General features: G+C 39.5%; 1 long non-coding RNA gene across 1 annotated transcript; it reads left to right on the top strand.

The window, feature by feature from the left end:
• The first annotated feature begins 52,190 nt into the window (after window positions 1-52,190).
• Window positions 52,191-63,326, top strand: LOC140477138 (uncharacterized). The gene is made up of 4 exons (XR_011960652.1): window positions 52,191-52,302; window positions 55,036-55,140; window positions 60,220-60,280; window positions 62,473-63,326. It is a non-coding gene; the product is annotated as an uncharacterized lncRNA (long non-coding RNA).
• Window positions 63,327-72,089: the final 8,763 nt, after the last annotated feature.

The raw sequence follows: 72,089 nt of genomic DNA, 5'->3' as shown, positions 1-72,089 counted from the left end.
ATCACAGGATATGATGAAATGGGAAACAGACAAGAAATCAAAAACTCACAATTTTGTTAATGGAGATAAACTGGTAGTGATAGGTGAGCCTCTAAAAGTAAGGTTTAATGAGCCTTATCAAGTTGAAAGGAGATTGAATGAGATTAACTATTTGATAAGGACTCCAGACAGAAAGAAATCTTGTAGAGTGTGTCATGTGAATATGCTCAACAGGTGCCTTGATAGGAAAGGAAAGCAGAAGAATGTATTACTGGTTACAACACAAAGTGAAGAACCAAGTTAAAAGGATTCTGAATTGGACATTCCTCAAATTAAATTGGACAATGAGGAAATTGTCAAAAATTGGGATAAATTATTGCATTGTCTTCCAGAGGAAAATTTAAATGACCTGAAAGTTATTGGTATCACATGGGGAGATATGTGGGAATAACGTGGGAATTACTAATCTAATAATCTAATGATCTATACACTGTATAGATATAGGAAATGCTGTTCCAATTAAGCAACATCTTTATAGACTTAACCATCTAAGGTTTTGGCACAGGTTCAAATAGAGATTAAATGCATGCCCCAATATGACATAATTGAAATGAATTTTAGTGACTGGAGCTCAACCATAGTAATGGTGCCAAAACCAGATAGTACCCAACAGTTGTGTGTGGACTATCACAAAGTCAATGTAGTTACAAAGTCTGATTCAAAACCAATTCCACATTTGGAAGACTGCTTTGAAAAGGTGGGAAAAGCAATAAGTTAAACTTATTCAGAGGTTACTGTCAGGTACTTTTATCCGAAACAGCAAACACAATTTTGATTTTTGTAACATCAAATGAACTGTATCAACTTAAAGTCATGCCATTTGATATGAAAATGCTCCAGGCACATTTTGAAGACTAACCAATAAAGTCATTTCTGGATTACCCAACAGTGTGGTGTATATTGATGATTAACTGATCTTTAGTCAGACATGGAAGGAACATTTGCAGCATTTATTAGAATTATTTGATCGATCTTGGGAGGCAGGCTTAGTGGTACACCTGGCTAAGAGTGAATTCACCAAAACCCAAGTCATGTTCCTGGGCCATGTTGTCAGGCATGGACAGATGGCCCCACAGAATGTGAAAACAAAGGTTATTGGGGAGTTTCTCATACTATTTACGAAGACAGCATTATTACGATTCCTGGGATTGAGTGGGTTTTATTGGAAATTCATACCAAATTTTAGCAGTGTGGCTGCTCCACTTACTGAATTACTAAAGAAATACAAGAAGTTTTGGTGTACAGCAGACCATTAAAAGGCATTTGACAGCCTGATAGCTGTGCTAACCACTGCCCCAGTATTAAACACACCTCATTATGCAAAGCCATTCAAAGTGGCTGTCAGTGTGAGTGATATGGGTGTCAGTGCAGTGCTCTAGCAAGAGGATGATGAGAAGATAGATAGATCAATCAGACAATTCTCCAGGAAATAGAATATTCATCAACAGAAATATTCGACAATTGAGAAGGAAACCTTGAGGTTGGTGTTGGTGGTACAACATACCAACGTTTATGTTGCCAGTAATGTGTCTGAGACAACATGTATACTGATCATAATCCATTAAAGATTTGGAGAAATTTAAGGACAATATTATTGCAGTCATTCAATTTGAAAATTGTAAATGTGGCTGAATGACAAAATGTAATTGCTGACGCATTGTTGAGACTTGGATGAATAAATGGAGGTTTTCAGTGACAGGAGTAGACAAACTGAAATAGAATGCAGTAGTACATGTTTGCATGGTTACAGTCAATATAATGTATGTTGTTATGACATGGAGGTGAACCCCTCTGTTAATTAACCAAACACCCAGAAAAGCTTAACTTACCTCGTAATCTGTTAAAGTATGAGTGACAGAGAACTCCCAAATACCACTAATTAAAGAAAATAATATCAATTCATTTTCTGATTCTAAAAGTGAGCATTAAACAAAAGCTTTCACAAATCTAAGCCCCTTCTTTGTCTTAACCACTTTCTGCATCCAACTCTATAGCAATGTGCTGTTCCAATAAGACACTTATTAAAATTACATCAACTTAATTTCAAAACCACAGTCTCTGTCTTCTTCTGTGTCTTCACTCTTTCAGCTGCTGATCATCCTGAGTCATCTTCTTTATTTTTATTGCAAGTATATTTCACAAGAAAAGGTAGTTTTGATACAGTGTTTTCTAATTTCTTTGAGCAAAGTTGTTAGATGGTCAATTAACTCTATATGAGTTTCTCTCTCTCCACGGAAGTTGTTCTCTGACCAATTTTCAAAATGTGTGCATTCTTATATACCCACCACATTGGATTGTCTTATTGGTTCGATGTTGGAAAACAATAAATTCAAACTTGATTGGGTTTTAGTATCCTGGGGCATAATTTAAATTGGTTGGATAAATTCAAATTGTCAAAACAGCAACCAAAACTCAGGTAACCATTTCACAGCCAAATGTTACATATTTTCAATTTTCCAGTACATGCTGGGACTGCCATGTAGTCATATACACAGGTGTTTGTAATCTCTCAGCTCAGAACAACACTCTCTTTCTCTTTAAGATACAGTACACACCTTCAACTTCACGAAGATATGTACTATAATATATTAACAATGAAAGACTAAGGAGTTTAAATGAAGCCATGTCTGCATATTAACGGTTCATTTTTTAAGGCAGGGAGGTGTGATTATTCTACCCCTTTAACAAGGTTATTTTGTCCTTCAATTTTTTTTGAGGGATATCATAAAGGGAGAGGTGCCGAAATGTCTGAGAAAGTACCTAGTTTAACAACAGCAGGCAAATGGCCAGTTCTCCAAGGTCAGTTTTTTTTTCTAGTTTGATTTAGCTATAAAAGTCAAAAGCTGCTGCAGTGGAGATAGATTCCAAGCTTCAGCAGATGGTTCCTGGCTGGCTAGCTCTCTGAAATGTCTTTGGAAGTTGTTTCCTCCTTTTCCTACTGTCTATAAGAACCTGAGTTTGAATTTGCCTTTTGCTAAGGGGTGTGTTTGTGGGATGTTACAGAAATTGTAAGAGCTCATTAGTTACGTTGCTGTATCAAGTCAGTTGGTTTTCCAATTATTAGATTATTCTAAATTCAGTTTTCTTTTGTTTGTGTTTCAACTGTAATGTTAAAATAAATTCTATTTTGCTTAAAGCTGAGTGATTTGACCAGATGCCTCACACCTGGGATAGTCACTTCACATCTACCTTTAAAATAAGAAAAAGTTAGGTTTTGGGCTCCGTACTTAATATATTTGAGGGGGGGGGGGTGGTTCTGGCCTGGTCCATAGCAATAGTTCATTGAAAGTGGACTCTCAGGTACACAAGGGAGTGGAAGAAGACGTTTGTTATGCTTGCCTTTATTGGTTAGTGCTTTGAGTATAGGAGTTGGGAGGTTATGCTGCACCTGTACAGACATTGGTTAGGCCACTTTTGGAATACTGCATTCAGTTCTGGTCTCCCTCCTATAGGAAGGATGTTGTAACACTTGAAAGAGTTCAGAAGAGGTTTACAATGATGCTGTCAGGATTCGAGGATTGAGCTATAGGGAGAGGCTGAAAAGTTTGGGGCTACTTTCCCTGAAGCATCAGAATCTGAGGGGTGACCATATAGGGATTTATAAAATCATGAGGGGCACGGATAGGGTAAATAGCCATGGTCCTTTTCCCAGGATAAGAGAGTCCAAAACGAGACAGTATAGGTTTAAGATGAGAGTGGAGAGATTTAAAAGGGACCTAAGGAGCAACATTTTCATGCAGAGGGTAGCATGTGTATGGAATCAGCTGGTACAAGTACGACATTTAAAAAGGCATCTGGGTGTTTACATGAATAGGAAGGGTTTAGATGGATATGGGTCAAATGCTGGCAAATGGGACTAACTTAATTTAGGATATCTCATTGGCATGAGTTAGACCAAAGGGTTTGTTTCTGTGTTGTACATCTTTATGATTCTATGACTCTTATGTTCATCGTAGTGAATTATGTACATATTCTAAACACTCACAATTCGATAAGCCTTAAAATCCTCACTTGCTCACTTCAGCTTCTCTCTTCTACCCCATTTGCCTTCTTAACCAATTGGAACACTACAGTTGGGCTTAATGCTCCTGTGTCAAGAAGTAGGAAAGCATCCTAATTAAAGTGGTAAAACATTTTTAGAGTTAATTTCACAGAAGGAAAAACAACAATAAAACTGGTGAACCACTCATACTGGTCCAATTCATTTTATGTTGTTCAAAATGGAGGCAAGGTATTACCAATACGTGAATTTCTAAGTACTGCTATGTATTCTACATATTTTTCCCCTGATTTTTTCCTTCTTGTGTCATAAAGAAGATACAGGGCTTTCCATTTTTCAGATTGCATATACAAAGTGTGAACCAAGACAAAATTTTGTCTCAGAGATTCCTCTAGAGCTGCTCTTTAAGTCAGAAATGTGAAGTATATCATTAAGACAACAGCCACTCAGAGGACTCTGTTGTAACAGCTGGAAAGAACACCTCATGAACCCTATCAAAGAGCTAATATGTCCTCTTGTCAACTCTCCCATTGTTCCATTTAGCTTTCTTTAACATAGTAAACGTTTAGAATATATTTATGATTTTCTTGCAATATTTATGATATTGTAAATCATCATAAATTCATTTGCAAGGTTACTACAAATAGTGAACAAAGGATTTTTTGTTGTTACATAAAACAGCATTTCAAAAATAATTGTTCATGGCATGTGTTTGTGAATGGCGAGCTCAGCGTTTATTGCCTGTATGATGAAACAGGTCACAGAAATAAATTCTCACCTTTTTTTTTAAAACTGGAGACTTTTATTCTCAGATCCCCTGAGAGCTTTGTTATTAACATCACTGCCCTCATTGTACAAATCACATCAGTTCTGGTGGTTTCTACCTTTAGTCCTAAACATGAAATATTCCCAAGGTAGACGTAACACAACCAGATGATGATAACATCTCCCTTTTTTGCATCAATATATAGCTTAATCTTAACGTAGAGGAGCATCAACCTTGGGCAACACTGTGAAAATCTCATTTTCAGCATTGTTGTTATCAACAGCGTCTGTTAGTGAATTTCCCTTCTTAATGCCATTTTTGGTTCAAACTGTAAGCAAAATTGTCCTGTGCTTTTGTATATTCAGACTCAGTTACTTAAAGCTCCCAAGCGGCAATGGCAGAAAATAATTATCCCACTGGACTGTACAATTTGGTAGACAGAATTTGCAGACCATTCAGCTCAATTATGCTGTGCCAATGTTTATGCTTTGTAAAAGCAAAACTGCAATCCTTTTTCAACTAACCCTTTCAATTCCTTTCTCCCTTGCATGTGAACACTAAATGTAGGCTGGTAATACAGTGTATTACTCTGAGAATGTTGCTTTGGGACATGCCATTTTTTGGATGTGTTACGAAACTGAATTCTCAGGTGGATGTAACTCACAGCACTAGTTTGAGGAGTAGGGAAGTTATCTCCATTGTCCTGGTCAATACTTATCCCTTAAATGAAAGGACGAAATGAGGTTATCTGGTCTTTATCATCTCTCGTGCTTGCAGAATTTCTTGTGCGCAGATTGACTGCCATGTTTCCTTATTACAACAGTGACTATATTGCCAAAAGTGCTTATTTGACTACAAAGTTATTTGGGCTACCTGTAGTCATGAAAAGTGGTAAATAAATGAAATAAATGCAAATAATTTTCGTTTTTGATTGTCGAGTTTCCCTTCAGATGCATCTTTGCTATTCATGTGAAGTATTCTTTAGGTAAAGAGCTTTTCTTTTGAGTTCCTTACTAGATTTATTGGTGTCCATCTTATATTTATGGCTCTTTGTATTGGTTTGAAGCACAAGTAGAAATATTTGGTGAAAGGTATCACCCCTTTCAAGTTCACCTCAGGAATAGCCGGCAATGTGAAATTAGACACCATGGCAGCAGATTTTATTGGTAGTGGGTCTTTATGTGGGCATTTTAGCAATACAGCAGGATTCCAGGTCAACTGGTAATTTCTGGTGGAGTGACGCCAGCTGGATATGAAGTTATATGCAGTTAAAGAACCCTGTGGCCCATAGAGGGCACTCCCTTCTCCACACTATTCCCAAACTCAATGCATCCTATGCCTGCAGAACTCAACCCTATTGGTGCTGCTGAGACTGGAGAACCATCAGACATTTAATTGAGCAGCAAGCCTCAGCGTCGGAACTTTGTCCCAGATGCAGCTGAAAGATCCACCAAAGCCAGTTAACCATAGGGCAGCAATAAAACTGTTGTAAGTTTTCTCATTATAAAACCACCATCTTCTCCACGCCTGCCATGTTAAATCCTTTAAAAATGTCAAAAACCTTTAATAACAGAGAACCCAAACTGATGGTCAATTTGTTCATCCTCCATGTTTTACCTGAAAAGTTGGATCAAACTTCACATACCAGAAGTTTTTGGATGCATGTCTGAATAAGTAAATGCAAATGCGTGTTTTTAAATATTTTCTATAAATTTGAATTACAGGGATTAACCTGTTTGTGGCTGCTCCATGATACACATCAGAAACACTTTTGTATTGTTATATGTTACTGAAAGTATAAAGTTAGTGCTCATTTTCTATGTAATCTTTTCCACGAGCAGGTTAGAATGAGAGTGCTGGATAAAATTATATTTAACATCTTTGCAGCTCTTTTCTGACCCTTCCTCAGATTTGTAATAGAAGCTACATTGATACTTTATGTCCTGTAGCTTTTCCTTTTGACCAGGTTCCGAGTATGGCATGATATGGTTGGCAATGTAAATACTTACAAATCAGTGAGTGGAGGAGTGTTTTTAATGAATTGCCAAAGTTACACATTGTGCAACTAGGAAGTACAAAATGCTACTTGAGACAACATGTGCTTTGAGGACATTTTGATTATAGCTATATTTTGCTAAAATGTTGTAAAAGCTTTACAAATTCCTAATTCGATTTTCATTCATATCCTGGTGAGTCAGCCTACTCATTGAACAATTCTGCATGGATAGGATAACATACAAATCCCAACACTTAATATTGGAATTTGATAGCTTAAAGTTAGAGAAAAGTATTGCAGATGCACAGGAGGTCTCAATAGAGCAGTTCCTGGTTACTCAAACTATAGATGTCTTTGTACATATCGGGGCAGTCAGCAATTTGCTGAGTTTCCTATACTTTTTCCATACACCAGCTATTGTCTAGGTCGTGGCTTCAGCTGTACATGGTCCATGTTTCTGATGTACACAGGAAGGTGGGGACTCCAGCTGCTGTGTAGACCAGGAGCTTGGTGCTGGTCTCGGTCTTCGATTCCTCTGGTGTCCAAAGGTTGCACTGGTGCATGAGGCTCAATGTTGGATTTCATCATCAATGTCTCCTCGTTCCAAGAGGAGGCTTCCAAATTATTAGGAAATGATCTACGTTTTTTAGAGGGGCTCACCATGGATTTGGATGGTTGTGAGGTAGCATTTTTTGGCAGAACCTTTATTCTGAGCCCTATCCTATCATATGCCTCAGTGAATGCTAAACAACAATGGCTTGTAACTCAGCTCTGTCTGTGCACACATAAGTATCACAACTTGCTATCACCATGATGCAGATAGGAGAATTTCTGCAAACGGCTAAACGTGAGGAGGATATTCCACAATCGGTCATGGTTGACAGAGTGAAAGGCTGCAGTCCCCTGACCAGAGTCTTTTCTACCTTTACTGGTTTGGGACCAAGTTGATAAAGATGTTAGAGTGGATTAGTTGGCGTTTAGTCCAGCAGAAATTGGCTTTTATCATGGCAGAGGTGATCTTTGGGGTCCCTTGAATGAAGATGAGGTCTATGAGATGCCAGTGTTTGGAGCAGGGGTGTTGCCCTGAGGTCTTCTGTCTGACCCTCTGGTGTTTGATATGATGAGGTCATGCTTTAGGCACTTCATCAGGAGTAGAGTTCATTGGAGTTTGTTTTTCATATGCCTTCCTTACCTGGTACAGCTTTCCAAAGGTTTTTGTCACTCCCGATTCAGGAATTGAAGTCGCTGAGGAGAAACAACTTGTCTCCCTTCAGGATGTGGGACAATGCTCTGATGACGTGTCAAATGTATCTTTTATCTTGGCCATTGTGTTTAGGATCATGAATTAAGTACTGTGATATACTGCTCCTGAGCCAGGATAATGAGGCACCTACATACTCAGAGAGATTTATTGAGATGTCTGATGGGATTGTTTCTAGTGAGGAAGCTGACCCTGTAGCAAAGACGAAATGAGCATCACCTTGTTCTTTGAGCTAGCCTTCTCATGTCTTGCTAAGGGCAGAGGTGTCAATGTTGTAGCACTAGGGTTCCTGGGCTATGATGGCAATGTGACATTCAGGTCTGTCATTGCTGGGGTTGTCCATAAGCCATTCCAAGTCATTTAGTAAGCAAGATAGGGGAAAGAGCATTGAGGTGGAAAATGCCTGCATGGATACTTGTCACATGGGTTCTTCTTTGCACACCTGATGGTCCCAGCAGAGTGAGGTCTTGACCAGTTGGCAGAGAAAATTTGAGATGATTGAATAGCAGACTGTCCCATAGGAATTCTGCTATAGAAATCTGTACACAACAGGATGTAGAACAGCTTACTTGCATGTGTTAACTTAGTGTTACTGCATGACCATCTAATTGCACAATAGATTCATGATTATATAGAGTAAACAATAACAGTATGAAGTAGCCAGAAAAAGTACTTTGTGCATTAGCATGCCAGTTATCCAGAATCTGGAAACATCAGTTTTGGTAAGTTGCATAAGCCAATTAGAGAAATAAATGTGAACTCTGAAATTTAGCAAATCTGATCTTCCAAGATGTCATTTCCTAAGGAGGCCTGAGATAGATTGAAAAGAAAATTCCATATGTACACTAACAACTCCAACCTCTATCTGCCCTTCACCTCCTTTCAGGGCCTGTTTATTCAACATTCATTCTTGAATTAGCTTTTTCTCCCCCATCATTTAAGAATTATGAAGAAATAAACCATTGGCTTTGTATAGTTGGAATTCTATTCAAACCTGACTTGAGTTTCTTAACCCATAAGCTCACCAGCACAAATACTGTCTATTTCCATAACGTCACCCATCTCTGTCCCTACCTCAGTCCATCTGCTACTGACACCCCTCATGTAGATCTGAATATTCAAATGCTTTGCTTGCCAATTGTTGAGGTGTCATGAGCTTTCTTTGCACTAAAAAATCAAGATCTTCCATTTGCAAAATATCAGATCTTCTTTTTCCTTCCAGGAATATTGGAGTTATGCAGCAGAATATGGATTAATGGGCATGATTGTACCTGCCTGAAGTCACATTACTGTCTGCAACTGAGGAATTAAAAGTATTTTCAATTTATTTTGACTTTTGTATTATATGTATTTATAATATAGTAGCTGAATAGCAACATGGGCATAAACAGTTCTCAGTGCACAAGAAAAGCCATGGTGATATTTTAGGTGAAACACAAAGCTGGTGTGTCAATTGTATTAAACTGATTAAATAAATGTGTATTGTCGTGAGTGGTCTATGTCACTTTTTCGCATGTAAATAGCTGTCCCATTAAAACGTCTTATGTAAGGTTCCCAGATGTCTAGTCTTGTTGCTCATTTGACTCTGATGCATACAATATAGTTACTTGGCTGTTTTTTGAAAACCTTTTACAATGTGGGAAATATCACTTCTTGTATATGAAAACTTTTATTCAACACTTCCAACTTTCAAAGAATTATACCTAAAAAAACTTGAGATATGTTCCATGAAAATCACTGGAAATTTCAGAAACAAAGATTGCTTTAATAGCTGCTTAAAACTGATGACGTTTTGCAATTTTTTTATGTGCAGGTTCATGCCAATGTGGAGCCAGAAGTAATTTTCAAAATTAGCCTCCTTTTTAAAGTGGCTGAGGTCTGGGCTTTTCAAATACTACATGCCACTCTGCAAACCAAGCATCAGAATGTGAAACTACTTTTGAAATTTGTTTCATATCATCCAGCTAGATTGACAGATTTGATTATGCATATGTACACATAGCTATTCATCTCCCTCTTCAAGTCTAAATTTCAGGATATCATTGAAAATACAATGTGACAGCTCTCAGTGTCTTGAAGTGTTTCAGGTTTTTTTGAATTTTAAGATTTTTAAGACGACCTCAACAGCTGAGGACTTGCAAAGACTTGTAAGAACAAAAATCATGTCCACACTCAAATATTTTTCTGTTCTAGGGATATTGGTTTAACTTACAACCAAAACATGTAATGCAAACATAAATCTGTTTTCTCATTGGTCTGAGTATGCATATGATTAACTGCTTTACAATTATCCAGTTATGTATATTCTTCTTGCTCTATTAGTTATCTTTAACAACTGTGACTTATTAAAGCTTGGAGCTTCATCTGGCATAAGTCTGTGAACAGAGTTGGAACTTGAGCCCTAATAGGAATCAGCTAACCTGATACTTCTCCAGTTCGGAAAAATATACAAAGAACAGATAAGTACTACAAAGTTAATTATAATGTTTAGGATAGAAACTGTGAACTATTTCTGACTTTTGTCAAATGAACTGCTAGCATAAACTATCATCCATTCAATAAATATATTCCTCATATTATTTTTACCTACTTACTTGTACGTGTACTGTTCAATAAATGTGGTTGGTGAATGTTACACAACTGCTGAAGGGATTTGGGGTCCTCACAACTGTAAGTTGCTGACAACACCTGCAAACAAATTCCCTCCAAAGACGCTGAGCCTGTTAACTCATGGGACAAAGTGTCACTCACTGCATTTGTAGGAAGTACCAGCATGTGGACATCTGCTGCAAGGAGTATAGATTTGAACCTTGAATTGGAAATACAATAGATCAGAGAATATGAGGGAGAAAGAAAAGTAGAACTGATAGCAGGGGAACAGAAAACTGAATATTAGAAAGAACTGCTCAAGGCTACCCTCAAAAATGAAATTAGGGGTTTAGTGTCAGCCTAAGCATGCAAATATGTGAATTTTTTGATTATTATCAATTCACGGAGACAATTGAGGGAATGGAAAACACTGATAAAAATAGTATGCCTGCTGTGGGGAATCTATTGCTTTACTTATGCTGCTGGACTTCATCACTTTCTTAAACTACAATACATAATGTACCATCAACACAGATATTAAGCACAGCAATGATACTCTTGAGAATGTATTGATTTATATAATAGTCCTGGGCCTTTCATATCTAATGTCTGAGCTGTTAGTATTCACATACGGAGAATTAGCTGGACAGTATTTCAGCATTGAAATACACATATCTCAAGACAGTTCTGAGGTCTGATTGCAGGACAGGTTATTTCAATACCTAGTAGTAGGGCATGAAGGGATTAAACACAAATGAGTTTCTGCTTCTGCAAAGTGTCCCCACACTCAGGCCAAGCCATCCCATTCAGCTGGCCTATGTTATGCCAATAAGTGAATAAACTGAAGTGATTTCTAGAGCTTTACACATACCACTTTCAGGACCATCTTATGAAGAGATTCAGGGCTACCACCACCAAAGAGCTATCTTTTAAGATCAAGATCTTAATTCTATTCCTCCTGGCTATCAATAGGTAGAACCAAAAGATGGATTGATTAGGAAATATTAAATTCAAATCCACATTGCCATCAATGCTGAACATTCAACAGGGTTAGGAATAGAGATCACATAAAATATATTCCAATAAATAAAATATTAGAAGTTTATTTCCACTTTGTGAAAAGTATATTGGTGAAGTGCAAGGTTTTTGTACCTGGCGAATAGACAAAGGTGCAGTGTGCTGTCACATACTCAGTACAAATGTTTGGTAAGCTATTTAATTGTGAACAAATATTCAACAAAGCTAACTATAGTAATGCTAACATTTTTAATAGATATTATTAGATTTACTTGTCTGTTAACTTCATTACAGCAATCAATCCCTCAGCCTCAAGCTCAATGCTTCAGTTTTCTTCAGGGCTTTTGTTATCCTTATCTTCCATTTGTTGCTTTTGACTCCTGTTCTGAGAGTAACATTATACATAGTTTGTGATTAGATTGTGTAGTTGCCATGGAAAACACTGACAAAAACTGCTGCAACTCAGCGAGCTACCAATCAAAGTACCATTTAAGGAATATTTGCAGAGTGTACCAGCATGACATTTGGCCTGCTTTGGCCTACTCCAGAGATCAACAATAACTCAGTGGCAGCCTCCTAGTGTAAGGTTGGACAGCCAAGGGTGCTTCCTCTGACTTTCATCCAATAAATGAGTGAAGAGGAATTTCCCCTCCGTAATTGCAGCCCAAACAATCATTCTAATTTGTTTTTTATTACTTTTTAAAGTTTAACAGGCCTCTGAGTGTGTCTCCATTTTGAAGTACACCCATGTCCATCTTTCTGAGTTTTTTAAATTCATTAATGGAATGTGAGCATCGTTGGCTGGCCAATATCTATTACCCTTCCCTAGTTGGTATTGAGCTGCCTTTTTGAATCTCTGCAGTCCACATGCTATAGGGAGAGGCACAGTACCCTCAGGGAAGGAAGTCCAAGATTTTGACCGAATAGGAAGCCTCACTTCAGCCACTAGTCTTCTATAGTGTCACAGAAATACCCACATTCTTGATAGTGACAAATTTGGAGCTGTTTTGCTGGGCCCATATGCTCACCCAGGTGGATTAAGCAGGTTGTGTAAATAAAATGTTTGATGAAGTAATTATAAAAAGCATTGATAGATATTCCTTCTGGGCAGCATCATGGTTAGCTGCCTCACAGTGCCAGGGACTCAGGTTCAATTCCAACCTCGGGCAACTGGCTGTGTGGAGTTCGCACATTCTCCCCATGTCTGCGTGGTTTTCCTTTAGGTACTCCAGTGTCTTCTCAAAGATATGCAGGTGAGGTGAATTTGCCATGCTAGATTGCCCAGAGTGTAGGTTAGGTTAGTCAGGGGAAATGTAGAGTAATAGCATCAGGGAATGGGTCTGGCTGGGTTACTCCTCAGAGGGTCGACGTGGACTGATTGGGCCAAATGGCCTGTTTCCACACTGGAGGGATTCTATGATATTATTTATTTTTTAACAGTTTAAATTTAATTTTGACATTAGAAACTTCAATTATTAAGAATTGAATTATGTTGAAAAATTGTTCATAATACGTTGGGCCATTGTAAAATTAGACTTCTTATACTATGCCAGTTAATGATTCTTCCTTTGCACTTGTCAGCAGGAATTGCTATCAGTCCTCCCTGTACATTGCTGGAAGTGAGAGCTGATAACCGAAAGGCAAATAAAAAGGAATGATAGGGCACCAAGGACCTTGATGAACAAAAGAATGAATATTTTATCTTCTTATACTAGGATTTCAGGATTGACATGTTAACAGAGGAATTGAGAAGAATAAGTGAATTCAATGCTAAATCAGAAATAAGAAAAAGGTGATCATAAGGTGAAGTAAGAAAACAATCTGTGAAATTTAAAGTTTGGCAATTCTAAAATTTTCAAAAAAATTTACTTCTTGAAGGAACGAGGCTCCATATTTATATTGTTAGCTTTCTCACCCACTCATGTTGACTGGCAGTCATTAAAACTGTCATATTGTTAAAAGAGTAGATGCACTATTAATGACTAGGCTTACCTTTCTGTGCATGATAACCTTTTGGTCAATTAATATGACAATGCAGCCATTTGATAAAACTCATGAACAGATAACAGGTGTTATGATTTTTTTGACGCTACCTGCAGAACAATGCAAAGAGACAATTAATTTGTGGTCATTTGTAATTCACGAGGTATCAGCTCCTTGTCAAATGTTACATGTCAACTTCTGCAATAATAATGATGTGCGTATTTAGTGGGAATCTAGGGAAAATATGCACACTATTAGGTAATGAATATTGTGTCAGTCGTAGGCAATTACTGGAAAGTATATAATATCTTTAACATTGAAAATTGCAATGTAAGTGCAGAAGCAACAAGTACTGCAGTTACTCGCTTTGATTTACAATAATTGAAAAAGCCAACAAACTGAATTCAATGTAAAACAGATAGACTTAATGGACTGAATCTTCTGAGGAATGACATTCATAGCTGGATTCACACTTCACGCCTTTTTAATTACTTTGTCCTGCATTTCAACCCAAATCTCTAATTTGTGCTCCTCAAGAAATATTGAGTGTATCTATTTTGGAAATATTCCAGTACAGTGCAAGACGTAGCAGGTGAACTACATCTGCTTTTCACAGCAGTTGGTGCTGTATTCCAGCATCTCAATGTCAAAAGCCTCTTTGACAATGAGAAGGTAGGTATGCAGACTGAGTGAGTAAGGGATAGTGTAGCAAGCAGATATAGGGATCAGGAGGTGATGGTAGCTGGACAAGGAAGTAGGATGCCGGATGAGTAAGGGGCTAAGGTGACAGGTGGGTGAGATGTCAGGTAAGTGGTTGAGAGGGTGGAGTACCAAGTGAGAGAAGATGTAGAGTGGCACTGAGGGGGTAAGCATGAAAGCTGGCTCGTAGGAGGCTGAAAACATAGGGTGGTAAGTGGGTGGGTGATGGGCTTCAATGGCAACAATGCTTCAGCTATGCTGTACAGCTTTTAGGAAGCTTCACACAATTGCAATGACATGTCAATGAAGGTGGAATGTGGCAGGTAAGTTGGTGAAGGGCGAATGCGGTAAGTCAGTAGATGAAGAGATTTGCTGCTGGGTGTGGTATTGATAGGTTTGGTCGGGGGCTGTTGGTTACTCGGGGTAAAATTGATTGCCTGTTGGGGATGGTACGGTCAGATGTCATGGTGTTAGTCAGATGTCAGGACGTCAATCAAGAATCTGGGAAAAGGAGGTGGGGAAGGTATTGGGTTTTGGAAATTGAGTCGAGTGCCCCAGATTTGATTGTCAGCATGACTGATTAGGATGTCACACTTACAGTTAGTTAGGAGTTAGAGCAGGTTTTAACCATTCGAAGCTTTTCTGGCCAAATTATTAACTACTCGTGATCTTTTAAAGTCTCCAATTCTAATTCAGAGGTGGGGATTATTTTGGATGGTACATGATGATGGATAATTGCCTATCTGAAGTTTAATCATACCAGGAATTGGCAGTTAGTCAGGTTATCGGTGAGGCCCTGACATGAATCCTTCAGGCAGAGTCCAGTCTCCAACTATCCAGAGACAGAAAAATCTGAGCCAGCAAAATTTCCAGGTATTAAATCATCAGTGGAATTTCAAGATCCATAGACATTATTTTAAAATAGTGTGACACTGACCACAAATATACTACAAGACATTTAATGATTCAAGAATCGAAGAATTTAGTTAACAAAAACAGAAATTGCTGGAGAAACTCAACAGGTCTGGCAGCATCTGTGGAGAGAAAGCAGAGTTAATGTTTTGGTCCATTGATGGCCTGCTTTCTCTCCACAGATGCTGCTAGGCCTGCTGAGTTTCTCCAGAAATGTCTGTTTTTGTTTCAGATTTCCACATCTGCAATTCTTTTTTTTATTTTATTGAAAAACTTAGAGTTTTGTATAATACATATTGAGTGATAAAAGGAAATACATGAAAGGCAAAATTGGTCTATGCCAGCAGTACGTACCAAATTAAAAGTCAGTTTTTCACCAGTTTTTATTTTGCATTAACTTTAAGAAGAGTGCCATTGTCTTTAATTTTGAACTAAGTAAAAAGACAGTAAAAACAGGAAAGGAGTCTCTAAAAAGAACTTGAGCTATCATTTTGTGGCCATCGTTAAAAAGATTGTATACTGTAAAATAAAAACCCCTGCATTGACTGACTCGTGAAAGGTGGAACAAGCCCAGAGAAACCTGTATGTCCAGGGATACTGTATAAGGATCAAAGAGGAAGGTTGATGTGAAATATTGAAGATGAAAGTGCAGGAGGCTGCTTAGGAAAGAAATTAGGAAAGCAAAGAGGGGACCTGAAATGACATTGGTAAGTAACATTAAGTAAAATCCAAAAGTGGTTTATAAGTATATTAGAATCAAATAACCAGGTCAAGAACAGCACCCATTAGAGACCAAACTGGCAATCTGTGCGTAGAACTGGAAGACAGAGTTGAGATGTTAATTGAATATTTTACATCTGTATTCATGATGGGGGTGATGCCATATTAAAATCTGGAATGGGATCTGTGAGATATTTGAACTAGCATTGAGAGGGTGTAAGTATTAGTGGTTTTCATGGACTTGAACCTGGATAAATCCCCAAGCTTGGCTGAGGTGCATCCCAGACGTCTATGAGGAGCAAGGGAGGAGATCGCAGGTACTATGCCTTAAATTTCCAAATCATTTCTGGACACAGCAAGAAGGTGTCAGAAGACTGGAGGACATTTAATGTGGTACCTTTATTCAAAAGGGTGTTCAGGAAAAATCAGGAAACTATGACCTGTCAGTCTAACATCTGTGGTAGAGATGCTACTGGAAAAAGTTCTGAAGGATGGAATTAATTTCTACTTAGAGGGACAAGGATGAACAAAGATAGTCAGTATTGCTTTGTAAAGTGGGGATCATGTTTAAAAAAATTTGATTGAAGTTTTTTTTAAGGAGGTGACTGGGTGTGTAGATGAGGGTGGAGCAGTTGATACGGCTTTGGCTATTTGGCAAATTGGATCCAAAGTTGGGTTAGTGGCAGGAAGCAAGGATGATAGTCCAAGGATATTTATGTGATTGGAAGCCTGTGTCCAATGCTGTCCAATGGCTATCTCTTGCTTTTTATTGTGTACATTAGTGATGTACGCATGAATGTAGAAAGTATCGTAGAATTCCCTACAGTGTGGAAACAGGCCTTTTGGCCCAACAAGTCCACACCAACTGTCTGAAGAGTCACCCACACAGACCCATTCTCCTTTTTTTATAAATTATTTATTCCCCCTTTTTTATAAAAGAATGTTTTTTATTCATATTGATATTCTATGGGGTGTTTATTCTTTTTGGCTTGTGCTTGCAATGTGGCTCTAGCTGGGAGAAGTGAAGGTGGTTGAGATGGTTAGATGCCTATTTATGGGCAGTTCGGGATGGGTAGTTGCCCCCTCCGGGCAGGGGGTGAATTCCCCTACTCAGCGCTATTGGCGCTTTATATGTTGGTTTGTTTTCTGGTTTTTGTTGTTTATTATTTTTAATAACTTTGTATGTTTGTTAAATGTAGTGGTTTTAGTTTATGTAGTTTTTATATTTGGTGGACCATGCAACACTAAGGCTCAGCAATTTGTGGTACGGGTGCCTCCTCTCTGGAATTTAAATGTAATCGCAGAAGGTTATGGCTAACGATTTGATTAAATGGTGTACCTGGAATATCAAAGGAAGCCACTCACCAATTAAGAGGAAGAAGGTACTCTTGAGTCTTAGAAAGGAGAAGGTGGATATTGCTTTGTTACAGGAGACACACTTGGATGACACGGAGCGTCTGAAATTACAGCAGAATGGCTTTGACCGAGTTTATTCTTCATCATTTAATACCAGAAGTAGGGGAGTGGCTATATTGGTTAGGAAAAATCTCTCATTTAAATTGTTGGAATGTGTTAAAGACACATATGGGAAGTTTGTAATTCTTAAAGCCTTGATAAATGGGGAAGAATATGGTATTTTAAATGTTTATTGTCCCCTAGCTCATCCTCTTAAATTCTTGGTAGATGCTTTTTCTAAACTGATAAGTCTCAAGTCTCGGCACACCGTTATAGGGGGAGGTTTTAACTATCTCATGGACCCCACAGTAGACAGGTTGCCTTAAAGGTCCCTCAATGCCCTCTGCAGAAACTAAACAGTTATTGGGTTTGTGTGGGGAATTAGAGTTGGTGGACGTCTGGAGGTGTTTCCACCGTACTGGTAGGGATTTCACGTTTTTCTCCAATCCGCATAGAGGTCACATAAGGATTGATTTTTTTCTGACCCCTGTGGTAACCCTGGATCTTGTGGCATCCTATACGATTGGTAATATTGCCATCTCTGATCATGCTCCAGTGTACCTCATGATTAAGATTAAGGATGTTACAGTGGATTCAATGTACTGGCGAATGGACCCCTTTATTCTCAGGGACAGTAAGTTTGTGGAGTATTTCTCTAGGGAATTTCGGGCATTCCTGGACATCATCCATAGCTCATCTGTTCTCTGGGAAACTGCCAAAGCTTATGCCAGGGGGTTAGTTATTTCATATTTCGCCAGTAGGAAGCAGCAGAAGGGTGAGCAGCAACGTCTCTATGAAGCACAGTTGAAGGCAGCCAAGAAGGCCTATTTTGACAGACCCTCGTTGGTCAAACTACAGAGGATTACGGCACTGCCATCTGCACTAAATTCCGTGCTCACACAGATGGCAAAGAAGGAGCTGGCTTTTGCAAAGCAAAGGTTATACGAGCATGGTGAGAAGCCAGGCAAATACTTAATATACCTTGCCAGAAAAAGAAGTGCCCCACAACCCATTACAGCGATTAGGAAAGGGTCTGGGAACCTAACATGTGATTCTAAAAAGATTAATGTGGTGTTCCAGAGATTCTACTCTAAGTTATATCAGCCTGAGAATTGTGAGGAGGGGCTGGCCAAAATGGAATCCTTTTTTAGAGATCTGAAGCTCCCAGGTGTGACTCCCGAACAACAGTCCTTTCTCAATGCCCCATTATCAGAGCAAGAAGTGTAGGAAGCTGTGAGGCAGCTTCAGAGTGGAAAGGCACCCGGTCCAGACAAACTTCCCAGTGAATTCTAAGGAATTTATAAGTATACTGTCAGGCCCGATGCTGAATATGTTTCATGATTCATACAGTCATGATTGTCTCCCACCATCTCTGAGAGAGACCAATATTTCACTTATTCTTAAAAAAGGGAAGGATCCAGAAGACTGTGCTTCATACAGGCCCATCTCACTCTTAAATGTGGACTTTAAGATCCTCTCTAAGGCTGGAGACTGTGTTACCCTCTATTATTAAAGAGGATCAGACGGGCTTCATAAAGGGTCACAGATCCTCCAATAATGTTAGGAGGCTGCTTAACGTAATTCAAGCTCGTCAACAACAGTCAATACAGGGATTGGTGATTTCTTTAGATGCAGAGAAGGGATTTGACTGAGTTGAGTGGCCGTATCTTTTCTATACTCTAGACCAGTTTGGTCTGGGCAAAGTTTTCATAAGATGGGTAAAGGTTCTCTATAGTGTACCTCTCGCAGCGGTCATTACCAACGGGGTACGAACAAGCAATTTTAATATTTCTAGGGGCAGCCGGCAGGGCTGTCCCCTTTTACCATTACTCTTTACGTTGGTGATTGAACCGTTGGCAGAGGCCATTCGAGGGGATCTCAATATATCAGCTCCAGAAGTGGAGTCAAAATTACATAAGATCTTGTTGTATGCAGACGATGTTCTAATTTTCTTGATAAATCCAGCAGTTTCAGTGCCTTGCCTGATACAATGCATTCACGCATTTGGCACTTTTTCAGGGTATACGATTAATTTTGCTAAATCAGAGACTATGCCTATGGGTGGTCTTGAGAGTGACTATAGATTCCCATTTAGGTGGTCACAGGGGGTTTTGTGTATTTGGGCATATTCATTACTCCAGTTCTGGATTGGCTGTTCAAAGCCAATTTTACTCAATTATTTGAAAAAATTAAACAAGATCTCCAAAGATGGGAGGCACTTCCAGTCTCATGGTTGGGTTGGATAGCGCTTATTAAGATGAATATTCTCCCTCATTTGTTATACCCTATATGGATGCTCCCCCTGATTTTCAATAAACAAACACTCAGGAGACTGAACAGTTGGTTCAGCTCCTTTATCTGGCCCTGTAAACGGCCCCTCATTAAATTAGCCAAACTGCAGTTGTCTCACACATTGGAGTAGACCTTCCGGACATTAAAAATTACCAATTAAGCTCGCTTTTGATCTACGTGAGTGATTGGGTTTGTAGGGACCCTCTTTCAATATGGCTAGATATCGAAGTCTCCCAGGCAAGGTGCCCCCTTACCAGTTTGCTGTTTTTGGACAAAGTGAGGACAGTTAGGGAATATTGCCATAACCCAATAGTCATCAATACTGTTAAAGCATGGAGGGCAATTCGGCAGAGGGAAGGTAATATTGTCAAAACATCTTTGTTTACACCTTTAGTGGGTATGCCGGGTTTTCAACCGGGTATGATGGATTCAGGATTTAAACGTTGGACAGCTAGAGGTATATCTTGCATGGATGATTTATTTGAGGGAGAGATAATGATGTCCTTTGACCAGTTAGTACGGAAGTACGAGTTACCTAATAGATACCTCTTTCATTTTTTTCAAGTTAGGGATTTTATTCAAAAAAAGGCCACACTTTTGACTGATCCCTACAAATCTGACATAGAAAGAGGGGTACTAAGGGCTAAGAGTACACTCTCTGTCAGTACATTATATCACCAATTGGTGGGTGCCATCTCAGATGAGTCTGATTGACTCTACAAGATGTGGGAAAGAGAGCTGGGTGTTGAAGTTTCTTCAGAGGCATGGGAGGATATTTGGGAGAATGCAAGGAAGATATCAATTTGCAATAGGACCCATGCTTTACAGTTGAAGATTCTCCACAGGGTCCAGTTAGCCCCAGACCGTTTGTCTAAATTTAAACAAGGGGTATATTCAACATATCCCAAGTGCAAGGTCTGTATGGGTATTCTTACCCATTGTCTTTGGTTTTGCGACAGGCTTCAAACATATTGAAGCGCTGTGGCGGGTGCAATGGAGAGGATTTTAGGTGTAGGGGTGGAGAAGGACCCTATTTCTCTCCTTTTGGGCCTACCCATTGTATTTCCTGCAGATGCGCATAAGAAAAAACTTTTCAATATTCTTACATTCTGTGCAAGGAAGAATATCTTGCTAGGTTGGATATCAGAAAACCTCCCCGGGCCTGTCGGGTTGGCGGAAGATTGTTATGGAGCATGTTCCCTTGGATTTTCTCACAAATATGGTACACCACAAAACTTAGAATTTTTACAGGACATGGCAACCATTTTTGAAATACCTGGAGACAGATTTATCTGCCGCACTAACAAGGGCTTTTATATAGCCGTAACAATTGTGTTTCATGAGTCCAATATCCAGGGAGGAGGAACTGTGAATGTATGAGTGTTTTGTTTGGCTGGGCAGAGTTATTACTATTTATTTGTTTGTTGTTACATATTTATTTATTTAGTTAAATAACTAGTTTAGGTTTTTTTAAATTTTATACTTCTCTATATATGTTTATACATTCGTATAGGAGGGTGGGTTGGGGAATTTCTTTTATTATTTGGGTGTGATGTTGTACTATTTTGAATTGCATTGTTTTGTATTTGTTGTAATATTTAAAAATCTATTTTTTCTTAATAAAAATATATTATAATGGTGAATGGAATGCCAATAAAGTTGGTTGTTTTATCCTGGATAGTAATGATCTTCTTGAGTTGCTCCATTTAGCTGGAAGAGTTTTCTGTGATATGGGCAATCATTATTACCTGAACATGATATGGTGACGTCACTCTCATTTTTGCAGTCAGGAAGCAACAGTAGTCAAGGTTAGACATGTCTCACAAATTCCTAGTAAGTAGTCTCTGTGTATAGTCTTATTTTAAATAAGAATCTACATTATTGTTTACAAAATATTGTTATTATTGGTATGTTTACATCATAGGAGAGCATAACACATTGCTTCACACTCCTAATTTGTGCCTTGTAGATAGTGGACAGGCTTTAGGGAATTGCTTTTGTAGTTAAGGTCTTTATGTGACTGGTTCAGTTAAGTTTCTGGTCAGAATGATTAAAGTTAAAAATCGCACAACACCAGGTTATAGTCCAACAGGTTGATTTGGAAGCATTAGCTTTCTGAGTGCTGCTCCTTCATCAGGTGAAGCAGGACCAGAAGACACAGAATTTACAGCAAAAGAATATAGTGTCATCCAACTGAAATGATATATTAAACAACCCTCAATTGTTGTTAAGTCTTTCATCTTTTAGATTGATTTGGAGGAGCCAGTGTTGGACGGGGTGACAAAGTTAAAAATCACACAACACCAGGTTATAGTCCAACAGGTTTATTTGGAAGCACTAGCTTTTGGAGTGCAACCACCTGATAAAGGAGCAGTGCTCCGCAATAAACATGTTGGACTATAACTTAGTGTTGTGTGATTTTTAATCTTTTAGAATGGATTGCCAGTTTCCGTTCATTAATATGTAAATCCCAGAACTTCTTTTAAGTCACATTCTCAAGATAACTTAAGGTTTTATAAGAAAAGGTGACATCACAGCTATATTACTGCCATTGAAGCACAAATGGAGACAACTAGATGGTCTTTTATTGGAGGTGAATATTGCCTGGTATTGTTTGGTACCAATGTTGCATCCCAATCATGAATTGGCCCAAGTCTGAAACCTGTCCATGTTTTGATGGATGTGAACACCAATTGCTTCAATATGTGAGAAATTGTGAATGATACAGAGCACCACACACACATTTGAAAACCTCCACACCTTTTAAAGTTTGGTGTGCGGGGGAGGGAGGGTGGTTATTGATGAAGCAGTTGAAGGTGATTGGACCTAGAACATGTCTTCTGTAGTGATGTCATGGATTGAGATGTGTTGCTTCCAAAAACCATAACAAGCTTCCAAAAAAGAGTCATACCAGACTTGAGATATTCTCTCTCCACAGATTCTGCTAGACCTGCTGGTTACCTCCAACAGGTCTATTTTTATATCAGCATCTGCTGTATTGTGCTTTTACAAAACAATGTTTGTACTTGGAGCCAATTAAACTAACTTTTCCAAAGTAATTTTTCCAGAATTTCTCAATCTTCTCTAAGTTATTCACTCCTGTCAATATGCTGGCCTAACAACTTACAGGTTTCTGTTCCATGTCTGCCTACAAAAGCAAAATGTCTGAACTGTTGAAGGCCATGTTTACATTGTGAGTAAGGATTAGCAGTTCAGAAAGCAATTTCACTTTGGAATTTCAGATGTGATCAGGTATCGCATCACTTACTTAATGCAGTCCAAATTTCAGATTTAATATTGGGATGTGAAAAGTGTTAACATGTCTGAATGAATGACAGTAAACTGTTCTTCACAGACAAAATGAACACATAGTCACATGACATGTGCTTTCCTTCAACAAAATAAGTGACAGCTATTGACTGGTTTAGTTCTCAGTGTCAATCTGGAGTTGTGCTGGAAAAGCAAGTCAGGTCAGGCAGCATCCAAGGAGCAAGAGAATCGATGTTTCGGGCATAAGTCCTTCTTTCCTAATGAAGGGCTTATGCACAAAACATTGATTCACCTACTGTGCTTTTCCAGCACCACACATTCAATTCTGATCTCCAGCATCTGCAGTCCTCACTTTCTACTACTTGGCAATTAACTGTCAATCATCTTTAATTTGTATGTTCTCTATGGTAACATCTCTGTCATATTCTGCTTGCCAACCAATCAGTACTCTCTTCTCATACAGTATAAGTGTTCGTTTTCCCTTACCTTGGTATTCTTGTCAATTGCCCTGACAAGTGCAAGATAAAACATTTTGTTAATAATGTCACGTTCAGCAAAATTCAACAACTAGTTGGATTGCCCTTATTGTAATTGTTAGAAATAGTTGTTGAACTCCATTAGTCTCAACAACTACCTTACAGATTCACTAAACTCAGCAAAGAATCATCCCATCTTCAGTTTAAAGTTTTTTGTTCAATTAGCACAGTTGTAAATGGTTACAATATCTGCATAAAATATCTGCATTTACTCAATGCTTCATTTAATGTTGTTTCTTTAAACAAGCTGTCTCCTCAGCTCACTCATTCCTTGGCATGTGTTCGTAAACTTATGCATTTAATTGCCTCATAGGATGTCTTCCTGTTTTGACACCTTGAAGTCTTCTGTTTCTGGAGCTTATTTCTTCCTAAATTCTATGCTATTCCAGACTGTTTTGTTCTGTCCTGACTGTTATGGAGACTGCGACACAGTAGCTGCAGCTTTTAGAGACCTTATCTTTGGACAGCACAGTGGCTCAGTGGTTAGTACTACTGCCTTGCAGTGGCAGAGACCTAGCTTCATTTCAAACTCAGATGACTGTTTGGAGTTTGTGTGCATTTCCTCCAGGTTCTCCAGTTTCCTCCCATAGTCCAAAGGCTGCAGGTTAGGTAGATTGGCCATGGGAAGGTGTGGGGCTGCAGGGCTAGAGTATGGGGTGATGGGGTGCTGGAGGGGGGTCTGTATAGGATGCTGTTTGGAACGTTGGTATAGGCATGATGGGCCAAGTGGCCTGCTTCCACATTCTAAAGATTCTATTATCTCTCTAAATGATCTGCTTCTCTCTGAAAGAAACCTGCAGACTGCCTTTCTAAAATTAACTTATTTCTGTCCCTCATGATATATGACACCCTGTAGGATGAACAGTCCAAATCCTTCCTCTCTTCTATTCTTGATTCCAGTGCACTGAACTATTCAACTCAAGGTTTAAACCTAATTTAAATGCATGTAGACTTCTAGATGCCCTGCACCCCACACAGAACACAAGCATGAAATTGGAGATCACAGAATTCAAAATGAAACTAAACTATGTCTTTCTCCCCTTAAAGTCATCCTGACATCTCAATTTAATTTAAAACTTCAAATTGTGAAACATTACCAAATGATTATTTGTAGCTTTATCACATCTTTTTATTTAGATTATTTACAGTGTGGAAACAGGCCCTTCGGCCCAACAAGTCCACACCGACCCGTCGAAGCGCAACCCACAAAGACCCATTCCCCTACATTTACCCCTCACCTAACACTACGGCCAATTCACCTGTCCTGCACATTTTTATTTGGACTGTGGGAGGAAACCGGAGCACCCAAGGAAACCAACGCAGACACAGGGAGAATGTGCAAACTCCACACAGTCAGTTGCCTGAAGCGGGAAACAAACCCAGGTCTCTGGCACTGTGAGGCAGCAGTGCTAACCACTGTGCCACCGTGCCGCCCATCTTATAACTTATTAAGCATAATTTTAACACAGTTCTTATATTGTCCCAATCTGAGTATAAGCTATTGCCATAGTTCAGGGAAAAAAAATTGAAAACCCCACTGACAAATTACCAACCTCCTCACCTAATTAAAGCCTCTGGACCTCCACGTTCAGGACTCACTGACTTTTGTTCACTCCCTCTTCATTCTTTTCAAAATACCAATCACCTCCTCTCTTTTCTTAGCAAGCTGAATTCTCTCTCCCAAATTCCCAAAGCAAATACTCTGTTGACAAAATTCTGTCTAATTGAACTTTTTAATAGACTAATTGGCCGAAAGGCAAGAAACACCTTCCTAACCCAATTAAATGCCCCGATGACCTCATCTCAGGAGATGTCACAAGACCCTTCAATCTATTTTCTTTCAGGTTGTGGAGAAATGTAACTACATTTTAATTTGAGTTAAATGTATCAAGATAGTTTGATTTATTATTTCACCCCCTTCCCCCATCCCTCCAACAAATATGCACTCCAACACTCTGCCACAACTATATTATTTTCACCAGTCTCACTGTTTTTGAATTTCATTTGCAATTTGTGCATTCTTCTTAAAAGGGGTTAAACAGACCTGAGAAGAAGGTTATATGGAAAGCCTTGATTATATAAACAGTTAGACCAAGGGACCAAAGAACTCTCTTTGCAAATCATTAAGCTTTTGACTTTGTCTCACAGCACAGGCCTATCTGAATAAACATTTAATTGGCCTGAATCCACATTGAAAGGTCAGTGGGAAGGGTGTTTCTGTGACAAAGTTATTCTTCTTTCAGACAGAGTGTTGCATGTATACAATACTGCAGCAAGCACCAAACCATAATACAGTGACCCTGTCAAAACTCGAAAGCAAAATAATTCAAACGATGTCACAATAATGAGGAATTAGCCACAACTGTGCCTTATCGGTTAATCTAATCCTGTCAGAATGGGGTACAGTGATTATTGTTATTATTAGCGGTGCATTTGCTTGTTCAAATAATCATGCCTCTAAATGTTTAAACATTCAGTTTGTGACACTTCTGCCGTTTCGTTGCTGTGATCCTCTGGTAATTGATTGTAGGTCAATAAGTCAAAGAGCAAGTTTCTGCTTTTTGTGTTCTATACTCAACCAGACATAAGAAAAAAAACAATCTGTGACAGACCAGGCCTTTCATTGTCACCATGGCTAACAATGAAGATGATTTACTGTTATATTGTGCTTTTACACACAACATTACAGCAAATAGCAGTCTAGCTGAGCATATGTACAAAATCTTTCCTTTTCCAATCACAACAGCAACAATGGACAGAATCTGCCTGACATGCATTTCTTCCTTTAACTATTCAGCACAATTTTTATTATGCATAAAGATTACAGCAATAACGTTAGAATGATTAATTGAAGAGGCATAAGTACAAAACACAAAAAAACTGTAATGAATACCTGACAGCAACATACAGAGATAAAATATAACTTTGATATCTTATTAGTGACAATTCACAACTCTTACATCAAGCCTCCCTCCAGTACCCCCACCTCATCCCCATTTATTGCCTCTTTTAGCAATGGCAATAAGATGGGCACCATTTCAAACTTTCCTACCATTCCTTTCCAAGTACTGACTAAACTAACTGAAGTGATTTTCATTCTCACTGTATCAAAATTATGTAAAATTGTGTTATCTTCCAATACAACAAATACTTTTGCATAATTTCAGATCTATGGAACTCCTTACCAACTTCAACCTTCTAGTTCATCAATAATCTGTAAATTTTGAAGCCACAGAACCACAAGGTTATGATACATTTTGCGAATTGGCACTCTGTGCAATGGAGACACAGAGTTGGATTTCAGGTCTGAGTGTCAGCTGGTCTGCATGATTTTCCATCCCTTGTCTTTAATTGGTCGAAAATCATGCAGAACAGGCAGATGCCCATGCTATTTTTATCAAGTCTTCCCCTCTAGGTCTCAGTCGTTAACCCAGGTTTCTTAACAAAAAAGAACCTCACTATTTCTAGATTGCTAAAAACATTCAGACATCTGCTGAGGAATGCAGTCATTTATATCCAAAAGCAAGGACCGTGACATACAATAGAGCCAATTTTCCTGTGCTATGTACCTAGGGATTGTTTATTTCCCTGGCACAAAGCACAAGAAAAAAGGCCAGTGATGGAACCTCTGGGAGTAGACCCTGATTCTATGCAATAATGAGCCCATAGCCCCATTTTTATTTCTCCTAATATCACTAGAATTCAATATCTGGAGAGATGTAAAATAAGTTTTTGGCTCACTGCCACCCATTTTACATTATCACACAAAGTCAAGGTCTACCCCCAAATGTCCATCTACTTTCTCTATGATTACCAGCATTCAGGTGTGGACATGGTTTGTAGGACCGAGAGTGTGGTGCTGGAAAAGTACAGCAGGTCAGGCAGCATCCGAGAAGCAGGAGAATCAACATTTCGGACAAAAGCTCTTCATCAGGAGTGAGGTTTGTGAGCCAAGGGGGTGGTGAGATAAATGGGACGAGGGTGGGTCTGGAGGGAAGAGCAATAGGACTGAGAGTGCAATAGGTAGATGGAGGTGTGGGTAATGGTGATAGGTCGGAGAGGAGGGTGGAGCAGATAGGTGGGAAGGAAGATTGACAGGTAGGAAGGTATGAGGGCAGTGTCGAGTTGGAAGGTTGGAACTGGGATAAGATGGGGGAGGGAAAATGAAGAAACTGGTGAAATCCACATTGATATCATAGGATTGGAAGATCCCGAGGCAGAAGATGAGGTGCTCTTCCTCCAGGCATTGGGTGGTTAGGAAATGGTGATGGAAGAGGCCCAGGACCTGCATGTCCTCGCTGGAGTGCGAGGGGGAGTTGAAGTGTTTGCCCACGGGACAGTTGGGTTGGTTAGTGCGGGTGTCCCAGGGATGTTCTCTGAAGCGCTCTGTTAATGACATGTGGAAGTGCTGGTAAAACTCTGATGGATGTGGAAGGCTCCTTTGGGCCTTGGATCGAGGTGAGGGGGGAGGTGTGGGTGCAAATTTTACATTTCTTGCGATGGCAGGGGAAGGTGCCAGGAGGTAAGTGTGAGTTGGTTGGGGACAGGAACCTGACAAAGGAGTCGCAGAGGGAATGGTCTTTATGGAAAGCGGATAGGGCTGAGGAGGGAAATATATCTCTGGTGGTGGGGTTCATTTGTAGGTGGCGGAAATGATGGCGGATGATGTGATGTAAACAGAGGTTGGTGGAAGTTGAGGACTAGGGGGATTCTGTTCTTGTTGCAGCTGGAGAGTTGGGGTTTGAGCACGGTAGTGTGGGAAGTGGATGAGATGCACTGGAGGGCATCATCAACCACGTGGGAGAGGAAATTGCAGTCTTTAAAGAAAGAGGCCATCTGATGTGTTCTGTGGTGGAACTGGTCCTCCTGGGAGCAGATACAGCAGAGGTGGAGGAATTGGGAATAAGGGATAGCATTTTTACAGGAGATAGGGTGGGACGCGGTGTAGGCCAGGTAGCTGTGGGAGTTGGTGGGTTTGCAGAAGATGTCAGTGTTGAGTTGATCACCATTGATGGAGATGGAAACGTCCAGGAAGGGGAGGGAGATGTCTGAGATGGTCGAGGTGAACTTAAGGTCAAGGTGGAATGTCTTGGTGATGATGACAAACTGTTCAACCTCCTTGTGGGAGCATGAGGTGGCGCCAATACAGTCATCAATATAGTGGAGGAAAAGGTGGGGAATGGTGCCGGTGTAACTGCGGAAGATGAACTGTAACACATAGCCGACAAAGAGACAGGCATATCTGTGGCTGATGCAAGTGCCCATGGCTACCCCTTTCATCTGGAGGAAGTGGGAGGATTCAAAGGAGAAATTATTGAGGGTGAGGACCAGTTCAACCAAACGTATGAGAATGTAGGACCCTCATTCCACAATACTTGCAGACTAAGTAGAGACATAGAAATGTGATGGGAAGGGTTTGCCCAGTATTCCCACCTCATTCTCTAGGTTCATCAGAAGGATATTCCTCACTTATGTGTATCCAAAGAAGTTGAAATTGCCCAGACTATTGTCAAAATCAAAGGTCTGGAAGCTGCAGGTTAACATGCAATCTTAAAATAATCTTTTCTTTGCATGAATTCATCAGTTTCCCAAAAGCAACAGCCATAATGCTTCCAACCCTGGTTTACAAACAGGTTCCATGGATCTTTGTCATTGTTTCAGGGCTCTAGAATTTCTGCCCTACACTGAATTCTAAATGTAACCATTTGATGCATGACCCTGCAGTGGATGCCCTACTGTGGGTGACCCTGCAATGGGTGATCCTGTTGTGGATGCTCCTGGTGTGGGTGACTGTGCTGTGGGATGCTCCTGGTGTGGGTGACTGTGCTGTGGGATGCTCCTGGTGTGGGTGACCCAGCTGTGGGATGCTCCTGGTGTGGGTCACTGTGCTATGGGATGCTCCTGGTGTAGGTGACCCAGCTGTGGGATACCCCTGCTGTGGGTGTCCCTGCTGACGGTGCTTATGTTGTGGGTGGGCTTGCACCAAGTCCATGTTAAGGTTAACCAAATTGCCAAAAACTACATGTTCAGGTGGGATTCGGCATATCTCAGATGTGTTCAGCCTGATAACCCTCAAAAAGAGGAGGGACAGGAAGATCAGCCCCTATATCTTGCCAAATTTTTTTATTGCGCTGTTATATTTGTGACCAACCCACATTTAAAACTGTGTGAATCTTGTTGTGCCTGTTTCACCAATTGAACTATCATATCATTCCTTTGTACATTAGTCCAGCTGCAGCCCTCTCATCTATTCTGTTTGAAGAACACAAGACTATAAATTGAGGAGCAGTTATCAGCCATTCAGACCAATGAGTCTGCTCTGCCACTCGATGTGATCATGATTAACCTGATAATCCTCACTTTACTTTCCTGCCTTTTCCCTGAAAACCTTAACACCCTTACTAATTAAAAATCTGCCGAACTCAGCCTTGAAAATACTTATGGTCCTGCCTCGACAGCCTTCTGCAATAAGGCATTCGATTCTCCCAGAGAGGAAATTCCCCCTTTATGTCTGTCTTCAATGAGCAACATCTTAATCTGAGATTATGCCCTCTGGTCCTGGGCTTTTGTCCCCCTTCATTTCTTTTACTTTACTTTACCTAATACCCTGGGCTTTATCCGGTCCTCTTCCAAAGTTGGATAGCCATAAAATTCTAGTTACATTCCCAGCACCCGGGCCAAGATTTTGTCAACACTGTGTTATCACTGATGTCACAGCTAAAACACTGGCTTACTTCCACTTTCTCTCTATCTGCTGTTCCCCAAGAATTCACAGCTAGCAGTGTGCAATTTCACAGCAGGGAATGTTTTCCCATGGGGAATCCCACCATCAGCTGACAATGCTGCAGGAACGAGTAGTCAAATATGGAGGCTCTCCATCACAGCCATAACTTCTCTGCCTAACAACATTACCATTATCAAAAGATTTGAGGGCACAAAGATGGCACAAGCTCTATTTGTAATTAAATTTAATTTGCAAATATTTCATATTACCTTGGCTTCACTTTATTCATGTTTGTGCCATCATTATTTGCTGAAGCTAGCTTAACCAGAGCATTAAATATCACGGTTGGCATCTCACCAACCACAGTAAGGTTGATGCTTAATGGGGAATTAACAACATTTTCTTTGTTGTGGATGAAACAACAGTGTTTTCTCAGTCACTCTTTAGTGTATGGCTTGTAATAGGGCCCAGTGTTACACTCACCTATTGTGGATGAACTTGCAGGCTCAGCTGCTCTCCCTTCTATATATTTTAGAAGACATTTTCCAAAACTGCTGTCGCTGATGATAGATGATGATGTACCAGGTGTCAGCAATAGGAGTTGCAGGTGAACTCAAAGCAATATGAGGACTCTGCCAGCTGAGATTCTGAAATGGGCACACAATTTCACAGCAGTGACACTGTACAACAACCCACCTTTACCACACCCAGGCTGCCACATCCTTCGCACTTCACTGTTTCAAGTCTCTGACCCCATTCCACATTCCCCATCAATACTGACTCATCCTTACCAACCTCCAGACTTAATGTACACTGTAGTTTTAAATATTTTACACAAACAAGTATTAATGACATGCAAATATATTAACACACTACCATGCCAATGTAACATGTGACATTCTGTAGACATGTTTGTTGATTTTATCTCTGCATCTCAAACTATTGTTGGAAGATCAAAATTTTGAATTTCTGCTTAATTGTTACCCTATATACCATGTTTCTGGGCTTCGTAAAATCCCTTCCCAGTTTGTCTTTAGGTACACTTCCTGCAGCATTTCTCTAATTTGTCCATTTTAGTCGTTGCTATGCCCAGGATAGGTTCCACAAGTTCAGATTCTCCAAGTTTTTATGTTTCCACATGGAATATCCCAAATTGTCATGCTCCCAGAAGAGGATGGATGAACTGGCTCCTCATCATTATCTTCTTGGTTGATTGCAACAAGTTTAATTTTCAAACAATATCTTTTTTTGAGGATACCTTGTTTTAGACCAAATTAATTGATATTATTAAAGAAGCCAATTTGACCAGACTTTATTGAGTTAATCAAGAGTGAGTTTATTAGCTACTAAACATGAGGATAAATAATAATCCAGCACAAAACACACATATTAGAAATGAAAAGTGAATTCAAAAAAAGGGAAGAAGTTGAAAGACAGTACAGTTCAGTCTTTGAGTCACTTACGAAGAGTAGAAAATGGAAGGTTGATAGTCAGGCAGTCAATTTTGAGACTCTTGGCTTTTCAAATTGATAAACAATCTCTTGTCCTCTTTCCTTTCGATTCGCTTACTGGTGAGCTGCCTTCTAACTCTGAGTGAGAGTCATTTACAGACAACATTAGGGAAATGAGAGAATGGTGTCTTGACTGTGACTTTCACCCAACACTTTTGCTCAAACCGAGTCAAGCGCAGCTGAATACCTCAACTGAGCAGCACACCTTCCATCACTAGTGCACACAGAACCAATTTGAACTGGATTTCAATCCTTGCTCTGTGTATTTTTGTAAGGAGAAGTCATAAAACACATCTGTCACCCCCAAATACTGTTGTTTTCTCCCATCAGGTTCACAGAATGAGAACAACCAGGGGATTGCACTTCAATTTGTGTATAGTTCTCCCTTTTAAGTCAATCGTTTTGAATTTTATTTGACGCCTTTTCAAATGTGATATTCCAGGTTATCTCTCTCCATTGAAGTTACATCTACAGATAGTTTGGCTGTATCCATCCTTTATAAGAAAACGAATGTTGAAAATAAACGCATCCATAGATGATCCAGCATTATGTCTCTTAGTCAACGCACTGCTTAGAATCTGGGTTTGAGTTTTGATTTTGAGTTGAGTTTGATTTATTATTGTTACATGTACTAAGATACAGTGAAAATTGTTGTTTTGCATGTTGTACAGGCAGAACATTCCATACAAAGTACATCAGAGTAGCAGAACAGACTGTAAAATACAGTGGTACAACCTTAGAGAAGGTACAGAGAGAGAAATCAACATTAGCATTTGAGAGGTCCATTCAAAAGTCTGATAGCATCGACGAAGCTGTTCATGAATCTGTTCATGTGTGTATTTAAATTTTTATATCTTCTGCCTGATGGAAGAGTGTGGAAGAGAGTTTAACTGGTGTGGGAGGGGTCTTTGATTTTGCTGGTTGCTTTCCTGAGGCAATGGGAAGTAAAGTTGGAGTCAATCGATGGAAGGCTGGTTTGCAAGATGGCCTGGGCTATGTTCAGGACTCTTTGTAGTTTCTTGCAGTTTTGGGAGGAGCAGTTGCCATAACATGCTGTGATACTTTCTATGGCGCATCGCAAAGAATAATAAGAGTCTTTGTGGACACGCCAAATTTCCTTTGTCTCCTGAGGAAGTAGAAACATTGTTGTACTTTCATAACCATCAGATTGATATGGATGGATGAGGACAGATTGTTGATAATCATCACTTGACGCTCTCGAACATCTCCATCTCAGCACCATTGATGCAGACAGGGCATGCGCCCCACTTCAATTCCTGAAGTTAATGTTGAATTCCATCATTTTGCTCACATTGATGAAGAGATTGTTGTCTTTAAACCATGATGCTAAGCACTCAATCCCTTTCCTGTATTCTACCTCATCATTGTTTGAGACTGACCTATAATGGTGGTGTCATCAGCAAACCTGTAAATTGTGTTGGGATGGAATTTGCCCACACAGTCATGAGTGTATACGGAGTATAGTAGGAGGCTGAGTATGCAGTCTTGAGGGGCACTGATGTTGAGGATTATCGTGGAAGAGGTGTTGTCGCCTCTTCTTACTTTGTGGTCTCTGGGTAAGGAAGTCGAGGATCCATTCACAGATGGGGGAGATAAATCCTAGGTCTTGGAGTTTAGAGATGAGATTGTTTGGAATTATGGTGTTGTAGGCAGGGCTAAAGTCAATAAGTCGGAGCCTGAGATAGCTATCCGTGTTCTCCAGATATTCAGGGATAAGTGTACAGCCAGGGAGCTGGTATCTGCTGTGGACCTGTTGCAACAGTAGGTGAATTGCAGATGAGGCTGGGGTTGAGTTGAGCCATGACTAACCTCTTGAAGCATTTCATAATTACGGCAATCGGAGTCACCGATTGAGGCATTGATTTTTCTATGGCACCAGAAAGATGGTGGTCTTCTTGAGACAGGTCGGGGCTTTAGACTGTAATAAAGAAAGTTTAAAGATATCAGCAAATAGTGCCAGCTGGTCCACACAGTATCTGAATGTTTGACTGGAGACTCCATCCAGGCCAGTTGCTTTCCAACTATGCCAAAGTGCACTTCTATTATCACTTCCTATCAAATACATCCTTCTGGTCTCATGATAAAAATGTAATATATCTTTAATAGACGTGCTCATGATGTTATCATCATATCATGACATGTGACCCAATGGAATGAAGTTCATAGTTTCCACTTACTGAGCTATGTTCTATTGTGACATAACACACTGAGGGAAACATGCTATAGCACATCCCAATCACTTAGCTTAAGACCAGACATGCAAGTGATGGTAATGTACATATATCAAATGCCAGATACTGTAATAAAAAAATCATTCTTCCCTATTAAATAACCCACTTCTCAACCTTATGTTATGGGAGTCAGTATAAGTATCGCAGTGTGGTAGTTGTAGATCACCAGTATATTTTGCTACATCATATCATCCCTAAATCCCCTCACCAGCTTACTATTAGGGTAGTTTGGCAACAGAGAGGGGTCATCTTTTTTTTTCTTCAAAGGGAAAATGATTGACAAAGGACTTTGTCTTTGTCCACAAAGATAGCCACTGTCATCTCTAGCAAATAAGACAGCTATCAATGTCTAATGAAGTCTGATGGCCTTCTTAGAAAAGTCAGAGCATTGGAAGCAGTTAGCAATGCACAATAATAAATAACTTTACCAGTGGCATATAACCTACCTGCTAAAAATTTAGTAGCGATGTGCAAGAGCTACACTATTATCCTTTCTTCTCTTACAGGTGTTCCTTTAATCAAAACTAACATGAAGAATTCAGTGGAGAATTTACATGAAAGGTAGTCCATGGACAGTCACCTGATCTCACAAAAAGTAAGGAACACTTTTCGAAACCTGTTGCCAAATTTTCAATTTCATGCTGCGAAACACACTCACTAACCGAATGTATAGGCACTGAGCAACTTCGTATGTAGGAGGCAGACTCTGGTTGCTGAAATTCAGGCCAGAACATGTCTGAGGTAGAGGTGGGTTCCTCCTGCTCTCCATTTGTGAAGGGGCACCAAATGGCACAGCACCCATATATCAGCAAGATGTGTCCTGACATGCCACTGGAGGTGATTTGTGACTCTAGATGTTTAAGTGCAAATATTCACACACTCCTTGCTTTACACTAATGTTGACATTCTACCATAGCTCATCACTTCAATATTGCACCAGTCTTTTGATCATTACTACTGACAGTCTCTAATTTTAAAAGAAACGTCTGCATGTCACCACAGCAACACAGTTAACCTGCTGCAAGCCTCACTCCAGTTCATAACCCTCACTCCCACAACAGCTATTTTGAAGGATTCCACTCTGATGGGATCTGTGCTGAGGATATGGGGCATACAGCAAACAATAATGATGCTGCAGATTTGCGAGGTGTATACTATGGCAAGGTCCCTGAGCAGTCCATGCACCTAAGTCTCATCTTTAGCAAACCCCCCTAATGAATTGTGCAATGAAAGTTCTCAGTGAAGGCAGCTCTCATTTGCACCACAGTAACAGCAGTGTGAACCATCTAGAAGGTACACTGAAGAAATTCACCACGGTGTCTTAGACAGTGTCTTTCAAACCCCCAACCACTACCATCCCAAGCACAAGGACAGCCGTGTGGGCTCTTTGAATGGTGGCGGGATATCAGCTGCAGCAATGACCGAGCAGGGACTCCTGGCCGCGGTAGGCCTGAAGCGAGGATTCTTTTGCCGGCGGCAGATCATCTACTGTGTTGGTGTCAGAGTCCAGAGCAGGGACTCTTGGCTGTAGTAGGCCCAGAGCAGGCACCTTGCAGAAGTTCTGGAGCCATATTTCAGATCCCAACCAATGAAGTTGAACTCTATTTCAATATATTCATTTTATTTTGTACCTCAAAATGACATTGGATTGTGGCAACAGAACACTTTTCACTGTATCTCGTTTGATATATGTGATAATAAATCATTCATTTATCCCTTATTAACACAATGAATATCAAATAAGATTGAAGACATAAGACATGGGAGCAGAAGAAGGCCATTCAGCCCATTGAGTCTCCTCCAACATTCAATTGGATTATGGCTGATATGATAATTCTCAATTCCAATTTCTTGCCATTTCCCAATAATCCTTCATTCCCTTGCTAAGTAAAATTCTATCTCAACCTTGAAAATAATTAATGACCCAGCCTTAACAGCCATCTGTGGCAAAGAATTCCACAGATTCACAGCTGCCCAAGAGAACAAATTCTTCCTCAACTTCAGCTTAAGCATGCAACCACTTATTCTGAGATTATGTTCTGTGGTTCTAGACTGCCCTCTGCATCCACCCAGTTAAGTCCTCGAAGAATTTTGCATATTTCAATAAGGTCACTTCACATTCTTCTATAATATAGAAGAAAGTGTACTGGCTCAATGCAGGGCCAAAATGGATATTGGTACCTGTCGATGAGAACTCAATATCAGGAACTGCTAAATCTGTCACCAAGCTGGAAGGACTCATTGCCAGTGAGTCCAGACCTTAAACAGCTGAAGGTTTCTCTCACAAGTTGGTTCTATAACAGTATGACAGTTCACAGCTTGATCATTGGTCCATGAGGGAATCCACAACCTTCTCAGCCATTGCTGGGTAAAAAAGTGCACCCACAGGTATGAAGCAGCCATCTTGGTGTTCAACCTATATCTCTACAGTGGTCACTTTCATTCTTCTCTTCTTCTTCTTCATGCAGAGGAATAGAAGGAAAGACCTTAATAGCCTCATTCCTGAGGTCCAGCTTGCAATATTAAAGTTCCTCGTAACCTTCTTCTAAAATAGTTTTAAGCCATTTTTCAAATACTTTCAGCTCTGAAAAACAAATGGCAGTTAAAGGTAACTATGATTCCTAGTCCTTTACAGCTTTCCCCAATACCTGAGGAGCTAGAGTAGAATAAATTCGGGAGTGAAATGGACACTATTAGGCCCTAAAGCAATCAGTGATTGTTGTTGTCTGCTCCTAGTAAGGGAAGGGAAAAAAATTGAAGATAATTTGTTGTGGCAGAGATTCAGCAGCACTACCTCATAACTTCTTTTACAGAATAGTTGAATTAGCATGGAAAGAGGTTGTCATGCCTCTTGCAGTTCCTTGAAAAAAATTACTTACTTAGGATTACATGGGATGTATGCATATCCTTCAGACCAACTATTTCATGTCAGTGTTTATGATCGCCTTGAGCATCCTCACATCTTTCCTCATCTAAATTTACCATCATAATCATCTTATTCATGCCTCCCTTCGAAACTTGTCCTCTTTCTCCTTAAGTGCATCCAAACAAGCTGCTTTAATTTGCAGGTAATAATGGCCTCCACATTTTCACTATTCTTTTGATAAAGAAGTTCCTTCTGAATTTTCCACTAGGTTTCTAAGTGACTATCTTATATTATGGGGGTGGTTGAATTGCTGCTCCAGAGAGCTGACATAAGTACATCATGTCACCTTTCTGTGACTTGGTGATTGATAGCTTCTGGCTTTGCTTTTCCCCACAGGTAGAAACATTATCTCTTGGTCCACTCTATCAAAACCTTTCATGTTTTGAAGAGCTCCATTAGATCATCTCTCAGCTTTCTTTTATGACAGGAGAAACCCAGTCTGTCAATGCTTTCCTCATGTGTTTATCCCCACATTTCACTCTCACTCCTTTGCAATTTTCTGATAACCCTGAAAATGTTTATGTTTCAAATATTAACAAAATTCCCTTTCAAAAATTATTAATGAATTTGTTCTCACTACCCTTTCAAGCAGCATTTTAAAGATAGCATTCTCCATTTCTACCCTCAAAACATTAAAAAAATTAGGAAGAATGCTCACGGAAAGTCAAGTGAAACAACCATCAAGCCATTTCCCAGTAAGTCAGCAAACTGAGTGTATGACAGGGCAGGAAAATCAACTTTGTTTTGAAATGATAATTTAACATTTTTTACCCTGTTGTGGTCTTAACATTTATAATTATCTATATGTTTACAATTTAAATCTCCTGAAAGAGCTGCACAGTTAACTCTAGAAATCACATGCGGAAGTTCAAAGGGCTGGTTCATGTTCCAGGGTTTGCATGTATAGAGATGATGTGAGGGAGTCACAGACCTGGGAGGTACAATTGGTCTTCCAGAACATAATCTGTTGTTCTGTAATGAACAAAACAATTCGTACCAGATGTTTGTCTCACACATGCAGTAACAACAAATGTAACAGAGTGGGGAAGAAAATGAATTATGGCTCAATGGGAATGAGTAATCACAATGTAATCTAAACAAGGGGTATATATGATGTCATAAACCACTGGTGGTTTAAAGATATAATTTGAACCCTAAGACTAAATTTCAATATTCTTGTGCATTCTTCCTATCTTTTATTTTTCTTAAGAAATGCTACTTAAGCTTTCAGTAAAAGAAACACAATTGTAATGACAGTTTAAAATGTTATTCTCAAATTATCTTGAGTAAACATTGAGAAGTTATTGTGATATTAATACCATATAAACTCAAATACACTGTCGTAGTCAGCCTTACATAAAACTTGACCCATTGCTTTGGGCCAGAAAGATCCTTGGTTTCTCATATATTGCATGTATGAGTTCATCCTAGTTTTCGAGGGCTAGTATGTTTTCCAAGTGTTTTGCTATTTAAAGCTATAGCAAAGTAGTATGAACACAATTTACCACTGGTAATTATAATTTCATGATGATATTGTCCTACAACCAAAACTATTACATTACCCATACTGAAATTGCACTGCGCTCTGTATTACATCTTTCATCTTAATTGAGGTGAGAAACACTAACAGTTACAAATCCATCCAGAAGTGAGATTCGAACAAAAAAATAACAGTTGCTATAAACAGTTTTGCCATGTCAGAAATTGTTTCAGCCAAACCTGCTCTCTAAACCAGCCGTATGGTGATAAGTTGCCTGTTACTATTGGTAATATTACTTCATTGTCACATCGAGCATTCTTTTTAGATAATATAAATTTTTTCCTCACATTTTTCTATGCCCATTCATTATCTCTCAGGTTGTCATGAAGAAGTATTCCTGGCAAGTCCACATTTTATCTGACAATGTGCCAACAAGAGAGAATGTTAGTTATATAGGCCAGTTCTAACATTGTCATCGAATTGGCAGAGGAGACATATATTTGTGCAGCAGGAACATTTTTTGACTTGGCAACACTGTGATCAGTTAATGAACCATAGAAATGTTAGAAAGAGATCATTCAGCCCATCGTGTGTGTGTGTGAAGACACAGCCAGCCATCCTAATGGACAGTAAATTTGCATGGATAGAGAATTGGTTCATGGGCAGGCAACAGCAAGTGGGGATAAAAGGTTCTTTTTCAGCTTCACAGCCAGTGACCAGTGGGGTTCCACAAGGATTAGTGCTGGGACCACAACTGTTTAAATTTATATTAATGACTTGGAAGAGTCATTAACCAAATTTGCAGATGAGACAAAAATAGATGGAAAGGCAGGTTGTAAGAGGGACACAAACAGTATATAGAGACATATTGGTAGGTTAAGTAAGTGGGTAAGAAGTTGGCAAATGAAGTATAATGTGAACAAATGTGAAGTTGTTCATTTTGGAAGGGAGATCAAAAGAACAGAGTATTGTTTAAATGGAGAAAAAACTGCAAAAGCTGCAACACAAAGGGACATGAGGGTTCTGTGCTCAAAACATAGATAGCACGTGGCTGCATCAAGTAATCAGGAAGGCTAATGGAAAATTGGCACTTATTTCAGATGTGCTGGAGTATAAGAGTAGGGACATCATATTGGAATGGTACAGGTGCTGATGAGACCTGGAGTGCCCTCAGCAGTTTTGGTCCCCTTATTTAAGGAAAAATATCATCTCATCGGAGGTAGCTCAGAGAAGGTTCATTCAGATGACTCCTGATATGAAGGAATTGTCTTATGGGCAAAAGCTAAACAGTATGGGACTCTCCTCCTTAGAATTTAGAATGCAGCGATCTCATTGAAACATGTAGAACTCTTAAAGGGCTTGACAGGATTAATGCTGAGAGGATGCTTCTCCTTGTGGGAGAGTCTAGGGCCAGAGGCCATAGTCTCAGAATTAAGGGGGACCAATTTAAGACTAAGGTATTTCCTCCCTGAGAAGGTCATGAGCCTTTGGAACTCCTTGTTTCAGAAAGCTGTGGATGAAGAGTCTCTGTGTATATTTAAGGCTGAAATAGATAGATTTTTGATTAGTAAGGGAATCAATGGTTTTAGATTTAATTACTTACAGTGTGGAAACAGACCCTTCGGCCCAACAAGTCCACACCGACCCACAACCCACCCAGACCTATTCCCCTACATTTACCCCTTCATCTAACACTATGGGCAATTTAGCATGGCCAATTCACCTAACCTGCACATTTTTTGGACAGTGGGAGGAAACCCACACAGACACGGGGAGAATATGCAAACTCCACACAGAGAGTTGCCTGAGGCGGGAATTGAACCCAGGTCTCTGGCGCTTTGAGGCAGCAGTGCTAACCACTTTGCCACTGTGCCACCGTGCTGCCCATGGATTATGGGAGAAAAGCAGGGAAGAGGACATGAGGAGTGTCAGATCAGTCATGAACCTTTTGAATGGTGGAGCAGACTCCTGTTACTATTTATTATGGTCTTATGCTATCTGTCCGGCAATCAGCAGTTATTTTCTGAACTCAACTAGCTGGCCAACTTTTATGTCATCTACAAAATTCCCAATCGTGCCTCCCAAATTTAAATCAAAATCTTTAATATAAACAACAAACATCAAGGGACACAATTCTGAGCTTTATGGAACATGACTAGAAATAATTTTCCATTTCTAAAAACATTCATCGACCATTTTCCTTTGTTTCCTGTCACTGAGCCAATTTTGGATCCAACTTATCACATTCCCCTATATTGTATGCCACTTTACTTTCCTGACCTGTCTGTTCAGTGCAACCTCACTAAACTGTTGTAAACAGTTAGGTAAAAGGAAATTGTGAAAGGATGGCATCAATTTTCATAAATTATAATGTAGATAAATCTTTATTTATAGATTTACATATGAACATAAAAACATTTGAAATATGAGCAGAAGCGAGCCCTCAGGCCTGTTCCACAATTCAATAAGATCATGATTGATCAATTTGTCTTTTGAATTCCACTTTCCCATTTACAACCAATAACTTTTGATTCCCCTTCTTAAAAAGAATCTACCTACCTATGTCTTTGAAATATTCAATCGCCCTGCTACAACTGTTTTCTGAAGCAGAGAGTACCAAGTTCAGCCCTCAGATAAAGAAAATTCTCCTTATCTCGATACTAAAAGGGCATTATCTAATTTTAAAACAGTGTCCCTTAGTTCTGGAGTCACACACAAGTTTAGAGTTTTTGGCCAAAACACGTTTTCTTTTGCCTTAAAAGAGTAAATTTACCAATTCAGTGAGTACTTAACTGTTTACATGCTGTAGTCATAAAGTAACATATTGAATAGGTTTCTTCGAACTTAACAAAGTAAGTTTATTTATTTATATTTCAACTGAGCTAAACTGCCGCAAAGTGGCACGGTGGCTCAGTGGTTAGCACTGCTACCTCATAGCACCAGGGTTCCAGTTTCGATTCCAGCCTCGAACGACTGCCTGTGTGGAGTTTGCACATTCTCCCTGTGTCTGCATGGATCCTCTGGTTTCCTCCCACAGACCGAACATGTATAGGACAGGTGAATTGGCCATGCTAAATTGCCCATAGTTTTAGGTGCATTAGTTAGAGGGTGGGTTACTCTTTGGAGGGTCGGCATGGACTGGTTGGACCGAAGGGCCTGTTTCCACACTGTAGGTAATCTAACCTAAATAAAATAAAAAAATACAATCTAATTTTCACACATTCAAAGTTCACACAATTACATCACATAGTAGAAAAGGATTTGTTGGGCAAATAGAATTCATTTGAAATAAAGAAATATATAATCAGTAGTTTGGTCATTTGGCTGGCTTCATTAGTTGGTCTTGTGTTTTTCTTTTGGTGGTCCTGATGCCTCTAACTTAGAAATGCAAATGGCTGCTTTCATTAATCTTTTGGAAAGAGATGTGATGAATTGAATTCTTTTAAGAATTCTCTCTCAGCATGGGTGGCCTGCATAGCCACAGTCAGAAAACAGAGTGGTTGACAATTGCAAGGTGAGCATAGAGGAGAAAGATGGAGAGACCCCACTCTGTTATCTTCTATCTTAGCTTCTTATCCTCAGTTCTGCAGAGAAAAAAGCAGGTGATTAAACTTACAAAGGGTTAGTTTGTGTCACGACCTTCTCACTACTACCCAAGTGATCCAAATAAAGCAATTGACAATGTATTGCAAGTCAAATTTGATCAGATCTTTTGTGGAGAGATTTATTCAAGGGCCCAACGTCTCAGTGATTTAGGTGTCATGATTCATCCCCACCATGCCTCAAGTGATTGCATTGACAACTTGCTAATGATTTTGATTTTTAATTGCATTGTCACGTGCACTCAAGCACCAAACCACAGGAATACAGTGAAAAATGCATAATGAAACAACACAAGGCACCATCTTAGGTGCACATACCAAGGTATAGAATCTTAGGGAATAGGATATGTGGGCCCTTCACATTCTCCTGTGGTTTTATTCATGGTTTTATTCCAAGGTACTGGAATAGCTATCTTTGACTGTAAGGTCAAGTCACTTTTAGTCTCTATTTTCAGAAGTTCAATTCAGGTTTACTTAGAGGTCACTATTTGATTTTAAAGCACATTTTCATAACAAATCATCTTGAAATACCTGATCTGGTTCTTGTCCAATTTGTCATCAGAGTTTCAGTTGCATTGGGGCATGGAATAAAAGTTAGCTTTCACTCCATCAAATAATTAGTTCCAACAAAGCCTCAGATTCTATGAAGTCAACAATGAAGTCACTTTGTGCTTTAGTGCCAGCAAAGCAGGACTTGGGACAATTCTCATGTAACAACAACTTGCTGCTTTTGTATCCAGATGTGATGATGTGAGAAGATGCGCACAGAGAAGATGTGCCCCTGTTTATTTTATTTTAATGTTTTAAATGTTTTAATCAGTACCTGTTGGCAGAGAGGAAGTGATGGTAGAGTCTGACCACAAGATATTTCAAGGCATCTTTCTCAGACCACTTCTGTCTGCTTCAAAGCACCTGCAAAGACTGTTAGTTCATTTGCAGAGACACACGTGGAAATAATGTACAAGCGAAGCAAAGTCATCACTGACATGCTGTCAAGTGCTGTACGCTCTTTGAAGGAAGTTGCTGACTTTGTACAGAGTATGAAATCTTCCAGATCCAGTGATAAGTAACTACGCAACATGTTCTGGAAGTCATTGACCCAGCAGAAACTTTGAACTGGACAGACAAGGGTCTTGTGAAGATTAAGCAAACCACCCGCGATACAACACTTCAATACCGCACAAAGTTGTGATGAAAGGATGAACTGAGACCATCACAGAGACATATGTTGCTACAAAAGAATATAGGACGTAATGGAGAGGAAGTGATTGCCCTAGAATCCTGCACAGAGGAATTAAAGTTATTATCCTTGAAGTGATGAAGATAGAAACACAGAAGCACATCCATGCAAGTCATCAAAGAATTCAGTCCAGACTGAGAAAAGTTAAATAAATCTTTAATGACAATGAGATTAAGGAATGCATCAGCCAGTATGATGATTTTCTTTGCAAACCATCTATATGGGAAACTTGATGTGGTAACGCATGTGATTTATAGTCTCTCTTTTAAAAAGGGGGACGTTTGAAGAAATAATTTATAAGCTTCTGTGTAAAGTGACAGATGTAGGTCCAACTCATAAGCTGAGTCCTTGCCCCTGAGCACACAGTGTCCTTGAATCAGCATTACATTGATAGTTGATGGAGTTGCTTGAGGTGCAGCATTGAAGTGCAGAGGAATTTTGTAAGTTGGTTGAAAATGAGCCATGATTGGCACATATTGGATGTAAATATCTGTGAATGCAGGGTGGTTATGGCCAGTGCCCACATAACTTAGTTCAACCCTGCCAAGTGTGAGGTTGTCCATTTTGGAAGAACAAATAAGAATGCGGAATACAGGGTTAATGGTAGGGTTCTTAGTCAGGTGGAGGAACAGAGGGATCTTGGGGTCTATGTACATAGATCTTTGAAGGTTGCCACTCAGGTGGATAGAGTTTGTAAGAAGGCCTATGGAGTATTATCGTTCATTAGCAGAGGGATTGAATTCAAGAGTCGTGAAGTGATGGTGCAGCTGTACAGGACTTTGGTTAGGCCACAGTTGGAGTACTGTGTGCAGTTCTGGTCGCCTCACTTTAGGAAAGATGTGGAAGCTTTGGAGAGGGTGCAGAGAAGATTTACCAGGATGTTGCCTGGAATGGAGAGTAGGTCGTACGAGGATAGGCTGAGAGTTCTCGGCCTTTTCTCGTTGGAACGGCGAAGGATGAGGGGTGACTTGATAGAGGTTTATAAGATGATCAGAGGAATCGATAGAGTAGACAGTCAGAAACTTTTTCCCAGGGTACAACAGAGTGTTACAAGGGGACATAAATTTAAGGTGAAGGGTGGAAGGTATAGGGGAGATGTCAGGGGTGGGTTCTTTACCCAGAGAGTGGTGGGGGCATGGAATGCGCTGCCCGTGGGAGTGGTAGAGTCAGAATCATTGGCGACCTTTAAGCGGCATTTGGATAGGTACATGGATGGGTGCTTAATCTAGGTTAGAAGTTCGGCACAACATCGTGGGCCGAAGGGCCTGTTCTGTGCTGTATTGTTCTATGTTCTATCTATGTTCTATGTTCTAACTTACCTTGAGATGTCAGTGCCCAACATTTAATGTGAAGGTGAAGCAAGCAGCAAGCTGAACTTCCATGTTGAATTCCTTTGGCACCTGGCTTGTTTGGCACATTTTGTAAGATAAGAAGCTTAATATTTATGAAATGAGTTGTGGTGTGGTAAACAAAATATTTAACAAGAAACTCGCAGCTGCCTAACAAGAAGTTGTTAGGCCACTTGTCAAAAACATAAACGGTGGAGTAAGATGCTCCCAATATCTGTGTTGACATCAGCCTTGCTGGACTTCTCTTCTGATTCTGCCAGAAATCTCATCATTGTCCACATTGGTCCGACCCCTATCAGTTTTTACCCTATGTCATTTATTTCAAGATGGAACCCAACAACTGGATTTATCTCCTTCATTTCCAATTTCATTTCCAGCTTCCATGTGAATTCTCTAACTCCAGCTACAGGATGCTCTATTTATCTCCTTAATTATATGGCCCCCTATTATAGCACAAGGTCACCTATTCTACCCATCCAAACAGCCTTTTGAGACCACGGTCTTTATTGGAGCTATCCTCCCTCATGTTTTGCTCTTTTTCCTCACAGGTAGTGAATATATCATGCCTAATGGATGAGACAAGTGTCTGCAGAATCTCCTTTTCAAACTTTTCTCAATTTCCTGCTGTCTAGTCTTATTGACAGTCCCATCCTTCCTTTCATGAAGCTGGATTTTTCTTTGAGGTGTGCACACATAGTGAATAAAATTGTCCAAAAATTCATACCCTCTCCTATATGTGTTGCAGTCTCTCAAATATGCACTCCAGTTCAGCAAGAGCCAGGGCTATTAAAGCTTGAGTGATCTCCATGTCTTTGGTCAGCATACAGTCTCCTAATCACAAACATCCACATTCAGCAATCTAGACACCCAGTCTACTCTGGCATGTCTCAGATTAGCTTTATTTTAATTTTATTTTATCTCATTCCTTTCTGTGAATTGCAACTTTGCTATACTAAAGAGGCTTGACTGTTCAGTGATCCTAAGACTGATGTCATCAGGAGTTCTCAACTATTGGCAGGGCCACCCATGACAGTAAGATCAGAAGGGAGGAACCAGATAAAACGCAGTTCAAAACAAGTCCTTGACTGCGATCCACAGAAGATATTCATGTGAAATCAATGGTTACAATGGTGGATGAATGCTGCAGCAGTAGGGAGAGCCACGCTCGCCAAGGTTGCCTTGCCTGTGAAATTTCAACTACCTTTTGTCAAGGATCATCTCTCTGTGTATGTGCAACAGCATTCCCACACTAAATGAGATCCCACACAAGGCACTTGCTTTAAAATGTGTGGTTGGAGATGTGGTTCTAGGATTGGGCTCATCAGCCATGGAAAGATCCATATGACCATGAATAGTGACACAGAATTCCCTAGGCAGACATTAGCAAGTGATTGCAGATGATGATTTTATCTTATTAATTAGTTAAACTGCTGTTCTGTGTTTATTTATGTACATAAGCTGGTAGATGAACTTTGGGTTCAATGTTTTATCTGAAAGACACCAGCTCCATTCATGTTTCCTTCTGTACTGCACTTAATTGTCAGCTTGGATGATTCTGTATGAATGGGGTTTGATCAGAGGGGTAAGGTGTGCCACCAACTGAGTCTAATTTCCCATCCATATCGCACCCCACCCCCCCAAAAGTTGAATTATTTTATTTTTTAAAAAGTATTATCTCACTGTAAGATACTAAAATGTTGATAAATAGAATGATAATTAATTCTAGAACACCTTCATTCACCAAAAAATATTTAATCTTTAGCTAATGCTAAATAAGTGTTCAGAGGAAGCAAATATATTATAATCTCGGGGTTCTTGTGGTACAGTTGCAGCCCCTCTACTCTGAGTGAGGAGTTACAAGGTCACGTTCCATTCCTTCCAGAAGTGTGTTGTCGAACCTCTGAGCAGATTTGTTTGCAATCACACCGTACTGACAATACACTGAGTACAACTCTTAAGGAGGTAAAAAATACTCTTCTCAATAGATACGAACTCTCAATGAAATAATTGTTAACACAGAATGGTTGAACAAATATTTTTAGAATGGGACAGTAAGTAAAGATTGATAATTTCTCAATTTGCATCCGCCTATATATACAATAATTACAAAATAGATACAGGTTCCTACAAATTTATTCTGTAACTGATCATTTCCCCAAACACTGAGGAGAAAGTGAGGACTGCAGATGTGGGCGATCAGAGTCAAGAGTGTTGTGCTGGAAAAGCACAGCAGGTCAGGTAGCATCCAAGGAGCAGAGATTCGACATTTCGGGCATAAGCCCTTCATCAAAAATCAGGAATTATGAAGGAATGAAATGGGAATGCGGTATTTGTAGATATAGGGCTCTTGTCAGTAAGTTAATAAAGACTTATGAATGAGTAAGTACAAAGTGCCTGTGAGTAGGTTAGTAAAAAAAGCTGTTATATAATATCTCACACCATGGTATCATCCTGACAGCTTCATGGGGAAGGGAGAAACCAGAGCCAATCTTTACATGGGATAGATTTCTTCACAGAGTCAAACATGACACGTATACACCTCCTGACTCCACCACATGTTCCAAATTAGTAAGTGCACCTAAATAGGTGCTCAACTGGCCAGTGAATGTATGCCCTCTTAAATGCCCACAAAGAATCTAAAAGTTCTCTACTCGGTGTGACTGGATTAGTGTCTGAGCAGATGGGATGACTGACTGAACCCCTTCCCACACTCGAAGTGGGTGAACATTCTCTACCTAGCGTGAACTCGCTGGTGTCTCTGCAGGTTGGAGGAATGAGTGAATTTCTGCAGATGGAGTAGGTGGACGGCCTCTCCCTGGTGTGGACCCACTGATGCGTCAGCAAGGCAGATGAATTGGTGAACCCCTTCCCACAGTCGGAGCAGGTGAATGGCCTTTCCCCGATGTGGACCCACTGGTGCGTCAGCAGGGTGAATGAATTAGTGAACCCCTTCCTGCAGGTGGAACAGGCGAAGGGCTTATGTCCGAAACGTTGTATAAGTAGTGTGCAACAAACAATATTAGACTCCGAGAAGATTTGATAAAATGGATACCTGGATGAGATTATCTCATCTGTGGAAGCCTAGAAGGGGGGTATTTGGGAATGTTGAATTTAAAGTGCAAACAGATCAGCCAAAATCTTATTGAATGAAGGAACAGCCTCAAGAGGCCAAATTGTCTATTTCTGCTCCTATTTTGCATTTTCATATGCTCAGTAGAGTAAACAAATTTAAAATAAGCTAATTTCCACTTTTTGATGACTTTTTTTTCACTCTGGGACATTTGTCTGTGGAACTATCTTCCCCAGAAACAGTGGTGGTTTGTTGGTCCAATTTATTAAAGGCTTAGTTAGATTATTGATTAATAATCGGAGTTGAGAACATAACCAGATCATGATTTTATTGAATGGCAGAGCAGGCTTGAGTGGCCAAATGGCCTACTCCTGCTCCTAAGTGCTAAGTATATTTATTGTAAAAGGGTTAATGGTTGCTCTAAAATTGTGGAGAAACAATAATGGCCTGTGAAGCATGAAGCTCTCAACCCCCTAATAATTGCTGACAACTATTTCTCGACCTGCATCCCCATCAAATTCTTTTGTTCCAGTACAGTATTTGATTTGCATAAAACATATACTATCTCTAAACAGCCCCCTGAATCCAACATATATTATTGTTCAGGTATATTTAAATATTTTGGATGGGCACCCATGCTGTTTAAGCACAGATTCTTCAGGTTGGAGAAGGAGATGGTCAAGTGTATTTACCAATATTGAAATATTCCTATAGTACTGATTGCACTATATAAAAAAAAGCTTATATCTACATTTTTCAGTTTCAATGTTGTATTCAATCACTTGGTCAATTAATTAAAAAAAAGTCTGCTCCTTCCCATGTAGATAATGACAACTCCAAATTACTTTATGAGTGGATGTTTAGGTTTAAGGTTTAATGATATAGGAATGCTGCATTCATTCAAGAATCTATAGTTAATTCAACAATGTGCAATTGAGTTGACCAAAAATAAGAAAATGTGTTTTCTATACCAGAGAATGAACTTTTATCAATTTTAGCAAATGAATTCTTTATTGTGTTCTGCTTAATGTAGTTTCACACAAGTGCTAAGTGTATTTATTGTAAAAGGGTTAATGGTTGCACTAAAATTGTGGAGAAACATGCCTGTGAAGCATGAACCTCTCAACCCCCTAATAATTGCTGACAACTATTTCTCAACCTGCATCCCCATCGAATCTGAAAATAAACTGTGAATGGATGATCAGAACTATGAATGCAAAGCCAGCATTTGGCAATATGATTCTCAAACAATAGTTGTTGGAAGAGGCTCAACTCTATTTCCAAATTAACGATCTAAAAATGGCTGCCAGAATGTGGATTGTGGACACTACTTGCTTGTTAATACTTCAACTTCTCTGAATCTTGTGTGCTAATGACAAACAAAACGATCAAACTTAAACAGACATTCGTCCTACAAGTAGCTGTTAACTGAAGCACATACATGGTTAAAGTGAACTATACTGTTAATTTGTATTGCGTATCTTATATAAGTAATCTCTTTAAAAGGCTAGCAACCAATTTAATTTGAACAATACACAACAGAGTGACCTTGATACAGATGACTCTAGCTGAACCCCACCCTGGTATTAATACACAGCAGCTTGTTTTATCTTATGTTAAAATATTAATATTCCCTTTATTTTTCCTGACTGTGTGCACTGTATCCTACATTGAGGCCAGTCACCAAATTCATCTACAACTATTCTTTTCCTCCTAGATTATACATAATAAGTACCGTTGGTATAGTTGACTTTTAAAATGTGTTGATGGAGCTGAAGCTTGAAGGTTCATTTACTAAATAAATCAAAATTCCATTCTCTTCTTGAATTATTGCCTAGATCTTTGAGTAACCACTTTCTATGCTAATATAGGAACAAATTTAATCACTTCCTTAAAAGACAATATGTTTTCTGAAGGAGAATAAAATAACAATTTAATATGTTAGTTTTAATCTAAGAGAGTTAGTCTAATGCACACGTGTCAATGAGAAATAATGTCACAACATTGATCCGATGTACATGAATCATTTGCAAGGACATTTTCAGTCTCCGCAACTCACTGTGAACTAAACAGTTAGTCAGATCATGAACTGGACAGTACAGAATAAAAGCCACATCAAAGGCCCATATGGATAGCGTGGGAGACAGACTACAACAAGACTGCAACAAGCCTTCTGAGTCAGACAACTTCCATTGTTGGAAATGCACAGGAAACTGCAGAGCAATGAAGGACACTGCCCAGGCTGTTCCCTTCTCATTTCTACAACAATACAATTCTGCTTTCAACTGTAGTTAAAAAAAGAGTTGCTTCAGTTGTAATTAATTGATTCTGTTTTTACAGCTATGACATTCACAATAAACGTTAAGCCATCCAATTATTCTGATATGTGTTAGACTGATATTCCTGTTATCATAGCCAATTTGCCAGGCAACCACATGAACTTGAACTTAACAGCCATTCACTTAAAAAAAATGAAGCCATATGAGAAAGTCAGAAAAGAAGCAGATGTACCTTTCAATAAAAATGACAAGGAAATATAAAAATGCTGCTGTTTTATTAACCAATTAAAGGTTTCCTCAGTAGATAATGGATATAAAATCTTCCCATTGTAGTAAAAAGCTAACAAACTAAAATATCACACATTGATTCCTTGTATGAACTGCAAATTGGATTCAATCAGAGCAAGTGCTGAAGAGTTAAAAATTCACAGCAGAATTCTTGAGGTAAACAGGAGGCAAATTTAGTAAGGAGTCTCATTCCTAATTGTTATCCTATTAAAATGTGTGTTTGAACAGTTGACAAAGACAGAATCAGGTCTAAATCTTATATCCTCCACAAATCGCCTGACAATATTTTTTGTGTAGGCTAATGCAAAAATAGTCAGCAGGGTGCGGCACCACCATAATGGTATTACTAACTGAAATGCAGCAAAATAAAGTAACGCACTGACCAATATTCTTCTGAAACAGAACATCAAACCATGTATGCCAACAGTTACATTTACCCTTACCCATTTAATTTTTCTTTATATTTTGCAAGTTGCTAAAAGCACAAGATGACCAGCAAATAGAGAAGGAAATGTAGCATTTTCTACTTAGCTACAAGTTAATTCAACACATATGTACTGAATTTTGTTATCACTTTTTACACAAAAGTATAAATTTAATCATTTTTAAAAACTTATGAAATCAATAGCAATTAATTGAGTTAATCATTTAATTATGCTGAGTTTCATTTCATTATTAAAACACTTAAGGAATGCACTGTTTTAGAGAAAAGATTTGTTTCCAGTTTTTTCACTTCTATTCAGTGAATGCAAATCTTGGTCCACAGATTATAGTCCATGGCTATCTGACTTTAAATATATGACTCTGTAACTTGATTTTAAGTAACTATATGAAAATTAATGGCAATCACCAAATATAAATAATCAAGATTTATGACATTCCAGAATCTCACCATGTATTTTGAAATGTTTACTTTTAATGCAGCCTATCCAAAGTCTAAGATTTTACACAGCTAATATTTTAAGTTTGGGTCATAATAAAAAACCTATGCTTTAACTTTCACACCATGGACTGTATGCTATTTGGAGAAACGTACAGAGGATTAATCTAGGGATTTTGGTTCGAAATGCTAATATATCACTTTGCTCATTTAACAGTTGTTCAAACTAACATCCGTATATTCTCTTTAACTTCTTCCAGTTTCAAAGCAACCAAATGTGAATTTTCATTCATGTTTAATAATGTTTTTATGTCAGAGGAATTGATGTTAAGTTTGCTGTAGATAGGTAAATAGTACATGCTGTTAGACAATGCGTGAATTTTCACTAGTTTCTGTGAACCTAAAGAAATCGCATTGACCTTCCTTTTCTTTTTAACATTACACAAATTTTGCAATTGCAAAACTTTCAACTTGGCTATGGGAGCAATTAAGAGTACTGCGGCACTTGGCAGCATTGTTCAGATTTGGCTTTTCATTTTGGGTTTTGAAATACAGTTTACACAGGCCAAGAGAAAAATACACTTCAGCTTTCAAAAGTATCAAAAATCCTTAAGGGAAAGCTTGGAAGGTAGGAGGCGTAGGAGCAGAGAAAAGAGAATACAGTGCCAGTAACCAGAAACAACTGAGTCATTCAGCAAATCAGAGATGTTTAAACTCACTATACCACTAACAAGGCCTTCACATCCCCATGGTAGGCAAAGCTCCACACAGAGCCCTGTGAAGGTTTTTTTTTGCAATCCACCGCCTATCTATTATAATTGTTTCCAGATTTGTGTGGGAGGTCAGGGCCCTGGAGTGCTGCTGCATGCCAAGTTTATAAACACTGCAGTATTTCCAGATGGCCACTGGCTCCAGACTGGCTAGCAGGTTGATTGGGACCAGAATAACAACAGGTGGAGAACAGACAATGAATTCCTTGACACTCTTTCCACGTCCCCCACCTCCCTACCACCTCAACAGTTTGAGTTCTAAAATAAGAAGAATACTTGGCATACAAGAGTGATGTATGCAGTTTAGAAAAGTCTTACTGTAATTACTGTGTAAAGCAGAGACTGATTTTCATCTCAGGGAGTTGGCAGAAATATGAAAATACCAACACAGAGGAGGTGAGAAATACTGCATGCAAGTGGTGAATAAACCCAATAAAAGTGTCCATGTTTGCTTCTACATTTTGCAAGTTATATTTTGTGCTTTTCCTGGATTTCTGTTGACGCGATAACAGATATCTTGTTATATTTATGGGAATTGATAAGCACTTGTGTAAATTCAGTTTCTCTAATCCATCAATGACAAGTTTGTTTAAGTTCAGGCAATGTTACTCAGACAGCTTCCTTTAATTTCAAACATTAATTTAGTCATTTGGTAAATGAGGCAAAAAGAACCAGTGATGTCCACTTTATAGTATGTCAAAACTGTAAGTGATTTACTGCAACAGAGCAAAAGAAAATGAGATGGGAGTTAAAGTCGATAAAGACTCTATAAGCCTTTTATAGGTTTCAAGAGAAAACAAGATTCTGCAATATAACTATTTGCACTCTACAAGGCCTACCAGAATCTAGCGATAGCTCCTTGCCTACATGTTACCAGGCAGCAATTGCATTTATTCTAAAAACGCTTTTAATAAAGAAGTACTTCTGTGTCTGTTCAGTTACTTTTTTTTAGTGATTACATGCAAAGGTCACTGTTTGTGTTTTTCTTTGGATGAGTAATGCTTTTTTTCAGATTTTATCAATTATAGTCTATGCTGCACGATTCAAATCTTGCTTTGTGCAAAAGGTCTCCACTATCCAATGCTTTGAGTAAAGCAACACAAACGATACAGCAACATTTAAATTTAAAGCCAAGAATAATTTTTAAATTATCAAACATGTTGAATTTGACAACAGTAAATTAAGATATAGATTGCAGATAACATTTGTGGTGTTGTTAAAGTAAAAGTACAACTTCTAAGAAACGCTAACCTACTAGCCTTTAAAATAATCAGTTACAGTTTAAGCAACTTTGCATCTTTATATCCAGGAATCTAGTAATGATTTGGTGGTGCCACTGTTGGCCTGGGGTGTACAACGTTAAAAATCACACAGCACCAGGTTATGCCCAACAGATTTATTTAGAAGCATTAGCTTTCGGAGCGCTGCTCCTTCATCAGGTGGTTGTGGAGTACAATATCGTAAGACACAGAATTTATAGCAAAAGTTTACAGTGTGATGCAATTGAAATGACCTATTGAAAAAAACCTGGATTGTTTGTTAAGTCCCTTATCTTTCAGAATGACCATGTTGGTTTCACTTCTTTCATATGTAACTCCCAGAACATTTTTTTTAAAGTTACATTCTCAAGTGAACTTTAACAGTATGTGTCATGTGAGCTCAGGTAATGCATTGAAGGTGTGAGGTGCCCTGTGTGAGGCTGTCTGTGCCCCAATGTTCAAACTGATTCTATTTTTAAAAAAGGGATTTATAGAATCTTACATGGATTCATGTAGTTTTTGAGCAAAATAAAATGCAATTCTGCAAGTATAAATTCACCCCTCAGACTTATATGTGTGTGTATGTGGGTTGGTGTGTGTGTGGTAGGGATATGCATGTCTGTGAAAGAGTGTGTGTCTGTGCTTGTCTGTGTGTGTGTATAGTGCAATGGGGTCACCTGTAGTGTGAAATGAACCCAAGGTCCTTGTTGAGGATATCCCCATGGTCCCGAACTTGGCTATCAGCCTCGGCTTGGCCACTTTGCATTGTTGCCTGTCCCAAAGTCCACCTTTGAGGGCAGTCATCCGAAGGTCCAAGTCAAATGTCCCGGGCTGCTGAAGTATTCTCCGACTGGGAGGGAACACTCCTATCTGTTGATTGTTGTGCAGTGTCCATTCATCCGTTGCCATAGCTTCTGCTTGGTTTCACCAATCTAGTAGATTTCCTTTCAATGGGACTGGACCGTCTTTCCTCATCTGATTTTTGACCAAGGCTAGTCAATATATTTATCAATAGGGAAAATAGAAGTCAGAAAAGATGTAAATTGGGCAACCAATTAATTAAAAGTCACCCGTTTTAGATTATCACACAAAGTCAATTTGAACAACAACTCTCTGAGACAGAATCACTTGAGAAATCTGGCAATGCTTGTCTCAACTTTGGGTGGAATTTGCTGTATCTTCTGTGCATCAGCTGAGCAGTGAACTGAGTTTCTTGCTGGTAAGAGGCAGGTTAACAATTAAGGTAGATTATACTACTCCATGTTTAATACTCCATTTATGCCAGAGCTCACCTCAGTAATATGAAGCTTCCTAACTTAACAAACATGCTGAACAAGCTAGACTTTGAGAATTTTCCATATGGAAATCAGAGGAGTATGTGGCTCCTCAACTGGTGAGGAGCTTCCATGTTGTTTCTCACCGCTTTCAAATGGACTAGAGTCGAGAGTGTGGTGCTAGAAAAGCACAGAAGGTAAGATAGCATCCAAGGAGCAGAAAAATCGACCCATCAGGAAGGGCTTTTGCCTGAAAAGTCGATTTTTCTGCTCCTTGGATTCTGCCTGACCTGCTGTGTTTTTCCCAGCACCACACTCTCGACTCTAATCTCCAGCATTTGGAGTTTTCACTTTCTCCCTTTTAAATGGACTATCCCAGTTCTTGAGAAAGAACTCCAAACAATCTGTTACTAAGCCTTCCCGGAATAATGACTCTTAAACCCCATAGCAGACAGCCACAATGTATGTTCAGTTCATATTTACATGTGAAACACGCTTGCAATTTCTCATCATCACACTTGTTACAGTGTCGGATTGGAATCCCAAATTAATATCAGTGCTTTTAACCCTTGATTCCAAAATGTGTCTTTTAACAGACAACTGCTGCAGAGACAGAACAGTTGCAGTAAAACAACATGGGTCCATGGGGTGTAACACCTAAAGGTGTCAAAGGAACTTCATGAATTGGTCTGTGATCTTCTGTAAGTACAAAGGTAACAAGGGGTTGTCAATCCCCTGTTAAGCAGCTACCCAACATAACATTTGATTCTCTGAATGATTAGAAATCTGCCTATCCCAGCATTGAATATACATAAAAATCCCAGCCCTCTGCAGTAAAGAATTCCACAGACTCACAACTCTGAAAAAAAAACTCATCTTTCCCTTAAATGGATAAGTCCTTATTCTGAAATTATGCTTTCTGGTCCCACCAGGAAGAACAACCTCTCTGCAACTATCTGCCAAGCCCCCTAAGAATCTGTTTCTATAAGGTCTCCTCTCATTTTTCTAAACTTCAATGAGTACAAATCCAACCAATTCAACCCCTCCTCATAAGAAAATCCCACCATATCGGGTATCAACCGAGTGAAACTTCTCTGGATGGCCTTCAGTGTCTGTATATTTTTCCTGATAAGGGAACCAATACTGTATGTAGTATTTCAATAGCAGTTTTACTAATTACTTGTACAGTTTGGGTAAAATCTCCCTATTTTTATATTCCATTCCCTTCACAATAAAGGCCAACATTCTAAGAAAGCTTCTGAAGAGGCATCATTAAACTCAAAAGTTTAACTCTGTTGCAACAGATACTGCTCGACCTGTTTTCTCCAGCTATTTCTGTTTTTGTTTCAGATTCCCAGCATTCACAGATATTTGCTTCATTTCAACATTCTACTTGCCGTCACTATTATCACTGACCTTGCATGCTCATCTTGTTTTGTGATTTATGCACTAGGACCCCCTATATCTCTCTGTGCTGCAGTTTTCTGCATTCTTTCTCCATTTAAATAATACTTCTTATTCTTCTATTTTTCCTACCAAATTGTGTAACCCAACATGTACTCCTTCTCCTAAGTTTTTTGCCTGTTCACTTAATCTGTCTATATTGCTCTATCCCTATGCTCTTCACTTCTTGCCTTCCCACCTATATTTTTATGTCATCCATAAAACTTGGCAATAGTACATTCACTGCTACTGTCCAAGTCATTAATATATATTGTTATTAATTATGATCTCTATGGCACTCTATTAGTTACAGGTTGCCATCCTAAGTATGCTCCCTATAACCCATCTCTCTGCCTTCTATTACAATCCTCTATCCACGTTAATATACTACCCCAACACCATGTGCCTTTAGTTTATTCAGTAGCCTGATGTGAGGTGTCATCAGAACTCTTTAGGAAATTAAAACATAATATAACAATTTATTCCCTTTTATCTATTGCGCTTGCTACATCCTGAAAGAATTTATCAGGCATGATTTCCCTATCATAAAGAGAAAAAAAATGCTGTAGTAATAATAGAGGTCATAAAAATAGTGAATTCACATCTGCACAATCAGCAGCCTGCATGAAGGAACAGCTTCTTCAGTTCATAGAGTCATAGAGATGTACAGCATGGAAACAGTCCCTTCGGTCCAACCCATCCATGCTGACCAGATGTCCCACCTGCCAGCACCCGGCCCATATCCCTCCAAACCCTTCCTATTCATATACCCATCCAAATGCCTCTTAAATGTTGTAATTGTACCAGCCTCCACCACTTCCTCTGGCAGCTCATTCAATGCACGTACCACTCTCTGTGTGAAAAGGTTCCCCTCTCACCCTAAACCTATGCCCTCTAGTTCTGTACTCCCCAACCCAAGGGAAAAGACTTTGCTTATTTACCCTATCCATGTCCGTCATAATTTTGTAAACCTCTATAAGGTCACCTCTCAGACTGAAGTGTGCTATTAGGCATTCTACAATCTCACTGGTACTAATTGAAATAACTGATCTATCTTCCAGTAATTAGAGTAGTAGGCTGCCTTGACAAGAGAATCTGTTCCTCCAAGTATGAAGAGATCCACTCCCAGCTCCAACCCTGATCTGTCTGAGGCCTCTGTTGCATCAGTAGCTCTCTAGATTGCATAGATTGGTATTCATTGCAAGTACTACAATGGTTAATGTGGGCCCTTGTTTTCATTGTTCATGTTGACCAACAAAGAATCTCTCTTGCCTTCCTCAGACTGGACTCAATTCCTTGGTGATGACTTGCATGCTGGCATTTCAACATTCCTCCTCTTAAAGCCATAGGAATAATCATTCTTCTTCTTCGTGCATTTTGCCACCTTGGGCTGTCAATTCATTTTTGTACACAGAGACCAGGGAAAGAATAGGGATGGTATACTGAGAGGAGCAATGGTGCCAGCAGAACCCTTTATCCTATATATGTCTTGCTTCTACACATTGCAGCAGGTTCTCAACGCAAACATTGATCCACATACATTCTGTGTGGACATGAAATTAGATCATGTTACAACAGTTACTTTCTAGGCTAGACAGACACTCAAACAAACAAATAGAACATTAACATATTGTGGAAATATATTGATACTTAATATATAGTGTAATGTCATCCAAGCCACGAAAGTGCCCTCAAAAAGAATTGTTTTTCTTTCCCTGCCAACACGCCTCAGTGATGTTCCAGGTTCTGCAGCTGGGTGAAGGGGGCTTGCTCCGCGGTGAGGTCTGTTGTCCTTGGAGCTTTAGTTAGGTGATGCCAAGGGTGCTTGCAACTGAATGGCCTGGACATGCTGAGGCCAGAGTCTCCTTTCCACAGATAGGCCCTTTGGCTTGAGCTTCCAAGAGTTAGAAGAGACAGGGCAGGCTGAAGGCAGAGGGCCAAGGTAACTCCAGAGTATCCTGAGAGAAGATTTCTAAGGGGCCTGTGTGTGTTCACTCCTCTAACTGAATGCCTCCTGGCACTGCAATGACTCTTTATGAAGGAGGGGCACCTGAAGTGCATGCCAGGGTCCCTGTCATCTCTCACCATCCCGTCAGTCCTAAGGATCAGTGGTTGGGGTGATGAAGTGTGTGTCTGTGCTTATCCAGCATACTCTGAGGGTGCTGGAACTGGCTCTTCATGTCCATGAAGGCAGTTAGGCAATCACATTCTTATAGCAGCACCTCCTTCAGCCTCTGGGCGTTGAAGGCAATTGCTTCCCACAGACCTGCATACTACTCCTGCTCCTCCATGTAAGTTCTGAGGATACCCTCGATTGCCAACATGGCAGGATCACACCCTGCTTGGTGCTCAGCAGGTTCCTTGTCTTCAGGAAGTCCTCTGACCCGGGCTGTTTCTTCCTTGGTCAGCTGTGGAGCTGGTGTGGTGAGGTGTTCACCAGTGAGGTGCTGATCCAGACTCGTGAATCAGTTTGGACTGGGCACAACTTGGTTCCTGGATGTGACCTGGAGCTTTATCACAACCTGGAGCATTATTGTATCTCGTATTCCTGAACGTTGTCTGGATATTAGCAGCTTTCCCACAGGCATGGCACTTTGACTGGAAATGGCACTTTTAAATGATCGGTGGTTACACATGCAATGAATCTAAATTTCTGATTTCAAGTTAGGCTACTGTAGCCTGTATCTCCCAAGAATCCGGGGCCTTTAGTTCTCTGGGGAAAAGAAATCCCTTATGATTTGCAACTATCTATTTTTTATTTTCATGGATGAGGCCCCATCAAAGGCTTCCATCAATATTAGTTTATTGCCTCTGCTCAAGAGCATGGCCTGGATTTAGGTGTCGGACAAAAGTATCCTGAAGATTGATTTCAAAGCTGTCATCATGCCCACATTGACAAGCGTTTCTTTAAATTGACAATGTAATCCATACCAGCTTCCTTTCATGGACTGCAAAACTTAGTGAAATCTTATTCTTGGTTTGGCCGTATTATGAGTGCAAAATCTCAGTAATTTTATAATAGTCCATAGTGCTGGGGTCTTCAAGGGAAAATTGGTAAGCAACATCTCAAAGGCTTCTCAGTACATCATGATGAGGCAAGCATTTACTTTATCTTCAACTCCTATTTCATTCACTTTCAGCCAAATTCATAATCTTCACCTGTAATTACAACAGGTCCCTTTGTTAGGGTTGAATTCCCATATTGTCTCCAAATAAGTCTTCAGTGCCATTTTATCAGTTTCAAACTGCATGACAATATTCTTTGACCCTTAATTTCTCAAATGAAAGATAAAAGAACATTTTATCCTCGCTTTATCACCATTGTTCTGTTGAGCATTAGACTGAAAAAATTCATCATGTGGATTGCCAGCAGGCAGCCACAAACTAAGTTTACGAGAGGGCAATGAAGAAAGGTCAATATATTAAAATGTTCAGATTTTGCAATATATTTGATTCAATATACAAATCAAATCAAACTCATGATGCATATAAATACCAAATCTGCATGTTAGGCTCCATTGACTTGCAAAGCTGTTTATGGGATCAACTAATAAAAAGCCACAATCCTTCCACTTTGCTCCCACTTTTATTAATGAAATCAAATAGTAGACGAGCACATTTTAAGCACAATTTGAATTTATTTGAATTACTTTTAGGAGTTAATCTTATTGCATTTCAAACTATCCTAAATTATAATGCAACATGCTCTAAGTGATAATATCATTGCAGTATAATATCCAAGAATTGATTTTAACAGTTGAGTTTCACAATGAAGTTGTTGCCAGCTCATTTTAATTTCACCAGGGCTATGCAGTAGTCTTCCTGGGGCCAATTGTTTTGGAGAGTCACAAAGAGCTGTATTCAATGCCAATAGCAACCTATATTTATCACTGTATTAAGATTTTACAAATACTAACCTTTCTGAGTGATGTAATCATACCATGAATGGACCACTGACACTTATACATCCCTCTGTGCAAGAATGGGGGTATTCATACCATGGTGCTTAAAAACATTCTCTTTTTTAACAATTAGATTGATATACTAGTGATGCTGTTACATACAGAAGCACATCTTGGACTGTGCAGGGTAAAGAATCAACGGTTTTCCTGCAATTGGTTTCTTCCCAGCTCAATCTCAGATACCAATTGTGATATTCAAGAATTGTCCTCAATTCCCAAATAAAAATTCAGTTGGGTAGCATTGCCAGTGTTGACTGGTATTTGTGAGAGGTCCTCCCTCATTCGTTATATTTTATGATATATATAATATTTGGGCAGGAGCATTGAGGGACTAATGTCAAAAAGAACTGACAACACACTTCTTGGTTTTACCAGAAACTGTGAGAAAGAATATCAGAACTACAGGGAGGACGAATGCAGATGAGGTGAATAGGAGGTGTGCCATTATATATTTTCTTACTATTCTGTAGAGATTGAAACTGTGAATTTCCCAGTGACCAATGCAGAGAATCACACAAGATTTAGCTTTTTAAGACTTTTACTGTATCATACAAAATAAAACCAACACCAACTAAACATTAGTTCAAAAATAATTAATATACTAAACAATAAAAAATATATTTCCTTATGGCTTTTTAATGTAGCCAAAAACTCCATGCCACTTTAATATATTATACCACATGCTCTGTAGAACCTTGTGATTTAAGTTTAAAACTTCCTCCGACTCCAGGAGGATTTCATCTTCTTGCTTCACCAAGGTGAAAGCTCCAGTGTAGTTTTCAATAAATTCCCCTTCAGAGCAACTCTGAGTACTATCAAAAGGATTTTCTTACATAAGGTACCTTTGGCAATCCTGTGGTCTCAGTTCTTCAAATGTTCCTTCCTCACAAGCACCCTGCTTGGTGATTAACCCCAAAACAAATTCTCTTCTCTGCCTGGCAAAGCAGCAAATGCTGTGGGCTTTCTTCCCCTAATTTCAGTCTGATTGCCCCTGAAAGTCTGGCTGTCTCAGCAGCAGCAAGGCCAATGCCTCCTTCCTTTGTGTCCAGATTTTATAGTTATTTTTAATAGCAGTTGACCTGGGCTTTGTCCCCATGACCAGCTTGTCACATAAGCTTGTCTGCATGTGAATTAAATATGAGATTGCGTAGATTTGTCGTCAGACCTGCTTCATTTACTGCTCTTTCCAAAGCTATGTTGGCAAAAGATTCCAATAAACAGTGGTAATGATTGTGAAATAATATTCGAAAGATCTTGAAAACTCAGGAGCTCTAGCAACATCTGTAGTCAGAGTTGGTGCTTAAAGTAAAACATGACTCTTCTTTGGAACAAATGATCATGAGCTTCCCCATTGAGAAAGCAGGGTTTGTAGGAGCCTTCAGCCTCAATATGATTTGCTGTTATAGTTGTAAGCCCTGATTTTTGGTGGGACCTTTAAGGGTATGACTCCATCGATCTTCAGGGCAAATTTTTAAAATTTCAGCCTGTCCCTTTGGCTGCTGCATCACTCATTTTCTTCAAAGAAAAATGGCAGATTCCTGCTTGACAACAGGAATCCTGCTGGGACACTTGTGACTCAGAATGTCTTGCAGTCATTCTGTTCAGCCATTTGCAATCTCCCTGCTGAAAATGAGCAGCCTTCCACCAGCCTATGTTACAGCCATCAAAGTAGCAGGGGGTTGGTTAGCTTGGTTGCTTGAATGGTTGTTTCTTTTTCAATACAGTATGACACCAACAATGTAGGTTCAATTCCTGTTCAAGTTGAGTTTACTGTAGTGGTCATACCTTCCCAAATGCACCCTTTGCTTGAGGTGTGGGGATTCTCATGTTAAACTCACCACTGCTTGTCTCTCCCTCTCTTTTGAGATAGTGGAATTATAGTGACTATCTTTACTAAGGTAGCACTATGTAAGAACATTAGGACTAGAAACATAGAACAATAAGAACAGAAGAGGCCATTCAGCCTTTTGAGTCTGTCTGCCTTGCTTTATGATAGTATGCTCCTACTTTGCCCCCATTTTCTCTGGTTCCTTTAGCTGATGGAGCTATATCCAGCTTCTTAAAATCATACAATGTTTTGGACTCAACTACTTTCTGTGGCAGTGAATTCAGCAGGCTTGGTACTCCCTGGGTGAAGAAACTTCCCCTCTTCTCACTCTTAAAAGATTTACCACATATCCTTAGACTGTGATCCCTGTTTCTTCTCTGTCCCACCATCAGGAATATCTACATGTACTTTGTCTAGCCCTATTAGAGTTTTATAGATTTCTATGAGACCCTATCTCTTATTTATCTGAATTCCAGTTAAAATAATCCTAAACAATCCAGTTTCTCCTTCTATGTCAGTTCCATGGTCCCAAGAACGAGTTCTAAAGAAGAGGCATATCAGACTCGAAACATCAACTTTGTTTCTCTCTCCAGAGGTGCTGTCAGACCTGCTGAGTCTCTCCAACATTCTCTGTTTGTTTGAAATTTTCAGCATCCACAGTAATTCTGCTTTTATTTGAAATTAGATGAAAGACAGGCAGAAGGGTGATTGATTGATTTCTGTACACAATTCAACATTGTTTGTTTCATAATTTTGTTTAAATGGTTTGTGTTATAATGGCTTTCATTTTATCTCTGTAGATACTGACATGGTCAGTGACAAAGCAAAGACCTAAAGTTGGAGATTGTTGATGAATGGGGAATTGGGATCACATTCATTGATACTGCAACAACATGACTGGATTACTGACAAACCACCATAAAGGAACTGAATTAGTAGCCTTCTGTTCTCCTTAACTTCTTCCTTCCTCCACCATCTCTTCTTCAATTAGTTACTGTGGCAAGAGCTATGTCCTCGTAATGCTGAATATATCCAACCCAAATCATATCTGTATCATCACAAATACTTACACACATTCTGCCAAGTACTACAGGGCTGCACCAGAGTGAGATAGTCGGCTGAAACATTGCTAATTTATGCATTGATCTGCCCAATCACAATTTGTGAGATGGACTCCATGGACAGAATCCTTCCTGGATGGTTGACTAAGGTGAAAAATTTGGGAGAATTACATGAAAGGTAGAGCGAGGCCCTTCTCGGTGTCAGGAGGAACAAGGTGCATTTTCTATAAAGTATTCGACTTGAATGCGTACATAATGGCCCAAAGGTTCACTTTCTGTGCCGTAAAACTCTGACGTGTTTGCCTCTCTGCACTGTCATGTCACATTTTCAATCCACTTACAGTTTGCTTCTGCACTTTAGTGTTACACTTTGGGGCATTACAAAACATTTAGATAAAAACATGAATTTAAAAAAAAATTGGAGGGAAATGGGCCAAGTGCAGGCAGGTGGGATTAATTTAATTTGAGTTTATGGTCAGCCTGGAACTAGTTGGGCCAAAGGGTGTGTTTCCGTGCTGTACGTCTCTATGATTCTCTAACCTTGCTCAGTTTGTTAACTGCATTTGTACCCTTCGCCAAAGGGAATATAAAAGTACAACTGTTTTCTTTCAGTGTCTGTTTTCTCTCCGAAAAGCAATGACTCAGACTGATGCACCACTTCACAGGGGATGGCTGTCCTTTAACATTTTGCCCTCTTGACGATTTGTGGAGCTGACAATGTCAGTGGACTGTACCAATGCTGGCTCTGATAATATCCTCTTTATCTACTTTCACAGGTTTTGTCAGAGCTTAGGAGATAGCAATTGGCTCCTTTTAATTTCAGTGTATTTGATGCAATTCTAAAGATATTTAGTCCAGCACAGATTAGAATTCAAGTTCTAGGACCCTTTGACCTACACAGTAAAATGCCACATCATGTCACACTTCTATCTATTCAGGTAGTTCGGAGCCTAAGGCTGCTTTACTTTGAAAAAAACCATGATGTTTTTGTTTCCCCACAATGTTAATTCACTTTGTATACGATATGAGTACTCCATAAAGCATGACAATAGCAGCAGTGCCAGTAACAGCTCTTCAATTAATCAACTAAAGTCTATGAGCTGTCTTCGAAGTCTTTCAAGTTATTCTGATGCAGTGACCATGCTATTTACATTTCTGTCAATGTATTGCTTTCTCACTAAACAATAATGCTTTTCAATTATTTCCTATTGCATACAAATTCTAACTGAATCTCGGATAAAAATGTTTTTTTTAAAAGAATTTAGACTTCCCTCCTGAGATAAAGTAGGAGAACAAAGTACCCTTTTGAAGTCAATCGGAAAACAGCTCCATTGCCTACAACGCATTATTGGCATGATGATGTCATAAACACCATAGTCATTTTCAAAGCAACTGCAATCTCTGCCTAAAGATCTCAATACAGCTTAACACAATACAGATATTGCGATGAAATGATTTGCTCAATGACTCCTGACTCAGGACAATGTTTTGTTTAATAATATTCATAATGCTTCAATATACGCAAAGATGTTGTGCTTTAGAGCTGTGAAAGAGTGAGTGCACCGACTCCATCAGTAATGTTTATAGAAGGAAATAGACAGGGATGGGGGAGGGTCTGTTTTCAGCGGCTGCTGTCTATTTCTGATGGCCCTAGCCAAGGCTGGCCTCTGTTTCTCACTAAGTTTACTCCACTCCAGATGTGCCTCGGCTCCAGAGTGGCTGCCATGTACAGCAAATCGGCATCTTAGGGCTCGTCAATCTGTGGGGTAAAACACTGCTGTGTCATCAACCTGACCCACTGGGCGATACAGGAATTTACACTGCTGAGCTCAGAGAGAACTGTGTTGTTGGAGTTGAGACGACTCTAATTTGTAACACTTGAAATGGAATAAGAACTTTAGAATTACAAAGTTCTTGTTATCAGCATCTAAGTGTCATTTACTTCCTTCAATTAACTACGACAGCGTTGGTTAAATCTCCCTTACATTACAGCTGTAACTCCAGATTCATTAAAGAAATGTGCAGCTGCTTTGAATCAAAACACTGCAGAAATACACCAGATAAATCTTGCTTCAGATCAGAATAAACACTCCCACTTCCTGGTGCCTGAAACCAGCTCAGAAACAGAAGATTTGAACCAAGTTAATGTAAGTAATTTCAATCCTTTTCATGCTTTGAATGAATGTCTGGCAGTTGATCTAGGGATGAATCTTAGAATGAATGTGGAAGTCTTAGGCATCAAGACCATTTCAGGTTTGAACCACCACTCCCCCCCCCACCCACACACCTCATTCATTTCAGCAGTGGGATTTTAGGCATGATCCTTTGGAAGCTGGCCAATTTTATAACACACCACCAGAATTGCTATCCATTGTGGGGATGGCACATGGACAGAGGAGATGAGTAGGGTAACTAGTATGCACCTATGAGGGCAACTGGCCACGTTTACTGTGCCAACAGTGGGAATACATCCAGATGAGAGGAACTTAATAGAGACCCAGTTAAGGAAAGAGAGGCATGGATGAGTCTCTGGCAGCAGTGTTCACCAGAAAATTGCAATGTCTGAGCTGAGGGTGACCTGAGACTTCATGTTACAAGGAAATAAAATTCAGGTTGCATGTAATTGTCAAGCTGTTGACTGCATCCTCGCAGCTGCCAAGTTCTGTATAATGCTGGTGTCCCAGACATAAGAACATGAGAACAAGTAGGAAGAGTAAAAGACCATACAGTCTCTTGAATCTGGTCTGCTATCAATATAAAAATTTTTTGCATCAATATTCCCACCCTCCTGCCATCTCCCTTGATTTCCTGATTAAAATCTGTCTGGCACAACTTAACTATATTTAATGATGATGTAATTACCACCCTAGTGGGCATAGAATTCCAGGCTCCACAACCCTTTGACTGAAGAAAGTTCTCCTCAGCTGAGGCCTAAATAATTGGCCCCTTAACCAAAAATTGCATCAGCTTCTTGTTGATTTCTCAGGCAAAGGAACAACGTCTCAGCATCAACTCTTTCATGCTCCTTCAGAATCCAAAACATTTCAATGAGATTAGCACTTATTCTCCTAACTCCAGAGTCAATAGATAAAATCTACTAAACAATAAAACAAAGAAGTTGGAGTGTTGGAAGTCTGAAACAAAAATAGAAATGGCTGGAGAATTCAACAGGTCTGGCAACATCTGTGAAGAGAGAGCAGAGTTAATGTTTTGCGTCCAGTGACACTTCTTCAGAACTTGAAACGTTAACTTTGTTTTCTATTCCCAGATGTTATCAGACCTGCTGAGTTTCTCCAGCAATTCTACTTTAATCAGGAGTTCAGCTGTACCCCCACACTGCACCAGACAGCAACCTTCTCATCACAGGAATCAATATAATGAATCTTCGCTGCAATGCCTGCATTGCGAGTATATGTTTGCTTTATTATTGAGACTAAACCGACACACAGTGATCCAGGTGTAGTCTCAGCAAAGACCTGTACATTTTTTAAAAATCATTTATGGGATGTCACACAGTCATGCAGCACAGAAGAGTTCTTCTGGCACAACTCGTCTGCACCAACTATCTTCACTTTCCAACATTAGCCTTGAATGTTATAACATTTCAAATAAGTATCCATGTATTTTTTATAAATTGTGAGGTTTCCTCCCTCTAATGCCCTCCCAAGCAGTGCATTCTAGATTCCCACCACCTTCTTGGTGAAAAGAACCTTTCCTCAAATCCTGTCTAAATCTCCTACGTTTCACTGTAAAATTATGCTCCTTTGTTGTTGATCCGTCAACTAAGGGGAATAATTGTTTCCTATCCACTCTGTTCATGTCCTTCACAATCTTATATGCCTCAGTCAGGTCCCTTTCAGCCTTCTCTGCTCTAAAGAAAATAACCCGAGCTTATCCAGCCTCTATGCATAATTAAAATGCTATATCCCAGGCTTCTGATGAATATCCTCTGCTTCCACCCCTGTGGGAGCATTACATGCTTCCTATGGTGTGGTGTCCAGAATTGCACACAATACTCCAGCTGTGGTGTAGACAAAGTTTTGTACAGGTGCAACATGACCTCCCTGTACTTATAATCTCTGTCACAACTGATTAGGTCCTGTATGCTTTGTTAACTGCATTATTAATCAGCTCTGCCATAAGCACCTTGAGGTCCTGCTGTTCCTCTGAGCTTCCTGTTGCCCTGAAATTCATTGGATGCTCCTTTAACCTACTACTTGTTTGAACCTGCACCACTTTGCATTTTTCAAGGTTAAATTCTAACTGTCACTGATCCGATCATTTGACTAATCCATCAAATCTCATTGTAACCTAAGTCCTTTGTCTTCACTATTAACCACCTGGCCAGTCGTGGGTTTGGAAGGTGGTGTCAGAGGAACCTTGTTTAAATATTGCTGTACAATTGAAAGTGGTGAGTAGAGTACCAGTCAAGTAGACTGCTTTCTCCTGAATGTTCAAACAGCTTGAATATTGTTGCAATTGTACTCATCCAAACAAGAGGAGAACATTCTATGGCTTTCCTGATTTGTATCTTGTGGGTATTAGATAGGTACTAGGGAGGTGAGTTACTCATTGCAGAGTTCCCACAGTATTTATATATCTAATTCAGACCAGTTTCTAGTCAATTGTAACCTCAAAGTCGTTGATAATGAGGAATTCAGCAATGATAATTTGTTGACTGGCATGGACATAGTGGATCAAATAGCCTCTTTTATATTATAAATGTTGATGGATAATACCACTGGATGTCAAGGGGTGATAATTAGATTCTCTCTTGTTGGGGATGTTCATTGCCTGACACTTGTGTGGCATGAATGTTACTTGCCATTTATTGGATTTTATCTAGGTCTTTCCAGAGATTATCAGGAATAGCTTCATTAGCTGAGGTATTGGGAATTGTTCTGAGCATTGTATAATCATCATCAAGCATCCTCCCACTTCTGACCTTCTGATGGAGGGAAGGTCCCTGATGAAGCAACTAAGGATTTTTGGGCCTTGGACATTATCCTGAAGAACACCTGCAGTAATGTCCTGAAGCTGACATAAATGACCTCCAACAACCACAATCATCATGCTTTGTGGTGAGTATGACTCCAATCAGTGGAGAGTTTTCCACGTGATTCCTAATGTTTCCCATTTTTCTCAGACTCATTGATGCTACTTTCAATCAATTGTTGCCTTGATGTCAAGGATGCTCATTCACACTTCACCCTTGGAATTCAGCACTATGTAAGGCTGTAATGAGGTCAGGAACTGAGTGGCCCTTGCAGAATCCAAACTGAGCAGATTATTCCTTTTCAAGTGCACTTGAAACCACTGCCAATGACTCCTTCCATCATATTACTCATGATTGAGAGTAGACTGAATGGTTGGTAATTGGCCAGGTTGGATTTGTCATGCTTTTTGGGCACAGAACATACCTGGACAGTTTTCCACATTTCCAGGTAAATGGTAATTTTGTAGCGATATTGAAACAGCTTGTCCAGAGGCATGACTAGTTCTGCACTACAATTGTAGTATGACTTTTATTCTTGTATTCCCATCGCTTTGCAAAAAAAGTCAACAGCTAATTTCCTTGTGTCATGCTGACAGATGATAACCCCAAATCAGCCACACACATGTTCAACGTTTAATTTCAACATGATATTTTTAAAAGCCATGAAGCCAAATGATGACTACAGGTGTAAATTAATTGGTTTTCTAGAAAGGAAACCTAGAAGGTTTCATCTGAAGATGCCAAAGGAACTTCAAGCAGCTCATGGGAGAAAGACAGACTGTCAAAAACAGACTGGACGGTGGTCTCTTGTGGCTACAGTGCTAATGAGGGTTGAGGGTTGACTCCCACATCCACTCAGCAGAAAGCCACCTCCTGTGAATTACCCCCATTTCACATATATCTATGTTTTCCACTTTCAAATATATGCAAGAGCAGTATTCAAAAACAGTTCAACTTAGTCTGTGTGCACCAATGGACAAAGTGAGTCTTTTGAGGTTGCAAAGGCAAACATCTTGAGATAAACTACCAACATTAATGTTACTGGTATGATCCAATGTGAGGGCCACAAATCCTTATTTTTCACTTTTCACAATCCAGAGTCTGATCCACATATATTTTAAATTCTGTCTTTTCTTGGACTCACCTTTTATTTCTAATTTGTGTTTATGTGTGCTACATCATTTTTTCTTCTTACATTTAGCAATTTTGATAACTCAAGAAGGCTCAGTTAATTTGACTCCTCTTAAACATGAATTAATTTGGTCTCAGAGAAAGGCACATAGAAGAAAAGGATCTTTTAAAAATTAACGTTGTTTTGATCAACCAAGGTGACCGGGTGAATAAAGAATAGGAGCCAGTTCATCTCTCTTTCCCAAGGAGATTGACTGACAACTGAGGAATCCCATCTGTACCCATAATAAATTGGCAGAATTTATCTAGAAAATGTGCAAAACAGTTGTTAATTGCTTGCTATACTTGCTAACTTCTTTTGTTCATTGAATATGCACACCCAAGTCTCGCTGAAAATCAACATTTACAAGTTTTATGCATTTGAAAAAAAATTCTGCTTCTCGACCTAAAATGAATGATCTCACAATTTTTTACATTATATACCATCTGTCACTTAGTTACTGATTTATGTAATCTTTCCATATTTCTTTGCAGCCTCTTTATGTCCTCTTCACATCATGCGTTCCCTGCTAGGAAAACTTAGGTGAAAATCCCAATTAATAGGCTGTTCAACTACATTATTCAGCTTCACACTGTTGCCTGGTAGGTTAATATTATAGCCTGGAGCTGACTCTGATAAAGGTGGAAACACATCAGGGAGCTAATCTGACAAAACATTTCTTGGACTCCCACCTCCAAATCTACCTCCAATGGGCTGGAATATTTCCCATGATGTTCAGTGCATATGAAGGATTGGAATGGAGGCAAATGTACATTTTGGTGCTTATAGTGATTTTATTTTGTGTAATTATTCATAAAATTAGTTTATCAATGTCTTGCCAACCCTGGAAAGTTATGACAATATCAATACTTTATTTATTCCCAACAGTACTGAACCAAGTCTGTTAAGTTCACTTTAAGACTGCACTTAGTTCAGTTCAGAAAATAAATCAACTTCATGTGACATCCAGACCCACTCCAGTAGGTAAATCAGGACTAGGTCATGCTAGCACAACACAAAAGCAAAATATTACGGATGCTGGAAATCTGATAAAAGGTCACAGACCTCACATGTTACCTATGTTTCTTCCTCCCATTTGACCTGCTGAGTATTTCCTGGACCAACTCAATTAGAAATACCAGACTGACTCAACCTCATCAGACACACAAGGTCTGGACAAACTCCACTAGACTCATCCCAGCAGATGGACTAACTTGAACTGAATGTCAGAGATTCGATTAAATTTGTAATAGCGCAAGGGGTCACACCACCTGCAGAGACTGTACACTTAAGGCCTCTCATGCAATTGGACTAATTGTTAGGAGATATACGTATGTTCATTAGGTTTACCACAGAACTTGAATGAATACCTTCAGGTTTCCAGGAGAGAAGTGAGGTGAGATTTTAAATAATTCAATTGATAATGAGAAACCCAGACAAATAATACTCCAGATATTTTTAGCAATCAGTGTCACATTAACTGATTTCTTTAGACGTGCTAAGGAAAATGAAAATGTAAAGTAAATGTGTGTCCAAACAAGATGACCAAAACAGCCTTTTATTGAATCGCTTACTGACAGGCAGCCCCTTGGATCTCATGGGTAAACTAGGCCTAACAGTCAAAGTAAAACTTTGAGCTGAATTTTCCCAGGCATTGAACAATGTGGAAAGTGATGCATTAGTTGAGAAAATTTGGTCAGAACCAAAAGCAAAGAGATTTTTAATGTTGAGGAAAAGGAATTCCTAGTTTCCACTCAAGGTTTTAATGATGAGATGAGATGAGATTAGGTGAGATGAGATGGGATGAGATGAGATGGGATGAGATGAGACTCTTGCTGGTAAATGGTGGGGGCCCCAGCAATATCATCTAATTTCAGCTCGTGATATGTAACTTGCTATTTTTCCAGGCATCGGAGAAAAACTAGATGTTGACAACTCCTGGCATGAAAGTCTAAGTGGATATCTGGTGGCTGCAGTTTGTTGCTGTCTTCTCTAAGCATCCATCTTGGTCAACAGTCCCCAACACTTCAGGACACAATTCATGGGCAGAGGCCGCATTTACCTTCCATCCACTAAGGTTGGCATCAGTATGGGGAGGCAATGGCCTAATGGCATTATCACTGGACTCTTAACCCAGGTAATGTTCCAAGGACCCAGTTCAAATTCTGCCATGGTAGATGCTGGAATTTGAATTCAATAAATATCTGGGATGAAGAGTCTATGATAACCAAAAATCCATTGTTCATTATTGGAAAAAACCCCTAATGTCCTTTAGGGAAGAAAACTGCCATCCTTACCTGGCCTGGTTTATGTGTGACTCCAGACCCACAGCAATGTGGTTGACTCTTAATTGCCCTCTGGGCAATAAATGCTGGCCTAGCCAGTGATGTCCTCATCTAATGAATAAATTGCCATGTTGTTATAGTACACTTGTAACTCACCTTTAATCCTGTTCAGTAATGTAGTGCTGTACTTAGGAGCTCACTGGATCTTGCAATGCAATGCTGCTCCAGGGCATTTTATGTGCAGGCTCAGAACTCTTAACAGAAACCCACTTTGGGGTACTTACTTGGATTCTCACAACATCTCTGCCTTGTCTTTTAGTACAGGCAGAAGGTAAAGTAGCTAATCATGTTTGCCTTCAATGAATTGAGTGAGAGGAAAGTGAATGGGTATAGTGGTTGCTTCTGGGGCAAGTGGTTCGAAAGAAATGGTGGTGAGATATTGTAAGGAAGTAAGAAGGCAGGGATGAGGCCACAACAGATTAGTTGGGTCAGGGGTAGGGGTGGAAGGGAGTGAACAACCTTTGGAAATTGCAGCCTCCCAGATTCAAATGGGACACCCAGGTTGTGAACAATAAGAGAAAGCTGCACTTGGAGCTCTAAATTCTCATTGATGTATTTCCATTTACTGGCTTAATTTCAGAAATTGGCCAGGGAGAGGGATGGAGTCAGTAAGTATAGAACAGAGTTTGGTTAGGGACGGAAAACAGTTTCAATCTTCTCAATGTGTGATTAAAAGAAATTACTGCTCATCCAGTACTAGATGTCATATAAGCAATCAAATAACTTAGCAACAATAAACTAGTTGAGAGATGGTGCTAAGGTTGAACTGGGTGTCATCAGCATGCATGTGCAAATGAATACTGTGGCTTCAAATGATGTCACCAAAAGGCGACATGTTATTGAG

The sequence above is a fragment of the Chiloscyllium punctatum genome, chromosome 5 (assembly GCF_047496795.1).
Source record: "Chiloscyllium punctatum isolate Juve2018m chromosome 5, sChiPun1.3, whole genome shotgun sequence".
NCBI classification, from domain to species: Eukaryota; Metazoa; Chordata; class Chondrichthyes; order Orectolobiformes; family Hemiscylliidae; genus Chiloscyllium; species Chiloscyllium punctatum.
Note: the sequence above shows the minus strand (reverse complement) of the source record. Positions and strands in the feature narration are given on the sequence as shown.